General features: G+C 37.4%; 2 protein-coding genes, 1 long non-coding RNA gene and 1 pseudogene across 3 annotated transcripts in view; 1 reads left to right on the top strand and 3 right to left on the bottom strand.

The window, feature by feature from the left end:
• LOC142163126 (uncharacterized) overlaps nucleotides 1-543 on the bottom strand; it is an 883-nt gene extending 340 nt beyond the window's left edge. Inside the window, exons 1-3 of the mRNA XM_075220380.1 lie at nucleotides 255-543; nucleotides 147-149; nucleotides 36-64 (exon numbers count right to left, since the gene is read on the bottom strand). Coding sequence (XP_075076481.1) covers nucleotides 36-64; nucleotides 147-149; nucleotides 255-543 — 321 coding nt within the window. The remainder of the gene's footprint in view (nucleotides 1-35; nucleotides 65-146; nucleotides 150-254) is intronic.
• Nucleotides 544-32964: 32421 nt separating this feature from the next.
• LOC107778645 (uncharacterized protein At2g24330) lies at nucleotides 32965-42562 on the bottom strand. Its single transcript, XM_016598928.2, has 6 exons — nucleotides 42273-42562; nucleotides 40944-41219; nucleotides 38191-38335; nucleotides 34275-34384; nucleotides 33579-33996; nucleotides 32965-33442 (listed from the first exon to the last, which is right to left on the bottom strand). The coding sequence occupies exons 2-6, from the start codon at nucleotides 41214-41216 to the stop codon at nucleotides 33177-33179; spliced, it is 1212 nt and encodes a 403-aa protein (XP_016454414.1). The 5' UTR covers nucleotides 41217-41219; nucleotides 42273-42562; the 3' UTR covers nucleotides 32965-33176.
• An 18892-nt stretch (nucleotides 42563-61454) lies between these two features.
• On the top strand, nucleotides 61455-65944 carry LOC142162717 (uncharacterized). The gene is made up of 3 exons (XR_012694010.1): nucleotides 61455-62125; nucleotides 65086-65769; nucleotides 65875-65944. It is a non-coding gene; the product is annotated as an uncharacterized LOC142162717 (long non-coding RNA).
• On the bottom strand, nucleotides 62125-64515 carry LOC107778644 (laccase-4-like; annotated as a pseudogene).
• Nucleotides 65945-72089: the final 6145 nt, after the last annotated feature.

The raw sequence follows: 72089 nt of genomic DNA, 5'->3' as shown, positions 1-72089 counted from the left end.
AACCATTCCTAAGATTTGTTATTCTCTGAATCTACAATTGCATATGCAAGTGGAAGGATTTTTCCTGTTTATATAAAATAGATATTAGGGTTCAGACAATTATAGAAATCTTATACACAGTTATACACAATTATACAACTTTATACCAACTGCAAATTTTATAAAAACAACAGCTGTGAAATCCTATACACTTTTATACATGAAACTACAATATTATACAAACTGCAAAAACAAGGTAGATGCAGTCAACTCACCAGCTCCATCCTGTGTGCAAGCATTCATGATGGTACCCTTATATGCTGCTTTAAGGAAACTTCCGTCAACAACCATTATCGGTCTGCAATGCTCCCAGCCCTTGATAGATGCATATAGCGAAACATATGCATAAAGAAAGCATTCATCTTCTGATTTGTGCAACTTTGTAATCGTTCCTGGATTTGTTTGCTCCAACATATAAAAATACTTCGGCAACTCCTTATATGAATCACTCGGACTCCCTCTTATCATTGCCATTGCTATCTCTTTAGCTCTCCATGCTTTCATGTAGCTCACTTCAATCCCGTGTTGCTTTTGTATGTCCTCTATTATATCATTTGCGGTGTAAACTTTTTTGGATTAACATACTTATCCTTGACTATACTAGCAATTACACCCGAAGTAGCTTGACGTTGTGTTAAGTATCTTTCACCATAGCCGTATGTGTGATTATTATTGTAACTTCTCACTTTGAATATGTTTGCCTTGAAAACGACAGAAGATTTGAAACTCCAAGCACAATTGTCATCCACACACATAAGGTGATACCTAGGATTAAAGATCATTCAACTTCTAAATACACTTGTATACAAAAACATAACTACATATATACTAATTTTTATACCTATATACAAATATATACTAATTTATACATATGTATACATATATATAACAGAATATACAATTAATGACATACCTTGTTGCACTAGATCTCTTCACCTTGAATTGGAACCTCTCATGTACAGCCAAGTTCTTCATCACATTCATAACTGTCTCTTTATCTTTATAAACTTGATCCTCCTCAACAAATTCGTTCAACATATTATCTATTATACCCGTATTTTCACTAAGTTTCGTGTTTTCAATTAATTTGATATCAGGCATAATCTCAGTGCTATCAATTATGGATACATCTATAGAATTAGAACTTGTAACAACCAAACAACTTGAACTTGTAGCAACCAAACAACTGGAACTTGTAACAACCAAACGATTATCATAAATCTCTTTCACCGTCACAAACAAGGTATATTCAGTGAAATTCAAGTTTTTCTTCTTTAATTCGATATACACTTTTACACTGTATCATTGTATATCAGAATCGGTTGCAAACCATCATTTGGGAGAAAGTTAATCTCTATTGTGTTTAACTCACTATCGATCCTAATCTGTTCCGAAGTAGCTGCAACTAAATTGTTGTAGCTGAATGTCGACTCGATTATTACACAATCGCTGACGAAATTGATAAACTTGTTTTCTTCCCATTCACCACTATGAAGAACGTAAACTGGAAAAAGCTCCATCGAACAAAAAACTGAAATCAAAATTACAGGAAAAAATGAGAATTGCGCTGATTTGTAGCAAAAAAATTGAAGAAATTCGAGATGAAAAAGAAATTCTAGGGTGTTTGGAGCTGCATTGATCGCAAGATCTCGTTTTTGTAGTATTTGGGGAAGAAGATTGGAAAGAATCAGAGAAAATCCAGCTGAAACAAAGAAAAACCCGCTTCTTACTCCCCAAAAACGAAAATAACGCCCCTTTTTCGGATATGGGCCTCTAATTTTTGGTCTATTCAATTGTAAATTGAAATATGGGCTATAAAGTTGAAAAGAAGGCAGCCCAGTTATTTTAATATGAAATTTTCTCTTTTATATGTAATCTAGTTCATCTGCATATGCAAATATATCCAACAAACATGCAAACAAAAACCAAGTTGCAACATACGAATGACTCGATAAATTATGACTAATTTGTCAAAAGCAACTGTACACAATTACGTAAGAACTATTGACTAAAGTGTAAGAAAAAATGGAGGTCCCTTTAGCATAATAAGCCCAAGAATATATCAATAAAATTTGTGGCATAAAGCCAAATTTTAACAAGGGACCTTTTTTATTTTTTGGCTTATACTGTAGTTATCCTATAAAATGTAATATTAATATTTACATTGATTTTTTTTTCTTCTTTTTGTGTGTAATTTAGTTATCTTATAAAATATAATACGGAGTACTAATATTTACATTGGTAAAAAAATTTAAGTTACTAAGATGATAGCCACGTATTTACAATGTGTTACCATGGATCTTATTGTAAAAAATATTATTTACTAATATGAAAGATTTGAGTAACTTAATTCAAAGTTCTAAAATATTTCTATTATTAAAAATAGACAGTCTTTCTTTTTACTTTTATAAGGAGTTTGTATAAAGTTCAATATTGTCTAAGCAAAATTAAGATAGAAAATCCACTATTAAAAATATTTTTGGGACCCCAAAATTTAGAGGACCTAAAGCAAAGGCTTTACTAGTCTTTCCCTTTAAGCCACCCCGAAAGCCCTTTCCTCTTCAGTTGAGCCTGAGATCACTTTTACAGTTGACAAATTTAAATGTGTTGTTGCAGATGCTCGGATATGAATCATCTAACTTGTTCGATCATTTGATCCTGCATCTTGTGATTAGTGATGAAGTCAGCAGGTTATTAAAATGGTTTAGTAGTTGTACAGTACATATCTATTAGTATAAGAATAATATACCTTTTCCACTTTGAGAGGAACACCCTAATTTACAAACACAAGTTGCTCCTCCACTAATCCATGATATATGACCCTTCAATTTTGTTACTCAAACATCTCTCCAAGCAATTACACACTTGTTTTGTTAATATCGCCATCTCTTAACAGTGGTGTTAATAGGAAGTGCAAGGTAGGATAATCTAGGCCACTAAGTATATATATCTTACACAAATAAAACTGAAGTATCAACGTACGTCGTGTAAAAAGTATAATGAAACTGTAAGTCATAAGTGAAAAACCAGAAGAATAACAAAACTTAGGATGCTTATCTCCAGGAGAAAAAGTACACGTACTGGTACAAACTTTATACAAGAACTCTAATCGTTTCTGCAAGTGCAACCACTTAATATACATTATGAACTACATCTATTCCATGTTACGGGACACTGTTGGTGTAATATAAAACAAATGAGGCAGCACCATATTACCTTACTAACTTGACCAAACACTGGGCAGTTCCAGCCGCAGAAAAGGAATTACAGGTAATAGACGTCAACAAAACACTTGGAACCTGGAAAAGCATATGTAGCGTATCAAAAAAATTATTGCTTCTAAAATAGCATTTCTTTCCTAATTAGGAAATAACACGGCAGCACGTCATAATAGTGGTATTGTGAAATTCCGAAATTACCCTTCGGTGGGCAAGCTCCTCAAACTGTGGCTTATTAATAATTGGATTGGAAAGAAAATACAGAAAGTCCAATTTGAACTTGAAAATGCCAAATCCAACAGTCATCACAAAAGGATTGGATAAGGAAGAGAAGCTACTGTGACGACTGACCAGGTTATACCGTGTGATGATCAGGTAAATCCTTCTTTGTAAGCTCGAACGGTAGAAGAGAACAACTAATATCTACTACTAATATATCTACGACTAATATAAGCAGGCAGCTGATGGTCAACATGCCTGCTTGATTCTCAGGATATTTCTGTAAAAACAAGCAAAGTTATTGGCTAAGAAAGGGGCTGCCAAGTAAAATTTTATGTGCCTTGACCAAATTACCCATTTCTCCCACAGTAGCTTCCTTGCCTAACTTTATACCCCTCACGTCCCCACGTGTTCCCACCTTCACCCAATCATTTATGTGTATAATTTTAGCAGTTCTTAACATGCAATTTGTTTGAATCTATGTGTGGCAAACTTTTTAAAAATTAATTGAAGTTTTAACTCTACCCAACCGTTTTTGGTGTGTGGCAAACTTTTTAAAAATTATGACATGTAATTTGTTTGAATTTTTGTGTGCAGAACTAAACTGTAAAAATTAGTTGAATTTTTCTAACAAGTTTTTGCAGAATAACAATAACTGAGGCAAAGAATTTTAGTACAGTTTATACGGAATGTATTTTGGACTTAACCATATTAAATTATATTTAACTTACTTATTGTTGTTAATAATTTAATATTGAAGGATCTTATATAGTTTAAATTTATGACTTTATAATTTGACATTTAATTATTTACGACATCTATGATCGGTACTAATTAAAAAGGCAATTTTTGACCATTTTTGGTACTTTTGACAAAGGAAAAAAACATTATGCAATACAAACATTATATTTCAGATCAGTACAACATATTTATTCCAAAAAGCAAAAGTATTCTCTTTCAATTGTTTGTGAGTAAGAATAGGATGAACTAGGATACAATAATAATATGAAAAATTGAATTGATAGACGAGGCATAGTTATAAAGAATAACTAAGCCTTTTGGTGAGAATTTTTGAACATGTGGACAGACACAAATGACCATATGTGATAAGGCACTAAAGAGGATAAACAACAGGTAAGACATAGGGAAATACCTAATCATGGATTTTATATATCACTTGTGGTAACATTTGAAAGGCTATAAATACTATTTATTAAGGAAATATTGAAAGGTGTCAATTTTTTAGAAACACACTAATAGGTGTCAACCTTTATGAAACATAGAGAGTATATTATATGGTTATATAAAAATATAGTTTTTTCATAGTTTTCTGATTAATTAAAAGTAATATTTCTTTCCTTCATAATAAAGTAAAATTTATGTAACTTCGGCATATTTATGTAGTAAAATCTTGTAAAAATAATACTAGAGTCCTTTTTCAGGAAAATAAGGGAAGCTCATGTTTTTTTAAAAAAATGATCTTTTATCTCTATCATTGTAAATTAATGTTAATTTAACATTACCAATACCTATTTTTAAAATCTTGTAAAAATAAAGTAGTAGGTAAAATAGAGTGCAACTCAACGTGAAAAAGAAAAGCAAGCAATCTCTTGCTTGTAAAGTTATTTTCTTATTAATATTTAAATAGCTTTAAATAGTATATATGTCACGCCCCGAACCTGGGAGGCGTGGCTGACACCCGGTGTCGCACTGACCTGAGCGAACCACTCTGCAACTTCTTCTTTTTTGTGACTATCATGAGCCAACATGGACACAACTCAAAATGTACAACTATAAGTGGAAAAACGCTGTATCACTGAACCATTTTTCTTAAAACATAAATACATATGGGTCGTCAAGGCCTCTGACATACTGTACAAATTGAACCTCTGTCTACAAAGCCTCTACGATTATTTAAATATCCAATGGGATAGGGTACCGTCCTACCTATATGTTTGTAACAAAACTCTGACATGATGACTTATAAACTCGGCTGCACTCCGAATGAGGTGGAGTCTTACCGATCCTTCATTATATTGAATACCAATCTCGTCTACTATGAGGGCTCGTCAAACTGATTATATATTGTGAGCACGTGATTTTTGCCTTACGAAAAACTACTCCAAAATAAATCAAAAAATAAAATAAATTTCTTTTACTGTGTAATTTTTGAGTTTGCGTGGTGTTAAATATTTGTGTTATGTCCGTAAATGTTTACTTTGTCATAATGAAATGAAAATTAAAATAAAATACATGTTGCATGCATATAGGATTTAATTATGTATTTTAAAAGATAATTTAAACAAAATCACAAAAAATATGCAATAGTTCTATTTTAAATATTCCATTGTGTGATTGATGTTTTGTGTTAAATAATTGTTATAGAATAATTAATATATTTTTTGCGAAGTTAAAATTATTTTATAATTAAAATTAGAAATTTAAATTAGAAAAATGAAAAAATGTATATATATACAAAATCGGACCTGGATTAAAATCCAGGCCCAAATGAATTAATTCCCCCCCCCCCACAGTCCAATCCAGATGACCATGTCCGGTCCAATTCAGCTACGCCAAACGACGTCGTTTGGTGATCATTCATCAAGGGCCGTTAGATTAGATCAATTTAACGGCTGAGATACACTACCCTTACCCGTAACCCGTAACCCGACCCTTTGACCCAATCCAGGCCGACCCTGAACTTAGACCAAACGACGACGTTTGGTTAAGTGGATTGATCTCAACCGTGCATCTTAATTGATCCAACGGATGAGATCAATCCACCCCACCCCTATATAAAGACCAAACCCCTACCCCGGCCCCTAACCAAACACCCCTCCCATCTCACTGTTCATTATCGTTCCCAAACTCACCACTAACCCTAGCCGCCCTAGGATCCCACCGCCTGAAACCCGGCGGCATCAACGCCGCCGGTCACCAAAATAACACCCTAGAATCCCCTGAACATCCTCTACACAGATCTAACATTGGTTTCCTTCGAATCAGGCCCCAACTCTTCGAATCTTAAATCGAAGGTTGGCCTGAAAACCTTATCTTCTCCGATGACCTCCAAAATAACACCACAGTTTCTCCTAAATTCCCTCACCAAGGATCTGTTAGTTGCATGGTTCGAATCATACTGGAACTACTCGAATCTTCATTTGAAGATTCGAGTACAACCTGACCTTATCCCAACCTACTTCAAACTCACACCAGTTACCCCCTGACCTCCCTCGTGCCTAGAACATCTTTGGTTTCCCTCGAATCTAACCAGAAATGAGTAAATCCCAAATCGAACTTTCAAGAACCCTAAAAATACCAGACTTTTGGATTCTGTCCAGATTGAATAAAGATTGAGGTTTAATCGACCTTAGTCGAAGTATTTTCAGTGGAAAATACTTCGACTAAGGTCTGTTTGATTTCAAACAAAGTCCAAATCCAAGTCGAGTTGAGTTCAGTTGAATTTAAAGGTTCAGAGGTAATTTCTGTTTCTTATGTGCATTCTATGTGTATTCTATGTTCGTTTCATTAGTTTGTTTAATTTTTCATAATTTTCTAGTCAAATTTTGTTATATTGTCCCCTACCCGTCAACTTGATTCTAAATGTGAATTGTTTCTGTTGATTGTGATTATGTATAATGTGTGTAATCGACTCGATTAAGTTCGTCGATTAGTTGTATTATGAATCTTGCTTTTGGAAATGTTGACTGAGATAGCCTGTTTTGAATAGATTATTTTGTTATAACCAGTTAATTAGTTATTGTTAAGCAGTTAGTTCTTGTTTAACAAACCAGTAAATTCAAATGAATGCTGTATATGTGTTGATTTCTGAGCATTGAGTTTCAGGGCATTGTCAGTATATTGACAATGCTCCTGTATTTGTTTATTTTTTTGGTTCAGTTTTGAATCTCAGTCGAAATGATCCTGCATATTCTGTGTAATGTTAGTGGGTATTATTCAGGTTCAGTATTCAATTAAGAATCATCTATCTTAATTCAACTCTTGTGCATAAATGTGATGTATTGTCTTTAATACTTGGACTGGTTATAACTGTTAAAGCAGACTTTAAAATCTGTTTTGCAACATATTCTGATTTTAGTTTAAGGGCTGTAATTACAGAAGGATTTCAGGTTTATTTTAGAATGAAACAGTAGGGTAATGTGATAGTGTGCTTTCAATAATATGATAGTGGCTATAATTTAAGTAATAATGGGGAACAAGGGATAATGGGGCTGCTGAAAAACAGGATAAATAGCACTTAGTTTTAAATTATTCAAAAGTAGTTTTAATGGAAAAACTTTCTGATTTTAAAGGAGAAAAGGGTCCATCCAGCACAAAACTGTATAGGACCAGCCCTGTATAAATACAGGGAGCTGGACAGACTGAAAGGGGGAGTTTTTTAGAGAGGGAGTCCTTCAGAAGAAAAATAGGAAGAAGAAAAAATAGGAAGAAGAAAAATAGGAAGAGAAAAATCTGATTTGAAAGGAAAAAGAAATCAAATTTTAACAAGGAGACTTTAGGAAGATTTGAGATTGAAGAAATCTGATTTAGGAGAAAAAAGAAAAAATATGAAAAACAGAAGATTTTAAGAAAGAAAAAGAAAGGAGAAAAAGAGAGTGTGAAATTGAGGAGGAAAAATCAGATTTTAAGATCAGATTGTAAAAAGAAAGAAAAATCAGATTTAGATCAGATTTTAAGAAAGGAAAGAAGAGAAGAAAATAGAAACAGAAAAAATCAGAAATAGGAATCCGAAACAGGAAGAAACTGAAAATCTGAAAAAATGTTATCTTTCTAGAATCTGTCCGTTGTTTGTTTTTTTTGTGTGGATATTATTCAGTCAGAAAATCTGAAATCTTTCTTTCAAGTTTCTGTCACTATTCATCTGGGTTAACGGGTCTTGTTCAGATTTGCTGTGTTATTGGTATATTCTGCTGGTTTTGTTACTGCTGCAACTGCTGAAAATTTACTTCTTCTACCTTCATTTCCAGGTACTTATTTCTTAAATTCTATGTTGGAAAGAGATTCAGCATGACAAATCAATGAAGCTTGAATTGTAGTTCTATTTTTCCATTTATCTAAGTTTGTTATTATAAATTTCAGTTTTCGTTTCATGTTGTTTCATATAGAAGTATGCTTGACATGTTAATTATCAATTGATCATTCTTTTGAAATTCATATAAGTGTTGTAATAATATTACATATTCCAGAATTTTATTAAGGTACAGTTATGGTTGAATTGTTAAGATAGGGAATTTGGCATGAAGTTGGCTATTAATTAAGTCTTACGACATTGTTAGATAGGTATAAAGTATTCTGGAAATATCAAGAAAATGAGTGGTTAGTGTATTTCGATTATTTGGTTGTGGATTAAGGCTAGATGATGATTGGTTGTATTTTATTCATATATGGCGTAGTAATGATTATGGTTAACATCAATAGTTGGAAGTTGCATTAGTATCCTCCGCTATGTTTGCAAACGTCAAAATAGGGCGAATAATGTTGTATGCAATATTACTTTATTAAGTCAATTAGGTAGATTTGTTCTCTTTCTTAAAATAACAAATGGCTTAGGAATTGTTATAATGTGAAAGTTAGTAACAAGGGTTCTCATAAATTGAGAATCCAATCGGTTTGATTATATATATCTTACATTTAATCATAAGCATAATTAATTAAAATAATTTCGCCTATTATATTAAAAACGAGTATATGAGAATAAGTTGAGATGTATAATCATAAATTGCCACACTTTATATCAATGGTAATTAAAAATAGAATTTGCACCTAGTAAATAATGAAAATTCTTGGAAAATATTTCCTTCCTTTATGAATCATTCATTTTCAGTTTCATATGCAATTTATTCTTTGGCATATATATATATGTCATATTTGTTAAAAAAATAGTATTAATCATATTTTTATTCTGTTCTTTGAATTTGAATAGTTGGAATGAATATAATTTATACTCGGAAATTATAATCAACGGGCAACCTTTAATAGATTGCGAATTCTTTTTAAAGAATTTATAGGCCTCTAAAATGGGAGTTCCTCATGATTTTCACATAAAAAATATATGAATATAATAAACAATTTGTGGAAAATCCCTAAACCATTACAAATATTTTGCGCAATTAGGGATGCGTTCGCGTACCCTGATTATATTTTTAAAAGCAAATTCGGATTATGCGTACGCGCAATTTCGAGCGAATATTTAAGAAAAGGATTTTTCCAAAGGCGTTAAATCAATTTCATAAAAAAACCGAGATGTGCGGTTCACTATTAAAAAAAAAAATTCTTGATTCGACACAATTTCGAAAAAATGATTGTTTAATAAATATATTATCAAAAGTTATCGTGTACACGTACGCGTGACACAATTCCGCATTTTTAAATTTATAACACGAATATACGTACGCGTAATTCGATTCAAAGAAGGGTCCTTAATCACAATAAGTATAAGCGGTAGTAAAATTACGTAATAAAAGTATATTTAATAAAAATCAAGATAATTAAGCCAATAATAAAAACAGTTAAGCGACCGTGCTAGAACCACGGAATTCGGAAATGCCTAACACCTTCTTCCGGATTAACAGAATTCCTTACTCAGGATTTCTGGTTCGCAGAATAATAAACAGAGTCATATTCTCCTCGATTCAGGGATTAAAATTGGTGACTTGGGACGCCTTAAAATTCTCAGGTGGCGACTCTTAAATAATTAAATAAATCCCGTTTCGACTGTCCTTCAATTGGAGAAAACTCCCCCACGCGCCCACGCGGGCGCGGTAAAAAGGAGGTGCGACAGCTCTGGCGACTCTGCTGGGGACAACTTCCTATTGTAACCCAGAACCATTGGTTCAGGGTTTAAAGAATTCGAGCTTAAAATATCTGTATTAATTGGCTTTATTTACTATATGATTTTCAATTGTTTATGTGCTAATATGCTAAATGTTGTTTTTTTTATCGCTTTAATATTATTTGAATTGTGAATATATACAACTGCTACGAAACCCCCTTCTTTCTGAGTCTTCTGAATTTATGGTGTACACGTGCGCGTGACCCACCTTTCTGTTAAAGTCATACCAAATAAGACGGAGTTGGGACAAGTAACTAGGCTGGGCAGACTTTCGTGCTCCCGGTACGTTGCCCCCGCTTCGGCTCAAACTGTCCGTTTGGGTAAGCCAGGTTTAGAACAATCAACCTAAGGTTTTACACTTAGAATAACTCAGCCATGTATCGGATCCCTAGTAGGAACGTCTATTTGCATCATACACATTTGGCCTTGGAGACTCAACACAGGGGTTGGGTCTGTCTAGGACAGGTGAACCCGAAATAAAAAGACCATCATGATGCATCCTACTTGCTATTTGTGCATTCATTAGCCTCGAACATGCTTGTTGACCAGCTTAAATGAAATCATGGTGAGAAGAGAGGAATAAAATGGGTTGTTGTTTTTTTTTAAAAAAAAAAAATTCAAAAAAAAAAGAGAAAAATAGTTTTAAATCTTGAAATAAAGGTATTTAATAAATAAAAAAAAATCGAAAATGATTTTTTTTTTTAGTATAAATTTTCAAAATGAATTTTGACTTTATTAAAATTAAATTTCAGATACAAAATGAGCACCACACAAAGCCCCTCGTCAACGAGTACAGAAGAATTTCTATTTCAACTTCAAATGTGGTGGTATGATTTAGGCGAAGACGGTCAAAAATGGGTCGTCAAGCATTTGGGAAATCTCACGGACATTATGAAAGTCAAACCCTGTGATGATCTGATTGCGGCACTAGTAAAATTTTGGGACCCTGCTCACAATGTCTTTCGTTTCTCTGACTTCGAGCTTACTCCTACATTAGAGGAGATAGCTGGATATGCTGGTTTTGACGGAAGTCTAAGAAATCAAAGCTTGATATTCACAAAGGCTCCTTCGGTACATCGATTCTTCGGTCTTCTGAACATCAGCAGTCAAATCAGGAAAAGCAATGTCATCAATGGATGTTGTTCCTTCAACTTTTTATATTCAAGGTTCGGAAAGTCAGATGGGTTCGAAATTCATGAGAAAGGCCTTACCAATAAGCAAAACAAAGACATTTGGCAGATTCACCGTCGCTTTGCTTTCATGGTGGCTTTTCTAGGAGTCATGGTCTTTCCAAACAAAGAGCGAACAATTGATATTCGCACCGCAAAAATTGTGCAAATCCTCACCACCAAAGAAAATCACACCTTTGTCCCCATCATTCTATCAGATATTTATCGGGCTTTAACTTTATGTAAATCAGGAGCAAAGGTCTTCGAAGGATGTAACATTTTGTTGCAAATGTGGGTGATGGAGCATCTCCAACAACAGCCCAAGATCATACAGTATGGGTCAAACAATAATAATTGCATCGAGAGCTATGAGGAAAGAACAAAAAATTATCAAGCTCCAGAAGGGATAGAAGCATGGGTATCTCATCTAAAGGCTTTAACGGCAAATCAAATTGAATGGACTCTGGGATGGCTCCCGATAAGGGAAGTAATACACATGTCAGCCTCAAATAGTTATCTACTACTATTGGGGTTGAGAAGCATTCAGCCATATGCACCACTGAGAGTCCTAAGGCAATTAGGGAGATATCAAATAGTTCCTGATGATGAAGATTTGAGTGTGCAAGTAATCGAATTACACCCAGAAGCCACTATTCCCGAGGCTCTACTTCAGCAGATGTGGAATGGGTGCCGATACTTGAAAAGTGATACTCAAGTCCCAGACGCTACAAAGGGTGAGATAAATCCTGGATATGCAAGGTGGTTTGAAAAACGGTCTCGCGTGGATGATGTACCAGAGCCTGAGCTAAGAAGACCAACAAAAAGACCCCATGTTCAAAACTTCAATGATAAAATCCAAGAACGGTTGATCTGGGGAGAAAAGGAAAAAGGGTACAAAGCAACTATCCATGCCCTAAAAGAAAATCTAAGAAGCCTCAGCTTGGAGAAAGATTTGCAAGCACAAGAAGCCGAAGGCGAGAAAAAGAGTCTAGCTTGTGAAAATGAAAGTCTTCATGCTCGATTCCAAAAAATGAAAAGAGTTTCTGAAACGCCAAAGAGGAGCTGGAAGGATCAAAAAGCCATCGCCAATCTCTTTGAAAGAATGCAAGATTATGATTCCATTCTTGCGGAAAACGAAAGGGCGTTGAGCAAAGCAAAAGAAAGGATCCAACAATTAAACGAAGAAGCCAGATCTAACAAGGAACGCCAAGATAGGCAATTCGAAAAAGACAAGGCACAATTCAAGAAGGAAAAAGACTATTGGATGCTATCAGAAGACCAGCTTCGTGCACAACTAGAAGAGGCAAGAAGATGCAACAGAGAACATCAACAAGCAGACCTCGATAGGGAAAGATCGCAAGCAAGATTAGAGCAGGCCAGACTCCGAGCTTTGTTAGAATCAGCTCTAGATCGTGAAAACCGTGTCAGAGATATAGCCACCACTCGTCAGCAGCAATTGCAAGACCAAGACCAACGTCTCCAAGGTTTCAGGGCACAAATCCACGACTTGGCAGTCTTCACATCTCAAAGTTATGTAAACTGCCAAGGAATGGATTATGAAAGGTTTACAGAGCATGCGCCCACTTTTGCTCGTCATCTAGCAATGGAGTTGGAAAGGATGTATCGTACGCTGGGAGGCCATCCAGGTCAAGCCCCACATTGAGCAGATAATCCAATATTTGACAACAAAAGTGGAAAGTGGGGCATGTTGTGAGGTGTTAAGAATTGTATCTTTTATTTTGATTTAAGTGTGTGTGTTTCAAGCCATTTTCTTAAAGTTTTCAAATGTAATTCCATCTTTGTGTAATGAATAAAAGTGATTGCCTTTAGTCCGAACTACGCAAGGTCTGATTCATGTGAGGCATGATACGTAGGCAATCTCTAAGATTCGACCACCATAATAAAAGATATATATAGTAAATAAAAGTGAATGACAATTTTCAAGAAAGCTGGGACGACACAAGCAACCGAGCAAATGCATAATAGAAAGGGATTATTTGTCTAGGAGCATTGCATCTCAACATGTGATTATATATGTGTTAAACTCTCAAAACTAACAAGTTTGTTCGTTTCCAGAATTCAAGCAGTTAGTTTCTCTAAAGAGTATACTGGCGTATTATCACTATCACACAAGATCAAAAGGACCAATACCCGAAAGTATGTCTATCCCAGATGTTGACACAGGTATGGAGCTAGAGGAGATGGATGTCGGGAAAATGAAAGAAGAGATGTTTAAGCTCAAACAACAAATGGCTGAGATGTACCAAGCATGGTTTACAGGACAGCTACCCCCATCTTACCCAAATAACCCTGCTCCATCAATGACCCAAACTCAGGATAATATCACCACTAAATTATCCCCAAACTTCCCCATTTACCAGCACTACCGAGGCACCACCTCTCAGACACCGCAGTCTCCACCTCCGAAACCCGTTCCATATTTTCCTCCACCTATGACTCCTATTTTCGTAGCACCTCCCCTTGCTACATTCCACAAATCTCCTAGTGAGCCTACATTCCAGGCCCAGGACAACCAATATTGCCCCCGGAGCCCACCCTCAAAGCTTCCGAAATTCATTCAACTACTCCTCGTTTTGATCTCCCAACCGAAATTGACAAGCCAACTAAAAATGTTGAACAAGAAGAGATGTTCAGGAAGGTCAAGAGTCTAGAACAATCGTTCAGAGACATGCGAGGATTAGGCGGGCAAGTCAGTGTAGCATACAAAGACTTATGCTTATTCCCCAATGTACAATTGCCAGTCGGTTTCAAGATGCCCAAATTTGACCTATACAGCGGGCACGGCGACCCAGTAGCCCACTTAAGGGGTTTCTGTAGCAAGATGCGAGGAGCTGGGGGAAAAGATGAATTATTAATGGCTTACTTCAGTCAAAGTTTAAGCGGATCAGCTTTGGAGTGGTATACACGCCAGGACCATGGGAGATGGTACACCTGGGATGACCTGGCACAGGCATTCGCATACCATTTCCAATACAATCTGGAAATCATCCCAGATCGATTATCTTTGACAAAATTTGAGAAGAAACATAATGAAAGTTTCAGAGAGTATGGTTTTCAGTGGAGAGAACAGGCAGCAAGAGTGGATCCTCCTATGAAGGAGAGCGAAATGGTAGACTACTTCCTCCAAGCCTTGGAACCGACTTACCATGCCCATTTGGTTTCAGCGGTTGGGAAATCATTCAACGAAGTAGTCAAGATGGGAGGTATGGTGGAAGAAGGCCTCAAGACAAATAAAATCATGAGCTATTCAGCAATTAAGGTAACTACTCAAGCTATTCAAGACGGGGTAGGAGGAATCGGAAGAAAGAAGAGGGAGGAAGCAGCCGTAGTTGATTCAGGAATTTGGTCGGGACCCAGAGGTTCACCGCTTTACTATAATCAACAACGACCTTGCCAATCAGCTTACCACCATGATTCATCTCAACACTACTATCACCCTTCAGAGCCTCATTTTTCCATTAACCATGCTCAAGCAAACAATCAGCCACTTGTTCACACCAATTGGCGTGCTCCTGTCACACCAAATACTTACCCACGAGCCTATCCAGGACCAGGTTTCAGGCCTAGGCCAGCATTCAGGGGAGAAAGGGAACAGAAAAAGAAAACTTACACTCCATTGGGAGAGTCTTACACTAGTCTGTTCCACAGGCTGAGACAGCTAGACATGCTGAGACCAATACAATCCAAACTACCCAATCCTCCTCCAAAGAATCTGGATTACACCATTAGCTGTGAATATTGCTCCGGTACACCAGGCCATGATACGGAAAAATGCTGGCATTTGAAAAATGCAATACAAGAGCTGATTGATACTAATAAAATTGAGGTTCAAACCCCTGAAGCCCCAAATATCAATAGAAATCCAATGTCAGCCCATCAAGAGGCTAATATGATAGAAATCATACAAGCTGACGGGGAGACAAAGAAGCCGTCACAAACTGTCATGATGATCAAGTCTCATGAAACCAAGCCAGATAAGCAGTTAATGGAGGAGAAGCCGGTGTCTATGCAGAACAAAAATGGTGATGAACCATCTATGATAGTCGATGAGGGATCATCGAGCAAAGTTGTCGCAAAACAAGAAAGGCCGAAAGTGATAGTACCAGGGGTTGCTAACAAACCCATTGTATTCGTGGAAGGAGCCCGTACAGATCGGGTTATTATTGTACCTGTAATGCAGCTGCCGGTCATCAACAACAAAGCCATCTCATGGAACTATGAACGGTTGACTGTAATGTACAAGGGAAAAGAAATCAAGGAAGAAGTGTGTGAGGTGCAAGGCTTGACTCGTTCGGGAAGATGTTTTACTCCCGAAGAGTTAAGAAAAACTAAAAATAATCCAACACCAACAAAGAGAGCTGTGACGGAAGAAGAGGCGGAAGATTTTTTAAGAAAAATGAAACTCCATGATTATTCTGTTGTAGATCAATTAAAGAAGACCCCCGCTCAAATTTCATTATTGTCATTACTGATCCATTCAGAGGAGCACCGTCTGGCTTTGATGAAAATCCTGAATGAGGCTCATGTTCCTGAAAAGATCTCTGTAAATCATTTGGAAAAAATAGCCAACAGAATCTTTGAGACAAACAGAATTACATTTGCTGATGACGAATTACCTGTGGAAGGTATTGAGCACAACAGAGCTCTTTACCTCACCGTGAAATGTGAAAACTTCGTAGTAACCCGGGTATTGGTTGACAATGGGTCAAGTGCAAATATCTGCCCTCTCTCCACTTTAAGCAAATTAAAAATTAAAGAGGAGAGGATCTAGAAAAATAGTATTTGCGTACGGGGATTTGACGGTGGAAACAGAGATTTATTTGGCAACATAGTGTTGGAACAAACAATATGGCCAGTTGAATTCACAATGGAATTCCAAGTGTTGGACATAACTGTTTCTTACAACTTGTTGTTGGGACGACCATGGATCCATGCTGCTAAAGCAGTCCCATCAACACTACATCAGGCTGTCAAGTTTGAATGTGATCATCAAGAAGTAGTCGTGTATGGAGAAGAAAGTTTAAATGCTCAAAGCAGTACCATTGTACCGGTTGAGGGAACAGAAAAGGACCAGGGACCATGGGTATACCAAGTGACCGACACAGTGTCGATAGAGAAAATTCCAGAGGGGAAATACCTTCTAAATCCAAAGATATCCTCTGCATCAGTCATGGTAGCTTATGAAATGTTAAAGAATGGCTTTATACCCGGCAAAGGTCTGGGTTTATCTTTGCAAGGAATTATACAACCAGTATCTCTCCCCGAGAACTAGGGAACATTCGGTTTGGGGTTCATACCCACTGCCAATGACGTGATAAAGGCTAGGAAGCTGAAACACCAAGCATGGGTTCTTCCAAAACCAGTCCCATATCTGTCAAAGTATTTTGTCAAGACCGGTGCTAAAAATCGCCCGATAACAACAATTCCTAAATCCCGGATCAATCCTAAGAAGGAATTAATTGAAAGGTTCGAGAAATTGTTTAGTGATGTGAATATGTTGGAAAGCGGAGAAGGGTGTAGCAACGCAGAAGTTCAATTCGTTGGGCCAGAAACAAAGCTCAATAATTGGAAAGCCACTCTTCTCCCAATTCGAAAGGAGTCTTGGTAGTTTATTTTGATTTTCTTTCAGTTTGTTTGGGTTACTTCAGGGTTGTAATCCCAAAGCTTATCTTACAGTTTGTTTGAAGTGTGCAAAACCTTGTTATCTTTCATTCATCCAATAAAAAAGCAGTTTCCTTTTATCATTCCTGATAGTTTTCTTTTCTTTTTCTTTCCTATACAGTTCCTTTTACGCTGGCTCTAGTGATATGGCATGCATGAGGAATCCTCAGCCCCGTCTTAAAAATCAATCTGGTTCCAAAATATTAATTCAAGAAATATATTGTGATTATGAATCAGAATATGATGAAGATGAGGTTTTTGAAGAGATTAGTAAAGAGTTAATTCACTTTGAGGAAAAAATCAAACCTAACTTGAGTGATACCGAGGACATCAATATAAGGGACACGAGTAATATCCGAGAAACTAAAATAAGTGTCCATCTCGAACCAAAGATCCGAGAGGAGTTAATTAAAGCACTCATAGAATTCAAAGATGTTTTTGCATGGTCGTATGACGACATGCCGGGACTGAGCACTGATTTAGTGGTTCACAAATTGCCCACCGATCCAACGGTGCCTCCTGTCAAGCAGAGGCTGAGAAAATTCAAGCCTGACATGAGTGTGAGAATTAAGGAAGAAATCACCAAATAATTGGAAGCAAAGGTCATTCGAGTCACTCGATATCCTGTTTGGTTGGCTAATATCGTTCCTGTACCAAAGAAAGACGGCAAAATTAGAGTATGCGTCGACTATCGCAATCTCAACAAAGCAAGTCCAAAGGATAATTTCCCATTACCTAATATCCATATTTTGATCGACAATTGTGCCAAGCATGATATAGGGTCTTTCGTGGCTTGTTATGCCGGGTATCATCAAATTCTAATGGATGAAGAAGATGCAGAAAAGACGGCATTCATCACACCATGGGGAACTTATTGCTACCGGGTAATGCCATTCGGTTTAAAGAACGCCGGAGCAACCTATATGAGAGCAATGACCACAGTGTTTCATGATATGATACACAAGGAGATTGAGGTATACGTGGACGATGTGATCATAAAATCAAAGCATCAGGCCAACCACGTTGGGGATTTGAGGAAGTTCTTCTTAAGACTTCGCAGGTACAACCTCAAGCTTAACCCTGCCAAGTGCGCATTTGGAGTTCCATCTGGAAAGTTGCTGGGATTCATAGTCAGTCGACGAGGCATCGAGCTAAACCCATCAAAGATCAAAGGGTACTGCCACCTCCAAGAAACAAAACTGAAGTAATGAGTTTGTTGGGAAGGTTAAATTACATCAGCAGGTTTATTGCTCAGCTCACAACAACCTGTGAGCCAATTTTCAAATTGTTAAAAAGGGATGCTGCGGTCAAATGGACCGATGAGTGTCAAGAAGCGTTCAATAAAATAAAAGGGTACTTGTCAAACCCACCCGTGTTGGTCCCACCAGAGCCAGGAAGACCTTTGATTCTTTACTTGACGGTTTTGGAAAATTCATTTGGTTGTGTATTGGGGCAACATGACCTCACTGGCAGAAAAGAACAGGCCATCTACTACCTTAGCAAGAAGTTCACAGCTTATGAGGTTAAGTATACTCATTTGGAAAAGACATGTTGCGCCCTAACATGGGTAGCTCAAAAATTGAAACACTATTTGTCATCCTACACTACTTACCTCATTTCTCGGTTGGATCCATTGAAATACATTTTTCAAAAGCCTATGCCAACGGGAAGACTTGCAAAGTGGCAGATATTGCTCACAAAATTCGACATCATCTATATGACTCGAACTGCAATGAAGGCTCAAGCACTGGCCGATCATTTAGCCGAAAACCCGGTCGATGAGGAATATGAGCCGTTGAAAACTTATTTTCCTGACGAAGAAACAATGCATATCGACGAGGTGGAGCGAATTGAAAAGCCTGGCTGGAAACTTTTCTTCGATGGAGCCGCTAACATGAAAGGAGTCGGAATAGGAGCTGTAATCATTTCTGAAACAGGGCATCACTATCCTGTTACGGCTTAATTGCGATTTCATTGCACCAATAATATGGTTGAATATGAAGCTTGTATTTTGGGGTTAAGGCTAGCCGCAGACATGGGTATCCGAGAAATCTTAGTCATGGAAGATTCGGATCTTTTGGTACATCAAATTCAAGGAGAATGGGAAACCCGAGACTTGAAGCTCATACCATACCGAGAATGTCTACATGATCTTTGTCAGCGGTTTCAATCAGTGGAATTCCAACATATTCCAAGAATCCATAATAAGGTTGCCGATGCATTGGCTACCCTGGCATCAATGTTGCACCATCCGGACAAAGCTTATGTAGATCCAATACATATTCAAGTCCACGATCAGCACGCTTATTGCAATATGGTTGAAGAAGAATTTGATGGTGAACCATGGTTCCACGACATCAAGGAGTATATCAGGATGGGGATATATCCCGCACAAGCCACAGGAGATCAAAAGAGGACCATTAGGCGATTGGCAAATGGATTCTTCTTAAGCGGAGGAGTTTTGTATAAAAGAACACCAGATCTTGGATTATTAAGATGCATAGATGCCAGACAAGCTGCAGCTGTCATGTCTCAAGTACATTCAGGAGTTTGCGGACCCCACATGAGTGGATATGTATTGGCAAAGAAAATCCTCCGAGCCGGTTACTATTGGCTTACCATGGAGCGAGATTGTATCAGTTTTGTGCGCAAGTGTCATCAATGCCAAATACACGGAGATTTGATTCATTCTCCACCATCCGAGTTGCACACAATGTCGGCATCATGGCCCTTCGTTGCCTGGGGCATGGATGTGATTGGACCAATTGAGCCGACAGCATCCAATGGGCACAGGTTCATTCTGGTAGCTATTGATTATTTTACCAAATGGGTTGAGGCCAAGACATTCAAATCAGTGACCAAGAAAGCTGTGGTCGATTTTGTCCATTCAAATATCATATGTCGATTCGGAATCCCGAAGGTGATCATCACAGATAACGGTGCTAATCTTAACAACAACTTAATGAAGGAAGTATGTCAACAGTTTAAGATTACACATCGTAACTCTACCCCATATCGGCCCAAGGCGAATGGAGCAGTAGAAGCAGCCAACAACAACATAAAGAAGATACTTCGGAAAATGATAGAAGGTTCAAAACAATGGCATGAAAAATTACCATTTGCATTATTGGGATACCGCACTACTGTTCGCACTTCAGTAGGAGCAACTCCTTATTTGTTGGTATACGGCACTGAAGCAGTAATTCCCGCAGAAGTTGAGATTCCTTCCCTTCGGATCATCGTCGAAGCAAAGATTGATGATGATGAATGGGTCAAAACCCGTCTGGAACAGTTAAACTTGATTGATGAAAAACCATTGGCCGCAGTATGTCAAGGTCAATTATATCAAAGAAGAATAGAAAGAGCATACAATAAAAAGGTGCGTCCCCGGAAGTTTGAAGTAGGTCAGCATGTGCTGAAACGTATTCTTCCACATCAGGTCGAGGCAAAAGGCAAATTTGCCCCTAATTGGCAAGGACCATTCATTGTGACCAGAGTATTATCGAATGGTGCACTATGTTTAAAAGATATTGAAGGCAAATGCATAGATATGGCGATCAATTCTGACACGGTAAAGAGATATTATGCATAAAATTTTTGAATGTTTGTATTTAGCATTATTTCGAAGATTGGAATGACAAAGGCCATTTATTCTGCTATCCAAACACTATACCTTTTTTTCCCCCTTTGAGCCATACTTGTTTCTTTCCTACCCCCTCTTGGAAGCAATAAAAAAAAATCACTATCATTGGTGAACTACGTTTGACCTGATTCCTCAAAGAAGGATACGTAGGCGCCTCACGGCTCGGTCATAGGGTGCACAATATACATGATGTGCACAAAAAAGTTATGTCAAGCGACCCCAATCAAAAACTGGGGCAGAGATTGTATTGGAAATAAGAAAAAGATTCCAAGAGTTGTAATTTTAAACCCATACCAGAACTGTTTAGCTTTTAATACCTTTTTCATTTCTAACCCCATACCAGAAAGACCTTTCGACCAATCTTAGAAAAATGCTGAATCAAGCAAATGAAGATGGTTCATAACACTCTGATACAAACAAGAAAAGAAAGTAAAAATGAGAGAGTCTTATAGGTGAAAACCCACACGGGCACCATAAGGCGACGGAAGTTGAGAGAAAAGTAAAATGAGAGAGTCTTATTGGTGAAAACCTTCATAGGCACCCTAAGGCAAAAAGGAAGTGAAAAAATGAGGAAAGTTTATCGATGAAAACTCTTTGAGACAATTGAAAGGAGATTGATTAAAAGACTGGGTTGATTAATCCGAAATGCATACCCTGATCATTGGTGCCGGTAACTCCAATCAGATAAGTTTTTATTCTTTCTCCAACAGTCATCCAAACTTGGATTTTTCTTTTCATTCTATAATTGTCGAAATCAGCGTTATTTTGTCACTAATAATCTTACTTTTCTAAAAACTTTGGGATAAGTTTATTTCCAAACAAATAAGAAGGAATGTCAAGGTATACTACCAAGATCCAAGGTTACAAAATACGGCCACGAAAGGTGGGAGATAAAAGATATGGGTGTAAGAAAGGTGAAATCAAAAGTGGATCAGCAAAGTCAGAAAGGACATATGATTACAGTTAAAAAGGTTTGAAGGAAAACATACAGAGGGGAATCCTATAGTCAAGGATCAATTACAAGGACAAAATAGTCTTTTCAACCATTCTAAGGCAATAAAAAGAGACGAAGAGAAGCATCACCATCGGCAAGAATACCCCAGCCAACCACCCTGCTTTAAACTAACGAAGTTTTCTTTGATTTAAAACAGGGGCAAGTACAATATTTGTGTCAGGAAATACCTGGTAAAGAAGAATTAAAGAAGTCAGGCATCCACTTGGAGAATAAGGATGAAGAAAAGAAGAAGTCAGGTATCCACCTGAAGAATGAGGATGAGAATTAAAGAAGTCAGACGTCCACCTGGAGAATGAGGATGAGAAAAAGAAGTCAGGAGTCCACCTGGAGAATGAGGATGAGAAAAAGAAGTCAGGCGTCCACCTGGAGAATGAGGATGAGAATTGAAGAAGTCAGGCGTCCACCTGGAGAATGAGGATGAGAAAAGAAGAAGTCAGGCGTCCACCTGGAGAATGAGGATGAAGAAATTAAAGAAGTCAGGCGTCCACCTGGAGAATGAGGATGAGAATTAAAGAAGTCAGGCGTCCACCTGGAGAATGAGGATGAGAATTGAAGAAGTCAGGCGTCCACCTGGAGAATGAGGATGAGAATTGAAGAAGTCAGGCGTCCACCTGGAGAATGAGGATGAGAATTAAAGAAGTCAGGCGTCCACCTGGAGAATGAGGATGAGAATTAAAGAAGTCAGGCGTCCACCTGGAGAATGAGGATGAGAATTAAAGAAGTCAGGCGTCCACCTGGAGAATGAGGATGAGAATTAAAGAAGTCAGGCGTCCACCTGGAGAATGAGGATGAGAATTAAAGAAATCAGGCGTCCACCTGGAGAATGAGGATGAGAAAAGAAGAAGTCAGGCGTCCACCTGGAGAATGAGGATGAGAAAAGAAGAAGTCAGGCGTCCACCTGGAGAATGAGGATGAGAATTAAAGAAGTCAGGCGTCCACCTGGAGAATGAGGATGAGAATTAAAGAAGTCAGGCGTCCACCTGGAGAATGAGGATGAGAATTAAAGAAGTCAGGCGTCCACCTGGAGAATGAGGATGAGAATTAAAGAAGTCAGGCGTCCACCTGGAGAATGAGGATGAGAATTAAAGAAGTCAGGCGTCCACCTGGAGAATGAGGATGAGAAAAGAAGAAGTCAGGCGTCCACCTGGAGAATGAGGATGAGAAAAGAAGAAGTCAGGCGTCCACCTGGAGAATGAGGATGAGAATTAAAGAAGTCAGGCGTCCACCTGGAGAATGAGGATGAGAATTAAAGAAGTCAGGCGTCCACCTGGAGAATGAGGATGAGAATTAAAGAAGTCAGGCGTCCACCTGGAGAATGAGGATGAGAATTAAAGAAGTCAGGCGTCCACCTGGAGAATGAGGATGAGAAAAGAAGAAGTCAGGCGTCCACCTGGAGAATGAGGATGAGAAAAGAAGAAGTCAGGCGTCCACCTGGAGAATGAGGATGAGAATTAAAGAAGTCAGGCGTCCACCTGGAGAATGAGGATGAGAATTAAAGAAGTCAGGCGTCCACCTGGAGAATGAGGATGAGAATTAAAGAAGTCAGGCGTCCACCTGGAGAATGAGGATGAGAATTAAAGAAGTCAGGCGTCCACCTGGAGAATGAGGATGAGAAAAGAAGAAGTCAGGCGTCCACCTGGAGAATGAGGATGAGGAAAGAAGAAGTCAGGCGTCCACCTGGGGAATGAGGATGAGAGAAGAAGAAGTCAGGCGTCCACCTGGAGAATGAGGATGAGAAAAGAAGAAGTCAGGCGTCCACCTGGAGAATGAGGATGAAGAAAAGAAAGAAGTCAGGCGTCCACCTGGAGAACGAGGATGAAGAAGTTAAAAAGAAGTCAGGCGTCCACCTGGAGAATGAGGATGAAGAAAGAAAAGAAACAGTCAAGGCACCCACCTGGAGAACGAGGGAATACAATTGAAGTGTTGAAATCAAAAGCCCGCTCATATGATAAAGGAGCACACTTAGAATCAATAAAGCAGAGGAGTCCAACAAAATCCCCAGCAAGAAACAACAAGAGTCCCAAAAGAAAATATGGGACACAATGAAAAGGAATACGGAATAAGCCAAATGCCCAAGAGTCACCAAGATATCAAGACAACAAGAAACACAAGGGCATGATCTAGATAAGATCTTTTATAATTCATGTACCATAGTCTAGTTTAGCTTTATGTATTTCCTTTAAAGTAAGGTGTAATAAGGAGGTCAGCAAGCAGTAAAAACAGCACGAAGCAGCAGTAACATCACAGTCCCACGGTAGTCCCAGCTACCCAAAATTCTCGAACTACATTGACCTGATTCCTTTATAGCCAAGGATATGTAGGAAACCTTTGAAGCAGAGGTTCGGTCAAATCTTTCTAAAAATGCTTCCCACGGAGTATTCGAACGGGCAAAAATCGCTCGTATCCGCTCACTTTATCTTTGCACGAAAACTCTTCGAGTTTCCGCACAAAGAGGGGCAGCTGTGAGCACGTGATTTTTGCCTTACGAAAAACTACTCCAAAATAAATAAAAAAAAAAATTTCTTTTACTGTGTAATTTTTGAGTTTGCGTGGTGTTAAATATTTGTGTTATGTCCGTAAATGTTTACTTTTTCATAATGAAATGAAAATTAAAATAAAATACATGTTGCATGCATATAGGATTTAATTATGTATTTTAAAAGATAATTTAAACAAAATCACAAAAAATATGCAATAGTTCTATTTTAAATATTCCATTGTGTGATTGATGTTTTGTGTTAAATAATTGTTATAGAATAATTAATATATTTTTTGCGAAGTTACCACCGCCTGAAACCCGGCGGCATCAACGCCGCCGGTCACCAAAATAACACCCTAGAATCCCCTGAACATCCTCTACACAGATCTAACATTGGTTTCCTTCGAATCAGGCCCCAACTCTTCGAATCTTAAATCGAAGGTTGGCCTGAAAACCTTCTCTTCTCCGATGACCTCCAAAATAACACCACAGTTTCTCCTAAATTCCCTCACCAAGGATCTGTTAGTTGCATGGTTCGAATCATACTGGAACTACTTGAATCTTCATTTGAAGATTCGAGTACAACCTGACCTTATCCCAACCTACTTCAAACTCACACCAGTTACCCCCTGACCTCCCTCGTGCCTAGAACATCTTTGGTTTCCCTCGAATCTAACCAGAAATGAGTAAATCCCAAATCGAACTTTCAAGAACCCTAAAAATACCAGACTTTTGGATTCTGTCCAGATTGAATAAAGATTGAGGTTTAATCGACCTTAGTCGAAGTATTTTCAGTGGAAAATACTTCGACTAAGGTCTGTTTGATTTCAAACAAAGTCCAAATCCAAGTCGAGTTGAGTTCAGTTGAATTTAAAGGTTCAGAGGTAATTTCTGTTTCTTATGTGCATTCTATGTGTATTCTATGTTCGTTTCATTAGTTTGTTTAATTTTTCATAATTTTCTAGTCAAATTTTGTTATACTGTCCCCTACCCGTCAACTTGATTCTAAATGTGAATTATTTCTGTTGATTGTGATTATGTACAATGTGTGTAATCGACTCGATTAAGTTCGTCGATTAGTTGTATTATGAATCTTGCTTTTGGAAATGTTGACTGAGATAGCCTATTTTGAATAGATTATTTTGTTATAACCAGTTAATTAGTTATTGTTAAGCAGTTAGTTCTTGTTTAACAAACCAGTAAATTCAAATGAATGCTGTATATGTGTTGATTTCTGAGCATTGAGTTTCAGGGCATTGTCAGTATATTGACAATGCTCCTATATTTGTTTATTCTTTTGGTTCAGTTTTGAATCTCAGTCGAAATGATCCTGCATATTCTGTGTAATGTTAGTGGGTATTATTCAGGTTCAGTATTCAATTGAGAATCATCTATCTTAATTCAACTCTTGTGCATAAATGTGATGTACTGTCTTTAATACTAGGACTGGTTATAACTGTTAAAGCAGACTTTAAAATCTGTTTTGCAACATATTCTGATTTTAGTTTAAGGGCTGTAATTACAGAAGGATTTCAGGTTTATTTTAGAATGAAACAGTAGGGTAATGTGATAGTGTGCTTTCAATAATATGATAGTGGCTATAATTTAAGTAATAATGGGGAACAAGGGATAATGGGGCTGCTGAAAAACAGGATAAATAGCACTTAGTTTTAAATTATTCAAAAGTAGTTTTAATGGAAAAACTTTCTGATTTTAAAGGAGAAAAGGGTCCATCCAGCACAAAACTGTATAGGACCAGCCTGTATAAATACAGGGAGCTGGACAGACTGAAAGGAGGAGTTTTTTAGAGAGGGAGTCCTTCAGAAGAAAAATAGGAAGAAGAAAAAATAGGAAGAAGAAAAATAGGAAGAGAAAAATCTGATTTGAAAGGAAAAAGAAATCAGATTTTAACAAGGAGACTTTAGGAAGATTTGAGATTGAAGAAATCTGATTTAGGAGAAAAAAGAAAAAATCTGAAAAACAGAAGATTTTAAGAAAGAAAAAGAAAGGAGAAAAAGAGAGTGTGAAATTGAGGAGGAAAAATCAGATTTTAAGATCAGATTGTAAAAAGAAGGAAAAATCAGATTTAGATCAGATTTTAAGAAAGGAAAGAAGAGAAGAAAACAGAAACAGAAAAAATCAGAAATAGGAATCCGAAACAGGAAGAAACTGAAAATCTGAAAAAATGTTATCTTTCTAGAATCTGTCCGTTGTTTTTTTTTTGGTGGATATTATTCAGTCAGAAAATCTGAAATCTTTCCTTCAAGTTTCTGTCACTATTCATCTGGGTTAACGGGTCTTGTTCAGACTTGTTGTGTTATTGGTATATTCTGCTGGTTTTGTTACTGCTGCAACTGCTGAAAATTTACTTCTTCTACCTTCATTTCCAGGTACTTATTTCTTAAATTCTATGTTGGAAAGAGATTCAGCATGACAAATCAATGAAGCTTGAATTGTAGTTCTATTTTTCCATTTATCTAAGTTTGTTATTATAAATTTCAGTTTTCGTTTCATGTTGTTTCATATAGAAGTATGCTTGACATGTTAATTATCAGTTGATCATTCTTTTGAAATTCATATAAGTGTTGTAATAATATTACCTATTCCAGAATTTCATTAAGGTACAGTTATGGTTGAATTGTTAAGATAGGGAATTTGGCATGAAGTTGGCTATTAATTAAGTCTTACGACATTGTTAGATAGGTATAAAGTATTCTGAAAATATCAAGAAAATGAGTGGTTAGTGTATTTCGATTATTTGGTTGTGGATTAAGGCTAGATAATGATTGGTTGTATTTTATTCATATATGGCGTAGTAATGATTATGGTTAACATCAATAGTTGGAAGTTGCATTAGTATCCTCCGCTATGTTTGCAAACGTCAAAATAGGGCGAATAATGTTGTATGCAATATTACTTTATTAAGTCAATTAGGTAGATTTGTTCTCTTTCTTAAAATAACAAATGGCCTAGGAATTGTTATAATGTGAAAGTTAGTAACAAGGGTTCTCATAAATTGAGAATCCAATCGGTTTGATTATATATATCTTACATTTAATCATAAGCATAATTAATTAAAATAATTTCGCCTATTATATTAAAAACGAGTATATGAGAATAAGTTGAGATGTATAATCATAAATTGCCACACTTTATATCAATGGTAATTAAAAATAGAATTTGCACCTAGTAAATAATGAAAATTCTTGGAAAATATTTCCTTCCTTTATGAATCATTCATTTTCAGTTTCATATGCAATTTATTCTTTGGCATATATATATATGTCATATTTGTTAAAAAAATAGTATTAATCATATTTTTATTCTGTTCTTTGAATTTGAATAGTTGGAATGAATATAATTTATACTCGGAAATTATAATCAACGGGCAACCTTTAATAGATTGCGAATTCTTTTCAAAGAATTTATAGGCCTCTAAAATGGGAGTTTCTCATGATTTTCACATAAAAAATATATGAATATAATAAACAATTTGTGGAAAATCCCTAAACCATTACAAATATTTTGCGCAATTAGGGATGCGTTCGCGTACCCTGATTATATTTTTAAAAGCAAATTCGGATTATGCGTACGCGCAATTTCGAGCGAATATTTAAGAAAAGGATTTTTCCAAAGGCGTTAAATCAATTTCATAAAAAAACCGAGATGTGCGGTTCACTATTAAAAAAAAAAAATTCTTGATTCGACACAATTTCGAAAAAATGATTGTTTAATAAATATATTATCAAAAGTTATCGTGTACACGTACGCGTGACATAATTTCGTATTTTTAAATTTATAACACGAATATACGTACGCGTAATTCGATTCAAAGAAGGGTCCTTAATCACAATAAGTATAAGCGGTAGTAAAATTACGTAATAAAAGTATATTTAATAAAAATCAAGATAATTAAGCCAATAATAAAAACAGTTAAGCGACCGTGCTAGAACCACGAAATTCGGAAATGCCTAACACCTTCTTCCGGATTAACAGAATTCCTTACTCAGGATTTCTGGTTCGCAGAATAATAAACAGAGTCATATTCTCCTCGATTCAGGGATTAAAATTGGTGATTTGGGATGCCTTAAAATTCTCAGGTGGCGACTCTTAAATAATTAAATAAATCCCGTTTCGACTGTCCTTCAATTGGAGAAAACTCCCCCACGCGCCCACGCGGGCGCGGTAAAAAGGAGGTGCGACAGCTCTGGCGACTCTGCTGGGGACAACTTCCTATTGTAACCCAGGTACTGAGTATGTAAGACATGTAAATAAATATATAAAGAGCATGGAAGAAACATGGAGTAAAGGACTCAGCCTGTAAGTCTGGATAGCTCTGTAAATTATGAAATACTTATAGTATCATGCATATGCGTATAAATGTCATGTAATGCATAGGTCTGTACGTACATAATATCATAAAAGCATCCCATCATATCATCTCAGCCACTGTGGGCAAAATCATCATCTATACCAGTTGACCAGGTGGTGGTGCGCATATAACACCATAACCTTTCCCATATCCCATACACATACATACATATATATATATATATAGGCGTATATAACACCATAACATCATCACGCCTCTGAGGGCATCCCATCATACCATCTCGACCACTGTGGGCAAATCATCAACGTATACCAGCTGATCAGGTGGTGGTGCGTATATAACGCCAAAACCTTTTCCCATATCCCATATACATATATATATATATACGCGTATATAACATCATCTGGTCATGGGTCAATGTGCATGTATAAATGCATGAAATGCATATGAAATACGTTAATAAAATCTCTTGGTACGTCATAAGACCATTATGCCTCTAATTAATATCATGAAATAAACTTTATCAACTTACGTATTTTCTGAGACCCATGAACAGACGATAGAATAATAAGACATACGGGAGTTCAAGAACGTAGGCATTTTTAATATTTCTACGAATAGAGTCATTTATGAAAGTAGCGCATTTATTCGTTTCGTTTGTATCGTACGGATCATGCCAAAAAAAAGAAGGAAGGGATAGCCTTAATATACCTGAGCCGGTTCTCTGAACAATTCCTCTAACACACGACAATTGCGACAAAACACGTAACGGCAAGATCGGTATTGGGAAAAATCTATATAATATTCTTGAAAAAGATTGCACCGTACTCCCTTAGAATCACAATATCCCATTGCTATTATGCTAAGAAGTCTCGTATGAATTTTGTTTCAAGAAAAATCAAGTTACTACCATTCATAAATCCTATCAAAACCATGTGTACAAAAAGTTTGTTGTGACAAACATATGATTAAACTGTCAGGTAGTGTCTTGTTCTCAAAAATAAATTTTACTTGAAGACCTCAAAGGTTGAGCAGCATATATAGGCTCAGAATCAACTTTATGCTAATCTTCATTTGGTAAATTTTATGCCTATTCCAAAATAATGGGAACAACTATAATACTACGTGAAAAGGATATTGTTTCCTTCAACATCGATGTTCTGAAATCCTGTTGTTGTTAAATGGAGTATTTATGATCCAAGAAAATCAAAATGTAGACTTCTTAAAATCAGTAGTTGAAGAGCAAATATCTTTTTCTGCAGAATTTTTTGAAGAAAATGGGTGCAACCCTCTCGTTTACTTTATATGATGCTAGTAATATGTCAAACTTATTTCCTCATCATGCTTTTTCTTTAACACTTTCATATCTTATGTACAGTCTCACGAGACAAACCATCTGCAGCAACATTTTTGGAATTTATTCAACCAAAGAATATTTCACGTGTAATCAAGGCACCATTTGTGTTATGACTCATCATGCACATTGGTGTCACCTTAGCCTAGCTTAATGCCATGTGGCACCTTATAAAAAATTCTTTATCCACTTAATCCTATTTAATATCATAGTTATCCCCACAATTAATCAATTATCTACATAATTAAGAATTATCTCAAATTACTTAAAATACTACTCACTTTTAACACGCTTTATATATCTTACTATCATGTTCATGTGTACCATATAAAATCAATACATACACTATTATTTCATTAAAAAAATCTATGTAAAGATATGTATTTTCTCAACTTATAATTTTTCTAATCTTTTATAAATAATACAAATTTTCGTACGCTTAATTTTTAAAATGGTAAAATAATAACCTTCTTTTCTTGTGAGAAAATAATTTCTATCTTTACAATAAAGAAAATTTTATAAACTTTCTCAGATTATGTGTATAATTTAAAACATATACGAAAGTAGTAAAATTAATAACTATATAAAATCATATTTTTCAATTTTTTTTATATTTTTATATATATTTATAATCGTATCAAATAATTAGGATAAATCTTTTATTTTATAAAACAAATTAAAGGCATACTTCCTTCTATATGAATAAGGCTGTACAATTTCATTTATTATAGCACCAAGTGTGTGCTCAAATACAGTAAAACGGTAGATTTAGAATCTTTTAGTATAGAAGAGCATATGAAATCCAATAGAACCCAAGTTATATACATTTTTCACATTACACCAAAATGTCATTTCAAGAAACTACAGTTGCTATACCTCCTAGCAATTATTCTCTTTACGGTATAACTAGAAGTAATGATATATCATTTGTAGATGCTATTTCTTGTTTACTATTACTAAAGATACCACCAAGTTCCAGTTTGGGACCTTAATTCTTTAAGTACACGCTATATGCTTTTTTCACATTTTCCTGCGCAACCCTAGGAACACTTAACCAAGATATTATCATATATATTCATAATAAAGTACAAAATTTATGTAACTTCAGCATATTTATGTAGTACATATATGCTTTCGAGGCATTACATGGTGTCTTACTAGTAACATAGTAGTTTTCATGGACTTCCCTATGATCGAAAATATGATTTATTTTAGCTAAATTAATTTGGCAAAAGTAATTATGGCTTTGAAAAATCAAAAAGGCACTAATTAATATATTCCTAAATCTATCCTTGATCCAATAAATGATCTACAAAATATGAGGATATTCAAAGAGTAATTTAAGAAGATATAAAGGATAATGCTATTAAATGCTTCTCTTAATAAGTTTGTCAAAAACTTAGAATCACTTATTTTGAACGAGAGATAGCATCATCTAAGAAACTATCCATTACTATTTTAAAAACTTGACATTTTAAATAAAATTTATATTACAAATGTAAATAAATTAAGAAGAAAATTTACATATACTAATTCGAACAACCTAAACATAGTATTATTGGGCCCATGCACAGCATGGGCTATCTCATACTAGTTAGATCAAATAAAAGTTAACATAGCTTGAACGGGGCATTGTATCTATACCCGCTTTTTGTGTCACGTTTTAACTTGTGTTCGCTTTGTAAAAAAAATTGCAAGCGTACCCGCTTTTTCGCATAACTTCAGCATACGGGGCTGAAGTAGCAAAGGCAATCACGCAAAACTTCAGCATTATAGTAGACGGGCCTGAAGTAGCAAGTGTGTTGAACCAAGTGTGTTGAAGTTTTTGTTTTTGTAACTAGCGAACTTCAGCTCTAGAGCTGAAGTTTTTGTTTTGTAACTCGCGAACTTCAGAGTTTTTGTTTTTGTAACTGGCGAGCTTCAACTCTAGAGCTGAAGTTTTTGTTTTGTAACTGGCGAACTTCAGCTCTAGAGCTGAAGTATTTGTTTTGTAATTGGCGAACTTCAGCGCTGAAGTTTTTGTTTTGTAATTTTGGTCTTTGGCCAATATTCATCTTCTAGAATGATGAAATTTTACCGAAAGATGGTTCCAGTTTAGTGTTATATATAATTCGACACGCAACAGTTTCAAGCGTTCTAAGGTCCAGGTCGAGTTTTGTTTTAGACGTGAACTTTATATGTATGTTGAAAGCCTCGTTTCGCCATATTCACTGGTGGAAATTTAAAGAACTGAGGATCAATGAGTGAAGGATCACTTTGCAATAGTCAAATTCACTACATTAAAACAATTCAAAGAATCGCAAATCCATAGTGTTGGTAAAACTTGGACTCCTCTATTCCAACAGTCTTTACTGGACTTTCTTTTTAGTTTCTATTGTCAATTTCTGCAGAGTTATTTGATTCTATTCCTAGTTAATAGGATGAATGGTTATCATTTGAAAACGAACAGTGAATAAACCATTTAAAGTTGTTAAATAAGAGATGTGAAATCTCCATTGGAATCTCTCCTACTAAGTTATAATGGGAATGGGAAAGAAGAAATTGCCATTAAAAGTACGGAATTTAAAAAGAAGAAAAAAACGAAGGAGGAGAAAAGGAGCTGAAATTATTTAAAAAGTGGGTACAAGTTAAAAGTTTTAAAAAAGTAGGTATAGGTTAAATGGAAGCGACCAAATAGAAGCCCTGTGCAATTTCCTCTGCATGGACTAACTAACCAAATATAACGAATACCATAATGGACCTTAAAATAGGACCAATGGAGCAAGCATTTCCCTAGTTTTTTTTTGGTCTTCTTTTTAGACAATAAGTTAACTTCAACCACTTTAAGTACATAAAAGAGATAAGATCTGTCCAAGTACATGGAGAATTAATTAGCCAATTGAATCAAGAAAAAAAAAATTCCACAACCGGAACAAAATTCAACCCCTCTTCTAACAGCCTAAAAATGTGTAACAATATGCTTTTGGGTCCAAATGCGCAATAATATTAATTACAAAACAATGGATATCAAGGAGGTGGGAGGAAAGGCAGCTGGGGAAGCAGCTATCACTGAGTTTTGTTTTTCTGCTAGATGTTTACAAGAGATATATATAGTTACACATCCAAAGAAAGAAGAAAATCGTCTACATTTTCGAACACTTTGCCTGCACAAATCCTTTCAAGCTGTTACGTATTAACTGCTAGAAGTACTGGAGACTATTTTGTCACCTTCTGTTGTTGCCGAGGCAGCTACTACAGGGCTGCTACTTGCAGAGATTCTCTCCTCCGTGGATCCACCGTCCTGTTTGACCAAATCAGCATCAGCCACAACTATTGTGGATGCTATATTAGGTGTACTGGAACCAAAGGCATGATCATCAAGTTGCTTAGGCCTATTAAGGGCATTGCAATGAGGGCAATAGTAGGTTACATAGGAGAAGTCTTCCTTCCTAGCAAGTCCTGCAAACAACGGAAGAAGTTTTATTATACACCTTTTTCCGTTTTCTTTCAGTGACTACGTATTAGTTATTCACTATTTGTTATGTGAAACCCACACTGCTATATATGGGCCAATGGTCATATCCTCGGATCTTACCATTGTGCATATGGCAATTTCCGCAGATAAGAGCATAAGATTGGGTTGGATCCTCTCCCACAAGCAATGCCGCAATTCGTGCAAGCCATCCCCCGTCTTGTGTGCTTGAACCTGTTGGACTGTAATGGTCGACAACCATTTGCTGATGTTGGTTCATACTAGAACCTTCAAGCTGTACATCATGAATCATTTCTCCTTCAGGTTGATATAATACAGCACTCTCTGCGCTACCAGATCTGGCTTGCTTCCTATTTCTCAGTCCAGCAGACTGCACGATTTCTACATCATTGCTCTTTCCAACAGGGGCATTAGGCTTAGACTCATCTCCCAAATACACTTTCAAGCCAGTATCTGTGCCGAGCTTGGATGCAAGCACCGTGGCTGCAGCTGCCTTAGATTCTGGGTCAGGGTCATATCTCTGCATAAAACATCTGAACAATGAAATCCCAAGCATCTCATACCGAGTTAGGACATAAAGGCACTTTGTAAAACAGGTGAAGACTAAAGAGTGATAAAAGGTTATAAACATGTCTTCCCTAATGTACCTGTATGGTTAACTTATCTGTTAATAGCTTAGCACAAGCCCTAAAACTCGCATATTGCTATCACCTGGATGAGCTGCCTAATGCAATTGCAAGGTTTAACTTATCCATGAAGAGCTTAGCATAAGCCCAAAAACTCGCATATTGTTATCACCTGAATGAGCTGCAGTATTGTGTAGTAATTTGACTTCTCTTTGAGTTCATCAATCTTGACTTGCCTTTCAGCTCGAAGCCTTTCCAAAGCTTTCTGATCCTTGCGTTCATCTGCAAGGCCACGCATGAAGGGTTCAAAATTGAAAATCAAAGAAATATAATCCATTCTAAGGCAAAACCATCAATAGGGTTAATCAGATTGTTGTCAAAAGCGAAAAGCGCAAAAAAGCGCTAAAGCCCTGCTGGAGCTTAAAGCGCAAAGCGCACTTAAAGCGTGGGCTTCACTGGAAAAAAACGCACTATAAAGAATTTTATATATATATAATATTTAGAGAACATAATGGGCACATAAATAATAAATATATATTGCTAATAATGAAGTAAAACTTCATCAAATCATCAACTTAAGTCTTAATAAGGAAATATAAACTCATTATAATATTTAGAGAACATAATGGGCACATAAATAATAAATATATATTGCTTATAATGAAGTAAAACTTCGTCAAATCATCAACTTAAGTCTTAATAAGGAAAGATAAACTCATTCTAGATTCCACTTCTAATCACTAAAATAATATTCCTCCATATAATCTTCCTCAATAGGGTGATTCTCATTGGTGTCACTAGAACTATAGCCTCCAATCTCCTCTTCCCCTGACTCGTCGGAATCAATCTCATCTTCTATGTCAACAGACTCAATACGTGGAGCTCGGGAGCTTGAGGCATTGGTTGCAATAACTCCTGACTGTCTCTTTTGTCGCCTTGTGTATGTCAACACGTCCTCACTACCCGACGCTCTTGCAACATCACCCCAAGTCAAGCTATCATCACCAAACACCAACTCATCTTCTGCTTCCGCATTAACACCCATCTTCCCACTCATTGCTATGATCAATGTTATCCAATGAGATTGGATCAATAACACTCCGCAAGTCATAACGGGCTTTTAAAGCACGATTATACTTGACATACACTAGGTCATTAAATCTTTGATGCTCCAATCTGTTTCTTTTTTTGGTATGGATCTGTTGCATGGAATATCTTAATATTAGTGATATAGTCTAATTGATTAACTAAGCAAAGAAAATAAATAAAAAGTATACATTACGAGTACTTACATGCTCAAATACGCTCCAATTACGCTCACACCCAGCAGCACTAGCCGTTAAACCCAAAATTCTAATGGCTAATTTTTGGAGATGAGGAGCTAAATTACCATATAAATTCCACCATTCAACTGTAAAAAGTGTTATGTTGACCATCGTTATTTCTAAGTTGATGTAACTATGTAAGTATTAAGTAAAATTTTAAACATAAACTAATAGAAGAAAAAAATGGAGAAAAAGTCACAAGAAAGAGAGAGGCATACAAAAAACTTAGTCAAATACTCATCTTTTAATGGAGAATTCTTTTGTCTGTATCTCTTATTACAAAGAAAGAATAAAAGAAGAAAAAAATGAGTAGAAGAGAGAGAGAGGCATACAAAAGGCATAAGAGATAAAGAAACCGAGAAGAGAAGAAGACCTGTTATAGAGGCTTGTTCTGCTGCAGTAGTTCGATTTTGTCTTTTTCTGTTGCATTCCTTCGACTCCTCTGGTTTTCTTATGATTCCATCATCTTCTCTTTTTTAAATTTTTGGGAAATCTGATTTGCTCCCTTAATTAGTTTTTCCATATTTCCCTGGCTATTTGCCATAAATATGGTCTAGGGAACTGTGACAGACTAACTTACTATGATTTTAAAAAAGGAAGTAAAGGTCCTCTGACACACGCGCCTCGCTTGAGGTCATGCGGAGCGGCAAAGTGTTTGTGCGCCTCGCTTTTGCGCTTAGGCGCGCTTTAAGCGTGCTTTTAATTTCACTGGTTAATCTTCAGCAACTTCAGAAACTTTGTTTACAATTTTTTATTATTTGAGGTGATCAAAAGGACTTGGTCGAAGACCTTTGACCTTCACATGCTCTGCAGTACCTAGTCATCCGATTGCCAAAACGAAGTTACTCCTAACAGGTTGATCTGCACGCCCTCAAGAGAAACACAGAAAAGAGAAAAGCTCAATGATGAGTAGTTGTTGTATCATGTATGTTGTTGGAGCTTTATTGTTTTTTTGAGAATGTATTGGAGCTTTATTGTTATAAGCAGGGATTTGTCCTGATTTTCAACATAGCCTTTTGCTTTCTAATTTTCCAGAGAAGAAAATGCAAACTAGACATTCCATCTTCTATCACCACTAACTTTCAATTAAAAGTCCATGTTCTCTTTTCTATCTTCTCATAGGCTCTGAACCACCACTGCCAACAAGTAGCATCAAGCATTTTCAGTCTTCCCACCATACTTAGCCATAGGAGTCCATTCTATCAGAAATATCTAATCAAACTCCTTTTCAGTAGGCTATTTGTTTAGGATAGGTAAAGTTTAAAATTTTGCAGAGGGTTCCAACCCCTTGTACTATAAAAAATGACATACAAAATAGACAGCAAAAAAGGCCATGAGCTATACAGAGTCACAAAGTCAGCTTACCACATATTCTACAAACTAGAATAAGATGAGAGCATGCTCTCTGTGCTCCAAAGTAGAAGGTGAACATGAAGATCCATTTATACTTATTAAGGATCCTCTCGACCAGGAAATTCCCTTTGAACCAAATACACCAGATCCAAAATTACTAATCAAAAGAAGGCACCGGATCAAAGTTGTTACAGCACACAAACCCCAACTTTTCCATGTCTATGATAGGAAACTTTTGTGTAATATTCTTTACTCAAGCTCAGTGAATCTAGAAATATTGTGAAGTTAGACATACTTTAACATATAACTTCATTAATGCTTTTGACCTTCAGAACTTCTCAAATGTAAAATCACGAGAATCAAGTTTATTTTATCTTTAAGATACAACTTGAGCTTAGAAGAAATTTTATGAAATGCTAGAATAAAAATCTCAATGCATTTACCAAAGTAAAAGTATTGTTTTTATATATTTATTATTTATCTGTTTACTTATTTATTAGCGTATATATTCTCCACTACAGATAGTTCATTCCCCAGCAATATTAATCAAACACCTTCAGCAGGTGAAACCAACGAAGGTTATAAGTTAAAAAAAGACATGGCTTGATAGACATATTTCATCAATCTTTCTGATACAAGAACCAGCTGAGAGAGAGAGAGAGAAAGCGAGAGAACGGAATTCAATAGGTGACAGCCTAGTAATGTCAATCTGTTAAATAAAACGAGCAACGTTACTCATTCAAAGGAGCAGTAAAAAACAAAAGTGTGTTTGACCCAACTATCTAAAAACTTAATAAAGCTACCTAATGAAGATAGAAGTTCAACGCACCTAATACTGAACACAAATGTTCCTAGGCAGTTGACATTACAACTTCATATCATTTCTGAACCTCACCAGTCCTCTTGTAACTCTACTTAGTGAATCCATTGGAGTCTGCACTCCACAGTCAATCTACCTAGGTTTGTCATTTATTACATCAACTCATACAGGCATAGATAACAAAGGATGCTCTTCCATGGATTAAAGCACCGAAAAATGCTAAAAGAAATAAGCTCGAAAAAAGGATAACAAGAGACTGAGAAATGAGTTGTGAACCGTATGTTCCAGAGTCTCTTAGTTATTTACTAATTATCCACTAAAATCCAACTGTAGTTCATTATCAGCATTAGCAACAAAAGAAAGACATGAAAAAAGGGCAAATTATATCTGTCCGTTATTTACTAATTTTGTCCACTAAAATCCAACTGTAGTTAATTATCAGCATTAGAAACGACAAATTGTATCTTCTAATGTGAGAAGTTAGTCAAACTGAAAAAAAAAGTAAAGGACAAAATGGAAGGAACTACGACAGAATTTGGAAAAATGAATTGTTTGAGAACTTTGGTAGCAGAGAACCATGAACTACTTACTCATACTCGTAAAGCTTTTGAGAGCTGAATATGTAATGAAGGATAAGCCAGGCAACAGAAACATTGGTAAAACTCGAAATGCCCTCATTTTCCAGCTTAGCGCAAGTGATCTTGTCGTCATGATAGCGTAAGCCACTGCAATAACCTGAATTGAAAAAACCTCAATACTACACACATAAGTAAATATGTAATATAACAAATGGTGAAAGGATAAGAAACTCGAGCAGACTGTATAACATCAACACATTGACCACAACATGTAAAATATGTGTCTTCATATGTCATATGTGCAATTTCAATATACTTTACATACTTAAGTGTTGTTATAGACTCAGGTACAGTTAACAGCACAAGCTGGGTACTTCACCTCACTTAGGTGCCGCTTAAATGCGTGCACTAAAGTGCTACTGTGTGCAACAAGGCACTACAATCTGCACCTTGTAGCTAATAAGCACTGTTTTGAAGAGGGCATCACCAAATATACAAAACAATATTAATTGTTAAAGCAATTTTATGACTTAATATGCTAGAAAATAGGAACAAAAACTTGAAATTTTATTTTAAAAAAATTAGTTGTTATGTCTGAATGACAAATTTGAATGTGCTCAATTTTATAACTAGTTTTCAACATGAGCATGATTATTTTAGTTTAATTAATGTCACCTAAGTGTAGTGTTGTCAAATCCATTGTCCATATAATTGTTATTTGTATTTATGATTATTTTCCCTTCAGTTGCGCCTTTCTTCACTAAAAGCCAAATCATAATTGTGGTTCCACTAAATGTCCCAGCTGACGATGGCAATTTTTGCCTTTAAATGTTGCATGACTTGGGTGCCTGATAAAATTTATATAAGAAGAAACGAAACAGACATCATCAAACACTTTACTGACTGAAAATGTGTAATTTTGTTGGAAATTTTCACTAGTTAATTTCTTCGTTCTCCTCATCTTAGTATAAAATAAAAAGGTAAAGAAGTGGATTTTCACTTTCTAACATATTTGTCATTGTCCATAATTCGAATGGACCTAATGATATAGTACATACATAACTGTAATTTTATGGTCAGTGCATGGTTAAATTCAAAAGACAATCATACTACTAAACTATATAAAGAAACATGCTAATCAATAAAGTTCAAAGAATGATGGAAATAAAAAAGAGGAAAAAAAAAAGAAGAATATGATCTTTTAAAGAGTTGAAGACAAAAAAGAATGTCTCTGACAACTTAACAGGGTCGATAACTTCTGAACAAACCTCCTTCATACAATTCTTGGAAGTATCTCAAAGTTCGCCATAATGCTGCAAATAATTTGATAATAGGAAGAAATGACATGCACATCTCTGAAGAACATCCCTTAAAAATTTACCCTAAAGGCTGAGTGACATTTTCCTAAGAAATGAATCTTTCCGCCTCCATAAAACCCCCTAAGTAGGCAGAGAAAAAGGAAAAGGTGTGTGGCCAAGGTGCTCCCTAGTAAGGTAGAGATATCGTGATAGCACCAGTTAGTCTTTCTGCTACATGCGGTGGAAGAAAGGAGAATCTTTTCTCTAATTTTCAGCTTTTCCTGAACAATCTTTCCATTTCATTTTTAGGTTTATTTTTAACTTTTGTCAGTTACACATCACATTTAAGTCATTCTTTTTAGCTTATAGAGTTCATATCATTTAAGATACTTTAGTATCTTCTAGTGAGTTCCCGCAAATTCTGGGCAATGGGCCTCTAATTTGAACATTCATGTCCCAAACTTCATCTTGATTCACGCAATATTAGAGGTCAAGTTATGACTCATGAGTAGTTACCCAAATATTTAGTCATCATTGTCAAAGTGTAGGAAAGTGAGCTGCTCAGGTCTACCCCCTTAAGTTCTAAAGCAGTGTTTGAGAAATATAAGATGATTTCTATGGTTTCTTAAACAGAAGGATGTCTTGCTTTGGATGCTCAACCACCCTCACCCTAGGGGTTCATCTGAGGAAATATTAGGTGGGAGATTATTCCTCTTCCGTCATTCTCTTCTACTTGCTTTGTGCACTTAACATATTTCATTCCATCACATTCTGCCGCCATTTAAGAGTCCCTTCACTTTACCCAGCACTTAACATCATAAACCAGCTTCCATCCTTAGAACAACAGAGTAATGTTCTAAGTAACTTTTCAGTTTTCACAAACCAGAACAGTCTCAAATTGGCAACCAAATGCCGTTATTCTTAACCCACAAAAGGACCATTTTTCTCCAATATTTCAGCCTCAAGAAAAGCCTCAAACCAGCCGTAAAATCTCATTCCTTCTACTAAATCTAGAAGAGCTATTACATCATCTCATAGTTTATATCTGTTATCTAGAATTCTTTTAGCACTTCCGCTGTCCCAAAACAACAGTAACATTTTTCTTCCAAGAGTTAAGAGGATTTGTATTTGACTAAATCTACTGATTCTATTCTTTTTAAATATTTATATAGAGAAGCTAGCAACTTCGCTTGTGATTTCTTAGTTGCTAAATATGCTGTTCTCTGAAAGACGAATCCATCCATATTCAATCACACCAAATTTAGGAAACAACTTTCCTCTGTAAAAGCAGACAAAAATGAATACATCAAATGTAGCGTGATTAATACTCCGGATAGATAGGTAAACAGAAAGAAGCAATTCAAAGGCTTTGGAAAACTAGAGATTTTTCAGGATAAAGAATTTCAGGCTCTTATTTATGTTATTCAGGACGCACTAGAACAGTAGAGTACAAAATGGTAGCATTACCTCGAAAAGTACAGAAAGTATAATGAGATGCCTGGTCATCCTTCTCCAACGATGAGATCGTCTAGTTATTCTGGCAATAACAGTAGCCTCCTCCTTGGAAATATGTTGCAATCTCTTCTCAAAGTCATCTTTATGTGAACCAAATAGACCATTCCATATTCTTGATAATAATCCCTTTTTCTTTTTCTCTTTTGTCTTTTCTTCATTATCTGTAGATGTGAAAGGTGCAGTGCCGGCAGTATCACCAAGATCTTTTTCAGATTCCGCAGCCATTTCCTGCGCGTTAAAATGAAGATCACCGCCATGAATCGTTTTTCACATAAATGTTTATTTTTATAGTACGAGGGAGGAGCTACACATTGAGCGGGAAACGGTAGGCCGTAGGAGCATTTAGGTTAATGAATAATGACTTATTAGTATTCATAAAATTAATATTAACGATACCAACAAAGTTACAGAAACAGATTATGCCTACTCCTTGATTGACAATAGATGCACCGCACCGTTTAGTCAGCTTTACCATTTAAAGATATTATCCCTCCGTTCCAATTTATGTGAACCTGTTTGACTGGGCACGGAATTAAGAAAAAAATGAAGACTTTTAGAATTTGTGGTCCTAAACAAGTGAAAACGGAGTCTAGAGTATTTGTGTGGTTATAAAAGCTTCTAATTAAGGGTATAATTGGAAGTTTATGTTATATTATTTCCGAATTTAGAAAGGGGTCATTCTTTTTGGAACAGAGTAAAAAGGAAATAGGTCACATAAACTGGAATGGAGGGAATATTAAAATATATTGAACCCCCTTTTTCCTTCCTTTCTTTCATACCTCCTCTCCTTCCCACTGCCACTATAGAGACATTTGAAACATTTGAGAAAGCTTCATTCATTTGCCAACGACATTCAGCTGAATTCTTCACTGTCACTTAAATATGACTACAATTATCATTCCAAATGATGCATATTCCCAACAACATAACGTAATTCCACATAAAACATCTTACCTGAACCACCATAAACCTTTAGAGTCTATATGATAAGATTATTTAACCGGAAAAAAAAAGAACAGTCTTACGATTTAAAACCAGGCATTAGGCAGATTAATTTACTCTAATCATAGAACTCCTTCTTTATTTATCCACTACAGAAACTTCGAGAGATCAACTAGCATTTCTGAATACCGAATTTGATCAGCAAAATAAGGAGCTCCGGAAAAAAACCAAAAGGAAAGAGATGGACGATCCAACAGAAAACAAACACGTTAAATAAATGTTAGGCTAACAGTGAAACGCAGTCATCAAATTAGGGAGATTCTGCGGGAAGGCTATTACCTGGTTCCAGAGTCGATCGGCAAAGGAGATCAATTACAGAGCTGTAGTGTGTTAATGCTGAATTCAAAAGGAGGAGGCGTCCGCATTGATATGCGGTGTGGTTGCCAACTGTCCAGTAATAATAAATCGGAAGAGGAAAGAATTAAAGAAGGGGGCGCCGGAAATGATGACGATGACGGCTGATTTGGCGCAGTCCCTTTCTCTCTCAACATATTACAAACGGAGAAATGGATAGAATCAGAGAACAGATACTAGCCTGACGCCTCATAAATATTTTTAACCAATTTCGGGTTCCTTCTTAGCTATGAGGTCATCAATTCAACTTGTATGAGCCTGTTTGGATGAGCCCGAAAGAGTAACTTTTAATTATTTGTGCTATTTTTTTTAAGTGCTGAAATTGATTTTTAAATAATTATTGATGCATTTTTATGTGTTGAAATTTATTTTAAAAATAAGTATTTACACATCAATTTATTTGGTAAACAAGTACTCGTAAATACTTTTAAATATCCTTAAATCACTATAAAAGAGCCGACTACTACAAGATTTTTAATTCCAAATATAAAAAATTATAATTCTCTATTAATTTAAATTGATTACCTAAAATAATTCTTATAAATATAAGTTATTTTTAATTTTTAAATGTAAAAAATGACAAGTGAAGCTTCTTCTAGTGCCTAATACGGATTTGTGGTTGAAACCAAGTCATATCTCATAAGTGGAAACTTATTAATTTATAGATTTCTTCTCAATTCTTGGCTTTAACGAATCAGTTAATTAGCTATACAGATTAACTTGTCAATTATAACTTCATTTATGGTCTTGTCTCCTGGAACGTAAAGCTAGAGATCATTGGTCCAACAAAGCTGAGAAAACATACCATAATAAAAGCTGCTAGACAGGTGAAAATAAGAATAATATTTAAAACTAAAATTTTAAATAAGTTTTCTAAGCATTTAAGCTCATCCCTCGTTGCAAATAGATTTTCTTCTCAATTCTTGTCTTTGGCATAAAGAGGAAGAACTACCGTCACTGAAAAGGCTGAGCAAAAGGAGAAAAAAAAAAGGAGGAGAAATACAAAGATGGAGGAAAGGAAGAGGATATGAGAGAGTGGAGAAGAACATCTATGGAGAAAAAATAAGAATAATAATCTAGGGCTTTTGGTTACCGAAGGTAAAGTTGAAATTAGAAAATTTATAAGGGATAAGAAAATAAGTTTGTTAGTCAAATTAGAATAGCTTTTAACTGAAAAGGTCACAAGTTGACAATCTCAACTCATGACGGTTGGTTTGTTTTAAATACTTTTTAATTTTTTTTAAGTATTTTTATTTTGTCAAACACACAAAAAAGCTAAAAAAAAATAAAAATAAAGTAGATTTAACCAACTTTTAAGACAATCCAAACATTATCTGCAATCGAAAAAGGCCGAATTAACCATGTATTATTGTAAATCGATCTAATATTACATAGCAATTAAGATAAAATTATCTTAACCTTCTACCAGAACTTCAACTTGAACATAATATAAACTATAATTGTAAAGCTGAAATTTTATTAATAACAAAAGTAAATATGATATGATTTGCTAATAGAAAATGTATAAATCACAAAGGTGTAACGGAGGTAAATTAAATAATTTCAAATAGTACATAAGCAAATTCAAATCGATTCCCATGTTTTTACTAAATCATTTGGCTGCTATAAATTGAAGCATATGTTTGAGATTGTTTGGTGTGTATCAATAAAGTACCACACGAAAGTAGAAAAGAAATGTAATTTACTTATAAAGAGTTAGATACTCTTAATGGTGTGAAGTTTTTGGGAAAAATTGTGCGAGCAAGCGTTTGGCCATAGATTCTCAAATTTATTTTAAAAAATTCGATTTTGGTGAAGTTTGGTTTGAAGATGAAAATATGTTTGAACATAATTTTTTAAAACATATTCACTTTTTTTTTTGAAAAAACATGAAATGTGACTTATACCCATAAGTTTTAAAAACTATCAAAAATATCCAACAATTCTGAAGAAAATTCATACAAAATAAGCAAAACAAATCTGAAGAAAATTTATACAAACATTAGTTGATTTTAGCAAATTACCTTCAAGTTTTGTTTTTGTGGTAGATTGCCACAAATTGGCACAACAACTTTGGCGAAAGTTTTCTTCTATTTACAGAGAAGGGCAAAGACGCGTGAGTTTAATGAGGAAAAAGTGGGTATGGATTAGTTGGGTCATAATAACAGAAAGTGGACTTTTTTATAAAATACATTTGGGGCAATTTTTGAAACTTTTTAAAAAACTAAACGGTAATATTTGGGCCAAAACAGCTCTTGAGCTAGTTTTGAGATTTGGGTTTTGGGATTTGAAAATTTGCCAAAATATGGATAAAATCTATAAACAAACAAGTATTTGCCAAAAAAAAATGGAAAAAATTTGGCAAAATCTATGGCCAAACAGGTGCTTAATGGTGTGACGCCTTTTGGGAAAAACTGTACGGGTTTGGTTCAAATTGGACAATATAACACTATTTTAAAAGTATCTTTGGACCATTTTAATCCAACAACTGATATCAGAGCTAATAATTTGGCGGAACGAGTATAGAGATGGCATAGTGATGACATAGGGCCAGGCTTTAATGCCTTTGCTCGTATATGGGCCTGTTTAAACCACCTATACTCATAGCTTCAAAGACGCATACACAACCTCTTCTCTGGGCTTCGATGACCATAATACTCGGTCATGTGGGTCGCACACAGTTAATCTCCAAATTTGTTCATGAATGGTGATGAGTCATATGGAACTTAGTTCAAATGGGAGATTGCTTGTCACGACCCAAAATCCATTAAAGATTGTGATGGCGCCGGACACATACTATCAGGCAAGCCAACAATAAATACTTAATTTGGTTCTCATTTCAATATTTTAGAAATCATATTTTCCTTCAATTAAATAGTAAAAGATGAGATTTACAGAATAAATAATAATACTTTTAACAATTTCAGTACAGGACAATCCATAATCACCCTAAAATCCGGTGTCACGAGTGCATAAACATCAACTAAGAATATAAAATAAAATACAACCTTTGTCCGGAATACAAATTGGACAGGAGAAATATAAATACTCTTAAGGAGACTATGTTGGCTGTGTGTCGTAATATTTAGTGCAGCTCACCTAGGTCCCCCTATGTATACACGTCTCTGCTCTCACAAGGCCACGAAATATATATGTACCTGCACAAAATGTGCAGCAAGTGTAGTATGAGTACGTAAATCCACGTGTACCTCGTAAGTATCTAGCCTAACCCCGGAGGAGTAGTGACGAGGGGTCGACATCGATACTCACTATAGGTCTAATAATATCAAGTACAATAAAAGGGTAAATAAACATGAGCCATAGTAAATAAATGAAACAAACAAGCATAAAATATGTGATACAAATTCCCCTCTTTACAATGAACTCAAGCTTTCCATTAAAAATTCCCTCCTTAACCGGAGCACACATATCGGTGTAGTAGATCTCATCAAATAAATTGTCATAATTCAAATTAGGAAAAACTCATGGATACACTGGCTTCTTGTCAAATATTATGCATGATTCCATGAGGATACGATATAGGAAATGCTGAGGCGTACGGCCCGATCCAACATAAATATTTAAACTGTGCACTGCCAAAGGTCGAACGGCACGAACCATAGATGGATTTATTAACCTGCCAAGGCGAACGGCCCGCTCCCATGAGAGTGTGGTACATAAATCCTACTGAGGCAAACGGCCTGATCCCATAAGATATGAAATACATAATCTTGGCGAACGGCCCGATCCCATTAGAATAAGAAGCTTTGACGGGTCCTTGACCCCACTCACGAATAAACATGTGAGTTGTAATTTTTTTAACAAAAACCTTTCAATAAAACATATATATCACAGAAACATGCCGTAAGAGGAGTAAAATTATTCGGTGACTAATCATGAACTCGTGAAATCTCTACAATAACAAGCCCATTCTCAAGTAGAAATGTAAAACAGAGGAATTTAATAAGCGAGAGACTGCTCAAATAGTACAGCTATAGCATGATGTGAACCTAAGCCTACCCCGACAATAACATGAATGTAGCTACGCATGGGCTCTCGTCACCTCACGCGTATGTAGCCCCCACAATAAGTAGCACACATCAATATACAACACCTAGGGGTAATTTTCCCCTCATAGGATTAGACAGGAGACTTACCTCGCTCCGAAGTTCCATAACTGGCTCCAACATCGCTCTAACACCTCAAACCGGTGCCCGTCGCTCCAAAACTAGTCAAGCAATGTGCAAACAATAAAAATATACTCTAATACTCATAATAAATCAATTTATAACAACTCTCAACTCCGTTCGAAAAGTCAATAAAGTCAACCTTCGGGCCCACATGCTCGTATTTCAAAAATTATTGAAAATAAATATTACCCATAATTCATATGGTCTATATCCAAAAATTCATCCAATTTCGTCCATGAATCGACCCTCAAATCAAGGATTTACCATTTTTCAACTTTGGGGCTCAAAATTCCAATTTCTACAATTCAAATACTGATAAAATGGAAACCAATAGAAATAATCATGGATAAACATCAAAATAAAGGTCATATATTTACCCCCTTGTTAAGACGAGAACAAACGCCGCAAAAATCACCTCAAACAGAGCTCTAGAACTCAAGATATACCCGAAATACTAAAATTCTCGGTTTAAAACACTATCCAGGCGATTTTTCTTCATCGCCTTCGCGGGAGAGATTCGCGTTCGCGAAGAGAAATTTTTTGCGTTGGCCGATCAACCCAGAATTCCTTCTTCGCGTTTGCGAAGAACAAATCTTCGCACCAGAAACCAGCAATTCTGTCTGACACAGAAATGGGCATAACTCTCTCATACTAAATCGAAATTCAACGATTATTATTGCTATGGCTCCATAATTACGATACAGATCTAATGGTTCAATACAATCACAAACAAAAGGTCGTTTGCTCAATATAGTTCCCTTTACGCCCTAAGAAACGATGCTGAAACATCAAATAAGAGCGCGACCCAACCCAAATACCTCTAAAACACACCCCGAGACCCCCGGGACCCTGTCCAATTATACAAACCAGTCCCATAATATAACACGAACCTACTTGAGGCCTCAAATCACATCAAACAACATCAAAATCATGAATCACATTTTAGATTCTGCCGATTTTTCACTTTCCCTAAAATTAGGGTTTGAAATTTTTCTCTTTTCCTTACTGGCTTTCGATTGCATGTGATGTTCTTTCCTTTCTCATGTTTGATTGATGATTTTCCTTGTTTAGGTGTTTAATTTCTACTACTATATAAACCCCTCCCCATTCCTCTTTTTGAACAGACTTTAATCACTATTTTCTCACTAAAAAACTGAGGTTTTCTACTCTGTGCTTGTTTACTATTATATTCTGTTTGGCTCTTGGCCAGCTAAAAGCCAAGGCCACTGGACTTCACTTTTCTAGTGTGAACACTGCCTGGGTTCTTGAAACCCTTGGAACTTGACACATTCAGGGCTCTGGGTCCATACTGCAATCCTTTTCTTTGTGTATCAAACAATCACTGGTTGGTCTCTAAGTCTTTGTAGAGTTTACTCTATTATGTTAAGCATGTTCTTTGAAACTGGATGATTTAGTGAGTTTCTTTGACTCTTTTCTGCCTAATTCTGCCTATGATTGTTAGTCTAAATATGTCTCTGCACCTAGCTTATTTAGTTTGGAAAGTATGAAGCATGCTTAGTTTAGTATTGTTGATAGTTCAAATGTTCTGCTTTGACTATATGGTTCAATCCATGTTTCTCTGCCCTAATCCAGAACTTCTAATGGCCAACTGATGTTATTAGCATGCCCTAACTTGTTTAAGACCTTACTCTGAATGTTGTATGCTTTTATGGCTATTACGACGACTATATGTTCTTGTCATAACCAATCTGTATCCCTAATGACTTGTGATCCTTTGAAACCAGTCTGCCTTGACCGGTACTCTCTATGTTGCCTGATCCTGTTTGTATTATGATGTTTAACTCCCGTGTTTGGTACAATATGATCCTTTAAGCCCTAAACTGGTTTCACTACTTTGTTTTTACTAGCCTAAGGCCCTTACCTATTAACTTATAATCCTGGGTTTCTTGTTTCTTATCATATGTTACTCTGCCCAATATGTTAGTTCATGTTCATTATGTAATTATCTTATGAGTTCACAAAAACTTTTCCAAACCTATTACTTTACTAGTTATTTCCTATTATGAGTTTAATTCTGGGGCTGGATGAAAGCCAAAGCCCTTCCCTCTAAGTTCCTCTATCAACCTCCCTAGTTTGAGCACTACCCTAGGTTCTTGAAGCCCTTGGGAACTCTGACACACAAGGGTCTAAGGTTCCTTGGCACTATGTCCTAAATGCTCCATCATACCCTCTTTTCACCTATTGATTGAGCCAATGGGCTTGTGCATGGCTGATTTCTGAATCTTTGATGGCTAGTGGATTTTGGCCGTTTTATGTAAATAAGGGATGTTTTCTGATTGGCTATGACTTCTAGGCTGTGATGAAGCCTGTTGGATGTGAAATTGAAGGCCTAGCCTGGCCAAGTATGCTTTGGGCCTGTCTAAGGCCTACTATATGTATTTTATAACTTTGTAATTTATTTCATTCATTGGGCCTGTAATAATTCTGTAATAACAATTAGGGTGTTAATAAAATTGGGGAAATGCGTCAATTCTAATGCTTGCATGAAACGGGTAGAATTCCCGCCTATAGGTGTTTAATTCGCTCGAACATATTCTGCTTCTATGTGTGTTAGATAACCTACCTATAGGACTTCGATGTTCAATTTGTTCAACATATTCTGCTTCTACATGATTGCTATATATCATGCCTATAGGAAATAAAATGACCAATCTTTCAATTGCAGCATGTTCACTAGATACCATGATCATAAGATTATATTAGTTTATTTCTGAAAATTTGCATTTTATATAATCATGCCCATAAGGTCTTAATTGGTTAATGTGTTGTTATTATAATTACTCACTTAGGAGATATGCATATAGGAGATAAAACCAGTTTCAATCGCTAATTGTAGAAATCCTGCCTATAGGATAATTCCACTCGCTTTTAAGTGCTAATATTGAACTTTCAAATACTGTTTCGTTGCCACTATTAGAAAGAATGTCTATAGGATCAAACTGAGTATTTCTGAATATCTTCCATGGTTATCACTACCAATTACTGCACCTAGATATCATGTCTATAGGTTTGAACACTTATAATCTGTAATAATCAGTATATAATATCAGGTTCCCCAAACTATGTAGTTATTTAGAAGTCATGCCTCTAAAATAACACCTTGCATCTGAAACTGGCTGCATGTTTGAACTCCAAATTACATAGAAATCATGTCTATAGGGCTTAATGGCTTTAACTCGTCTCAATTCTGAAACTGTCAAATGCCTGATTTGTTTGCGTGCATTTGTTGTCTAAATATGGAGGCTAACTTGAGACCTTAACTGCTTTTATATGAAGTCCAACTTATTTTGTATGTCGCCTAGTTTTCTCATTTTGAGCAACCTCAGATAAGTCTAGAACCACCCAAAATAGAAGTCCAAACACCTCCTAGACCATAGACATGGGATGGGTAGTGCACGCATAAGGCTCGGTTTAGAATCAACTAGTGCGCTTTTGGTAACAACTTAAAGATAGTAATCGGGTAGCAGGAGATGATAGTCTGTGCCCGCTGGATAATAAGAGTAACACCCCATCTTAAGGGAGTTACGAAGTATTATTTATGTTGCACGAGGTGATCCTTTAGGCTAAAAAACTTAGCTCCCCCCCCCCATTTTCTTTCTTTTTCTTCTAGAATCAAAAATAGTTGTACCCTCTATTTAAAAATCCGTTTATAATAAACTTCTTAAATTTTGTGCTCTCTCTTTGTTTATTTGATCACATAGACTAATTCATATAATTCGAGTTCGGCCGAGACCCACAGTTGTGGACCTCGAAGAGTGCCTAACACCTTCTTTTCGAGGTAATTTGAGCCCTTACCCGATCTTTGGTGACACAAACTAGTCAAACACAGTTATTTTCAAATAGGTGCCCAAACGCACCTCAAACCCGTTAGGTGGCAATTCTCTCTTTTAACACTCTTCTATTAAAAGAGTTGTCATGTGTCGAAACCCGATTTCGCGAGAAAAAAGGGCGCAACAGCATGACGACTCTGTTGAGATATTTTTAGGCTCTTACCATAAGCAAACTTGGTCTATATGAATTAGTCTTCTATGATAAACGTGTTTTTATTATTTTTGTTGTTACATGAATATTCCGATCCCGTTTCCCTTTTCATTGCTACCTGTACACAATTTTCCCCGTTTTCCCTTTATTTGAATTCACATCACTGCTCAATTTGGTCATAACATGCATTTTAAGAATTGTTACAGCATGTCTCTCCCTACCATCATTCCCTTGTCTACTTTATTACAATTTCCACATTACACGAACTAATTCTTCATTGTTTTTCTTTCCTTTTATGTCTTTACGTCTCATTCAATACTGCATTTACTATTTTCATCATGCAAAATATTTAACAATGTGTTGTTTTATCTTTGCATAAAGCATGCTCTACATCATATTTTACTCGTGCATAATTAATAACATAGCGACAATTGATGAGTGTCTGCGCTCTTCCTAAATCACCCTTTAAATTTGGAAATGCTTATTTGTGGTAAAACTAGTGGATCAGCGGTGCAGTCGATGGTTCCGTGCCTTTCTCTCTCAAGTTGTCTGCTTGAGGGTACCGGTCTAGACTCTTCTAGAAACCCCCACTCTAATATTAATTGTGCATGCATCATGTCCAAACCTAGTATGGGTTAGAACACAGTCCGCGTAATAACTCGCTAAGACAATCCTTGTCCAAAGTCCGCCGGGTTTTTCCATAATCCCAATGGGCACAATCACAATATATGCATTATTTGGAGAAAACATGCCAATATGTTGATTATTAACGTGTAAATAGCCAAATCTAGAGGAGGAAGGGGCTAACTCTATTTGTTTTGCAGAAATGAGGCACGAATTCCCCAGGTTCGGCATGGTTCGAAATATCCCACCTTTGCTGCTAGATTGGTGGAAAAATCTCCCTCCAAGTGACAAAAATCATGTGAAAAGAGTCCTCGGGAATTTACCCTCTATGTTAGACATTCAGCCGAACAATGCATTAATTGAGGCCACCACCATGATCTGGGATGAAAATAGAGCCGTTTTATGTTTTGGTGAAATAGAAATGACTCCCTTTTTAGAAGAAATAGGAGGTTACACGGGGCTCCCATAGGATAGCCCTGGTTTTTTGGTACTGAAAAACCGCACTCCTTGAGGTTTCTTGAAAATGATGGGTTTGAGGAAAAATAATGATATAGTCTGTTTGAAGAAGTCTTACATACCATTCGATTTTCTTTATGAGTGTTATGGGCACAATAAGTCATACTGCCTTTACCATGATGAGTTTACCATCACTTCTTTGGGTTGGACTCACTGCCGAGTTTTCGTATTCATTGTCTGTTTTCTGGGGATGCTGGTATTTACAATATAAGGAGAAATGATCCATACTCGCCTAGCTATGGTCACTAAGACTTCAATGGAGAGGATTGAGGGGCAAACTTACACTATTGTCCCTATAATTCTGGCTTATATGTACCGGGACTTAGACCATTGCAAAAAGGGGTATAGGCATTTCGAGGGTTACAATCTGTTGCTACAAATATGATTGTTGGAACACCTTCAGAGAGGAGAATACCGTCAAGAACTTCCGCGAAGACCATGGAACGACCACATAGCCTATCACCATCCAAAGAGAATGACTTTTATCCCAAACAGGTTTAAATCGCTACTAAATCAACAGAGAGGTTGGAATATTTGGAGCAGGGGTTGATGGAGCTTGAGGGAAAGATGAGGAGAAGGGTCTTAGACCATCAGAATGCAGAGGGCAACAAAGGAGGGCATCTAGCAAGGGCGTATATGCTGATGGACATGCGCGACCTGGGAAATTTGATCGATGGAGCAAAGAAGTCCAAGAATGGAGAAGGTCCCTCTGGGACCAAATAGATTAGGAATTATGCTTTACTTGCTTTGATGCTAAGCAACCGGAGGGGTTGCTCTGATGGTAAGCAACCCCCACTTCCAACCAAGAGGTTGTGAGTTCGAGTCACCCTAAGAGCAAGGTGAGGAGTTCTTGGTGGGAAGGATGCTGAGGGTCTATTGGAAACAGCCTCTCTACCCATGGTAGGGGTAAGGTCTGTGTACACACACCCTCCCCAGACCCTACTAGTGGGATTATACTAGGTTGTTATTGTTGTTGCTTTACTTACTTTCTAGACTCATTTTAGACTTTGGTTGTAATAAGGCAAATGCCATTAGTGACTCTGTATAATTATTGTCATTTTAGTAGAGATTTGGTTTATTTATCATATTAATGAAATGACGCAGTTATTGGCATCGATTTTCTCTAAATCTATATGTCGCGTAGGCCTACCTTGGGAATAATGAGGTCCCCAAATTAAGACACGAATTTATAGTTCCACAATATGTGTTTAAATACTGTAAACATCCTTTTAATACTCCTTACTGACTTGTTTACCTTTTTTTATTTTCTTTATTTGTTTATTCCCAATCCCTTAAGGTTGGTTCGTGCATACTGGCATCATCAGCATATCACACCAGATCTAGAAGTCATCCACCCCCTCTTCCTCCAAGTGATCCTAAAAGCAAAGGAAAAGCCAGAATGGATGATACAAGCAATATCAAGAAAGACAACGCTACGCATGAGGAGAATGTCGAAACTTCAGATGGTCGAAGCACTCCAGCACAGAGTGACTTGGTTTTACGGTTGGAACAAAAAGTACTGGAGCTACAAGGGGAACTTGAGCATGTCCGGAACTTGGCAAACCTTTCCCTTACCCTGAACGTCCCCGACGTCAACCAACAAAACACTAAAAACCTAGCACCTCCCCAGAACACACAAAACCAACAAAATCCTCCCGCACCTTATCAGTATGCCTCACCTCTTCAAAATCCTAATCCTCCACCAGTACCGACCCCTCCACAACATCATCATCATCCAACCCAGTATCCACAAACCACCACTTATCACACTCCTCAAAATGCACCACAACCTACCCATGATCCCCAAAACTCAACCAACGACCACCACTACTCCCAAATTCCCGGAGTCCATCAAAGTAACCCTATATATGTGAAAACCTTACCCCATACTCGATAACAGACCCTGTACACAACAGAGTCCGCTGAAAAGGACCTGCTCATCAAGAACATAGCAGAGGAACTCAAGAACCTTACTAGTCGAGTCCAAAGTGTTGAAGGTGGTAAAGGCATCAAAGGTTTGAATTATGAGGATTTGTGTATTCAGCCGGACGTAGAACTACCAGAGGGTTAAAAACCTCCTAAGTTCAAAATGTTCGACGGGATAGGTGATCCAAAGGTACACTTGAGAACATATTGTGACAAGCTCGTAGGGGTTGGTAAAAATGAAAGAATCTGCATGAAGATGTTCATGAGGAGCCTCATTGGAGAAGCCCTATCCTGTTACATCAGTCAAAACTCGACGAAATGGGTTAACTAGGTAAGCATGCTGTCAGATTTTATGGATTGGTTCAGGTTCAATACAAAAAATATGCCAGACATCTTTCACATTCAGAATCTTAAGAAGAAACCAACAGAAACTTTCCGTGAGTATGCTACTCGATGGAGATCAGAAGCTATGAAAGTAAGGCCAACACTGGAAGAAGAACAAATGAATAAGTTCTTTGTCCAAGCTCAGGATCCGCAATATTACGAAAGGTTGATGGTTATTGAAAACCATAAATTTTCCGACATCATCAAATTGGGAGAAAGAATAGAAGAGGGAATTAAAAGCGGAATGATAATAAATTTTGAGGCACTATAGGCTATAAACAAAGCCTTGCAGTCAGGTGATATTTCTAAAAAGAATGAAGTAGGCGTAGTGATTGTAGTCCAAGGTCTGAAGCCTCCCCTCACATACCAACACCACCACCCACATATCAGCCTTCACCTCCCAGATACCAATAACCTACCGCCACTTACCATACTTATAATACTTAGCCAGCATACTACCACTCACCTCTAGCCCTCCAAAACTACCAAAAACCCAAACCAAATTTCGACCATAGACCGCCCAGACAATACCCTCTTATTGCTGAATCCATCGATCAGTTGTATGAGAGGATGAAGCCTGCCAGTTATATCATTCCCATTCCCACTGTTGTTATGGAAAACTCTTCCTAGTGGGTTAACCCAAACAAGACATGCGTCTATCACTAGGGCATGAAGGGTCATACTATTGATGAATGCCTCACTTTGAAGGATAAGATCCAGATATTGATTGACACCAAGGTTATACAAGCTAAAGAGGCCGCACCAAATGTCCGTAATAACCCTCCCGGATCACATAGGCGAAGGGGTAAATATGATAGAAACTGATGAAGAATGGGATCTAGAAGGATCAATCGGGCTCATTCGTGAAGGGGATGAACCTAAAATGTCTCCAGTCATTCTTACACCTATTGTGGTGCATATTCAGTCACCAATTGAGGTCAAAGTAGCCACGCCAACTTCAATTGGGGTTGAAGTAACAACGCCCTTAGCCACGCCAACTCCGTTTGAGGTAGAAGTGACCACACCCTTCACCGCCACAGTAGCACCTACACCGTCCTTTAAGTCCAATGCCATACCATGGGACTATGCTGCAGAGGCAAGAAGGAAAGGAAAGGGGAAAATGGAAGAAATAGGTGTCGCACAAGGCATGGCAGAAACTGGTAGGGTTAACACGCTCGAACATTTGAGAGGAACAAGTAAAGAAGCCGCTCCCAAGCAGCCCACTATTGAAACTGTCCCGGATGATCTTTGGAGAAAGGTGCAAGCAAGAAAGTATTCTGTGGTCGATCATCTGAACAAAACCCCTTCCTAAATATCCATTCTATCACTACTACAGAATTTTGAGGCACATAGGAATGTATTAATGAAAGTGTTGAAAGAAGCCTATGTACCCAATAATATTACTAGAGGAGAAATGACTAATATGGTAGGGCAAGTATTGGAGAGCCATAATATTACTTTTCACGAAGACGAACTGCCACTGGAAGGACTAAGTCACAACATGGAACTACATATCACAATGTAGTTTGAGGATAAATTCATCGCTAGGGTCCTTATAGATGGGGGTTCAAGTCTCAACATTTGTCCATTGACTACTTTGAAGAGATTGGGTAAAGGTTTGCATGAAATACAAGCAGGAACTATGAACGTGAAAGCATTTGATGGGTCCTAAAGGGCCATGATTGGGGAAATCAACCTATGCTTACAGATGGGCCCGACTTGGTTTGACGTTGAATTTCAAGTATTGAACATATTCGCCAAATACAATTTGTTGTTGGGACGACCGTAGATTCATGTTGCTGGGGCCGTAGCCTCCATGCTACACCAGGCCGTGAAGTTCCAATAGAATTATCAGGAAGTAATCATCTACGGGGACGAAAGTAATCCCATTTTTACTAATCAAATTGTTCCAGTCGTCGAAAATAGAAGGAAATTGGGTGGAGAAACGTACCATCGCATCGAGCGCCAATGCAATTGAGAAAGATAAATGGTGGAGTAATAAGACTGAAAGCATATTATCATGGACAGGTTATGAACCCGACAAGGATCTCGGCAAAAATCTCCAATAGATCACCAAATCGATATAACTAAAGCGTCACGGCACATATTTTGGGCTTGGGTATGAATACACCTGGCACGAGTATCAAAATTGGTCGCCACTATGGCGTGGTCCTTATTACCCTCTTGAACAGCCAATACCGCATCTGCACCAGACATTTCAACAGTCTGACATGATATGGGGATCTGAAGAGAATGAGGCTTTAGCTGGCCTGAGGAATCTATTTCTGGATGATGAAGACATGGACTGCAATGCAATAGTTGAGGAGGAGGAGGAGGAGGAAGACCTTACAATTCAGACCGTGGGAAAGGGAGTTGTTCTAAAGAACTGGACTGCTGCACCATCCTGGGCCCGTCTAGTTCGTGGGTAGCCTGGCAATTAGTAAGATCTATTTTCAACATTTAAGACATTTTTAGTATTTTGTTTTAGACGTATCTTGTTTTGAAATAATTGCTCGATTCATCGAGTCATACTTGTTTTAATATTTTCAAGATTTATCTAATGCATTGCTATTTTAGTATTTATTATTATCCTTTACATTTTCTACAACTATAATGACCCAAAAGGTCATCACTTGTGTTGCAAGTGAATTCAGCATTCCGAGGCCTAAAAACCTCCTTTTACCCCACCTTGATTTACGTGCATGGTTCGGACCTATATCCAGAAAGCCTTCTATGTGAAAATATGAGAAATAGAAATTTTAGAGTTAAAAATTTGATTATGGTTGACTTTGGTCAATATTTTTAGCAAACGGACCTGGATCCATATTCCGACGATCCTAGGAGGTCCGCAGTAAAATATGGGACTTGGGCGTATGCCCAGAAATGAATTCCAAGGTCCCAAGCCTTAGAAATCAATTTTTGAAAGAAATTATTTTACTAAATTATCTAAGAAATAAAAAAAAGAATTAATATTTGAAACCATTGTTATCAGGCCCGTGTTTTGGTTCCGGAGCCCGGTACAAACTTGTTATAATATTTGAAAGATAACTGTGAATTTTGGTGAAAAACGGAGTTTATTTGACGTGAGTTGGACTTTCGATTGAAGAGCTATGATCTTTGAGAGTTCTTGATAAAAATATTGAGTTTTGAGGTTTAATTCATGATTTTATAGGTTATTTTGATGATGTGATCATACGAGTAGGTCCATATGATGTTTTTGAGTTAGTATGCACACTTGGTTTGGAGTTCCGAGGGCTCGAGTGAGTTTCGGGTAGGTTCCGGGATGTCTTAGGCCTAAAAACATAGTTGTTGCAAGTTCAGAGAAGTGGAAGGCCTCTGAACAAACCAATGCGGTCCGCATAAAAAGGAATGCTGCCGCGGAGGGGCTTGTGCGGCCACACAAGATTTTGTGCGGACCGCGGTGAGGACTTTGCGGCCGCACTAGATTCTGTGCGGTCCGCAGTGAAGAACATTTCACTAGTCCGAATTCGGAAGCCTATATCTTTTAATATACAAGGAATTTTGAGATAATTTAAAAACAAACGTTGTAGCACTTCGTGTCTAGTTTCCAGAAAGCTAATGAAATAACAATTTGGACATATGTAGAGAAAGTTATGGCCAAATTACTAAAGCATGTCTCTGCAGTCCACATGGGAGCTGTGCAGCCGCAGTTGATTTTGTGCGGTTCGCACAGGGCAGCTGAAAGTAGTATATTAAGACGAGATTTTCAGTTATTTTTCATTTTTCAAAACCCCAAAATTATAAGAGGCGATTTTTTCAGATAATCTTTCTTCTCCAAAACATTGGTAAGTGATTTTTAACTCGTTTTCTTCAATCATTAACATCTTTTAACATGATTTTCAACTCAAAATCAATGATTTTCACGGGGGAAATTGGGTGCTTTGTGTAGAACCTAGGTTTTTCAAAACAATTGGAGATTTGGACCTCGATTTGAGGTCCGATTTCAAAACAAATTATTTATTTAGGTTCGTAGTGGAATAGGTAATCGGGTTTTGGTTCGAACCTCGGGTTTTGACCATGCGGGCCCGGGGGCGATTTTTGACTTTTTGAGTAAAACTTTAGAAAATTCATTTTCATGCATCGGGGTTGATTCATTTAGCGTTTATTGACGAAATTAAGTAACTTGTGACTAGATACGAGCGAATTGGTGATGGAATCAAGGGGTAAAGCTATAGTTGAATCGTGAATTGTGTTCGTGGCTTCGAGGTAAGTGTTTGGTCTAACCTTAGCTTGAGGGATTAGGAGTTGCGTCTTATTTGCTACATATTAATTGTGGAGTACGACGTATAGGCATGGTGACGAGTATCTATACGTTGGTGTCAAGTATGCCCGTGAGTCTTGTATTATAATTGTTATGACTCCGTTGTGGTTTATTGCGCTTCCTATGTTATTATCACAATTGTTCCCTTGCCGGGATATTTGTTTGTTATTAATGATCCCTTGACGGGATGTTTGTTTTGATAGTATTGTTCCCTTACCGGGATGTTGTTGAAATATCATTGTTCCCTTATCGGGAAATTGTTATGTTGCTCTTGTTCCCTTGCCGGGTTTCCTTGTGATTATTGTTGGCTTATAACTGGGAGCGGGTGGTACGCCTACCACAAGATATAATGAAATAGGAGTGTGTGGTACGCCTACCACATAGGAGCGAGTGGTACGCCTACCACAAGAGATAATGAAATGGGAGCACGTGGTACGCCTATCACTAGATATAATGAAATGGGAGCGGGTGGTACACCTACCACATGATATAATGAAATGGGAGCGGGTGGTACACCTACCATAAGATATAATGAAATGGGAATGGGCGGTACGCCTACCACAAGATAAATGAAATGGGAGCGGGTGGTATGCCTACCACAAGATATAATGAAATGGAAGCGGGTGGTATGCCTACCACGAGATAAATAAAATGGGAGCAGGTGGCACGCCTGCCACGAGATATAGGAAATGGGATCGTGTTGCACGCCTGCAACAAGATATGAAAAGAAAGTGAAATCTGCCTTTGTTTTCCTTATTCTTATTAGTGGTTGAATTTTGATTCCTTTATAGTCTCTCTTGATATTTTGTTTTACTTGTTTTCCCTAAAGCATGTTCCCCTTCCCATCTTTATTTGTTTATTCTGCTTTACTTTCCGTTGTATATTATATAACTGCACAGGTTTATTTGGTAGTTTGGTTCTAGCCTCGTCACTACTTCGTCGAGGTTAGGCTAGACACTTACCAGCACATGGGGTCGGTTGTGTTGATACTACACTCTGCACTATGTGCAGATCCCGGAGCAACTTTCGGACCGTAGTGTGGAGGCTACCTTCAGTCCACGCGGAGATCCAAGGTAGACCTGCAAGCGTCCGCAGACCTTGGCGTCTCCTCTATTCCTATTTCCTGTTTCATTTTCCTTTTATTCAGAAACAGTGTATTGACATTTTCTTCAGACTTTGTATGTAGTAATATCCTAGACAGTCTATGACACTGTGACACCAGGTTTTGGGTGGTAATGCTTAAGTATTTGTAATAGATGCATTTTTCATACATCTTATTGTTATCTTCCGCTTAAATTTTAATTTTCGCTATTACCACGTTATCGTCTTATATTTGTTAAAAGAAAATAATTGGTTAATGAAGTAATTAGACTAAATGTTTGGCTTGCCTAGCTCATATTAGTAGGCATCATCACGACTCCCGAGGGTAGAAAATCTGGGTCGTGACAAGTTGGTATCAGAGCTCTAGGTTACATGAGTCTCACAGTTCACAGACAAGCTTAGTAGAGTCTGAGGGATCGGTACGGAGATGTCTGTATTTATCCCTCAAAGACTACAGAGTTAGGAAAAACTTCACATTCATTCTTTCCTGTAGTGCGATTTTGTTCTCTCAGCGCTAAATTGAAACCCCTACTCTTGTCCTTTAGCGAATGGCGAAGTCATGTACCGCTTCTTCAGCCGAACAACAACGTATACCGGTGATAGATCAGATACGTCTTCGGAAGCTTTGTGCAGGTTGGATAGGTTTCACCAAGCTCTTCACTCACTACCAGAAAATGGGCCTATGGCAACAGTTATTTTCGCAACGGTTTAACAACCGTTGCCATAGAACCTATATAGTAACGGTTACAACCGTTACAATAGCATTTAAGTGATATCAGCACACTTTAACTGTACAACCGTTGCAATTGTAAAAAAAACCGTTGCCATAGATTCATTTGGCGCAACGGTTATATAAACCGTCCCAATAAAATAAGGCGAAATACATACGGAGACACTTAAAGTTGGCACGATCTTTCATTTAGACACTTGAACTTAAGAGAGTTCCTATTGAGCACTTATACTACCCGAAACTTATTCCAATTAAGCACTTCTTGTTGAGTTGGCACAAAAAATGAATTTCACCCGATATAGGCGCGTGAAGACCCAAAAAAATAGATTTTTTCTTTTTTATTTCCTTCATTTTCTCCCTCAAAAACAAAACAAATCTGCGTCTCTTCACTGCCAGAATTCGGCAAGAGAAACTGGCGACCTCATCCTCTCCAAAAAAACAACGAGTTCCCCTCTTCTTCTCCCGTGCTGGTCACAGAAAAGATTCCAAAACCCTAGGAAAACGATCTGGGTTCCAACGAGCTCCCCTCTTAACAAGAGTTCAATGTTCTTCAATTTTTGATTTTTTAATTTTTATTATTGGATTTTAATTTTTCTTGTAAATCTTGGATTTGATTTAAGGTTGGAGAAGTCAAGAGCAGCAGCCGCATCCCTTTGTTGCAGAGAACTGCAATTAAATGAAATCCACCATTAATGGGTCTTTAAAAAGCTTGAAGGTTTAAAATGGGTTACTTGATTTGATGAAAGTTTGAGAAATTAATATTGGGGTTGTCTTCGGGTCGTCGTGGGAATGTTTAGCTGAAGTTATAACAAATTTGGTGGAGTTTCTCTTAAAAATTTGGATTAAAATCGTGCTTGGAACAAGAACATACATGAAAATTATGAAGAACACTAAGACCACTAATTATTTTATTTATTAAATAGATTTAACATAGTTTTTCCTTTTTTTTTTACTCAAAATAATATATGTCCTTTTATTATTCTTCATTCGCCACGTCAGCGGCGGATGCATTTCACAAACTTTGTAAGTTTGGGTGATTGTCAAATAAGTGCTCAATTGAAATAAGTTTCGGGTAGTATAAGTGCTCAATAGGAACTCTCTTAAGTTCAGGTGTCTAAATGAAAGATCATGCCAACTTTAAGTGTCTCCGTATGTATTCCGCCATAAAATAATCTACTAGAATGCGTTTATTATAAAAATTTCTATTGGAACAGTTATTTCCCCCCCCCCCCCATATTTTCCCCCTAATTTTGTTAAACCCGTCAAAACAACCCCTATTTATTTTATTTTTTAATAATTTTAATAATCAAAATATTTAATAAAATTTTTTTTTGCCCTTTCCATATGGGATACCCAATATCGTCGATACCTCCAATGCAATTAAACCCTCTTCTTCACTGACCCATCCCCATCTCACCGTTCCAAAAATCTTCTTCTTCTTCAAAAATGCCGATGCACTCATCTCTCTCTCTAAAAACTCCGATACAGCCATCTCTCTCTCCGATGCCATGAAAAACCCTCAATCCTCCATAGCAAAAAAACGCTCCAGAGCTCTTCTTTTCTTCAACAAAAAGCAGACCCCTCCTCCCACACCCAAAAAACTTAGCCATCATCCTCCATCGCACCAACTCTCTCACTTGCATCACACTCATACAAATATGAAGACTTACCCACTCATGTTTTTGAATATACATAGCTGAAACAAAAATTGGAAAAATTCATATGAAGATCTGAAAATCGCTAGCCTCAAAAAAATTTCAAAAGCTGTCAAAATTTGAGCTTGAGGCCTGAAATTTTCAGCTTTGGAATTCAAAGGAAAAAACACAAAAAAAAAATGGTTCTAAAAAGTGCATTCATTGCTGCTGATTTAAGGAGTTTTTCTTCACTATTTTCTGGGTTTCAATTTGGTTTTTCTGACTGAGAATCGGAGTCGAGTGCTGCTAATTCTGTGTTTAGTAGCTGAGCTCCAGCTTTCCCTTCACTTTATTTGGTTATTCAAGTTTGTCTCTATTGTTGTTTAGAGGTATTTATCTCGATCTTGAAAGGTAATGGTTGTTTGGATATCCGTGTGCTATAAATTTGCTGAAATTGCAATGATATGGTATGATGTTTGGTTAAAATCTGGTTCTCTGTTTCTTTTTTTTTCGGAATTAAACTTCTCTGCTGCATAGTTAACAAAGGATAAATTTAAGGTAAACAAGACTTATGAGTGTTGGTATACATGGGGAATATCTAAAGTGCACATATATGAAGATGTTCAACTTTTGAGATGTTTATTCGCTATTAAATCTTGTGAGTATTATTACTTGAGCAAAATGTTGTTTTTGTTCCTTTTTCTTTAATGTGTTCATAAAGTGATTAAAATATTCACCCAAATGTTAATATAATCAAGTAATAGTTCTCAAAAATTCTGGAGTTTTGTCTGTTGCCTCCTGGATCGTCTTTCTTGATGTGGAATCTTCTTATTGTTATAATATTACTTGACATCGTTTGCTAATCTGTTTTTATGTTGTTCGCACCACCCATACTGCTCCTTTTGAGGATCAAAGCCTAATATCAAGCAAATTGGCTGAGTCTCTACGATCTGCTTAGTGCTAAATAAGTAAACCCGGACCTTTTAAGAGTGCTATTTGCCCAAAGAACATGTACTAGTACATTCAAGTTTGTTGATATCATTTGTCTATACATGGTAGTCAATCACAAAAAATAATCAAGATTGAAGTTGTGTTTCACCAAAAGACTCAGAGACTTCTCCTCGTACACCTTCGATGCGTGTATTCAAAACGATCAAACTTGTGGTCCTAAACATTTTATTAGTTGAACTTCACAACTGACTTCTGTGAAGCTATCATTTCCAATTCGTATGTCAATTTGATGAAATTTTCTTTAGCATTTTGGAAGATCACTTGGAGGAGGTAGGATTGATTGATTAGAGCCTCTTCCATTTTCCACCAAAAATGCCATCTTTAATCCCCATGTTGTATGAACCTCCAAATGACAATGCAAAAACCAAACACCTACATATCAAAATTACATATTACAAACAAATGAAAGCCACTCTAAAAGGACAAAAAATTAACCATAAAATAAAAAGTAAAAAAGGAAAATTTACCAGGATTATCTGCTCGGAATCTAATGGCAGCCTATCCTGCAGTTGGTACACTCATAGTGTTTCTCTCAACAGGATCCACTAGGTTGAACTTATTTGGATCATTTTAGGATCATAATTTCCAACTCCTTTCCCAACTACAAAGAAATTAAATCCGTGTAGATGTGTTGGATGGCTCTCTGGTGCTATGATAGAAGGTCCTTGGAGCACTACCTGGGCAGTTGAATTAAATTCAACTTTGTAAACTTTTGTACCATTTTGAGTCTGCAAATTTGTTGGTGGAGTGCCAGTATAGTTGAAAGGTATTGTTGGATTTCCAGGGAAATCCGCGGTGTAGACACCACTTATGTTATAGTAATGTGCTTGGAGGATAGCAGTAGTAGGCATGACGAAGCTAACGTTATTGATAGCTGCCACAACTCTGCTTCCATTTTGCCATGTAGAACAAGGATTAACACCAATACCCATAGTTTGAAGCAACGAATGATCGATTGTCAATGGGACATTAGCAGGGTATTTTTTCGAGTTCAGGCTCCTTAGGGAGTCTACAAAAATGTTGGTTACTGGGGTATCATTTCGAGATGGAATGGTAGTGAGAGCAGTAGGGGAAAGTGCATCGGTTCCTTGCTAGTGGACCGTTCCGGTTGCAGTTAGATTATCAGTGGCTACTATGGTGTCCATAAAAGGAGAAACGGCTATTAAATACTTGTCAGCACTCTGATCAGCATTCAGTATGGCGTTTGTCGTCTGTCCTGGAGCGATGAAAATGGTGTCGGTCTTGAAGGGTTTAACGCACAATGCATCGACATCAACAGCAGTCAAATTGTGCCCTGCAATCTTGAAAAAGAGCTCTTCATTCAACGCTGCATTAATAATACGGAGCAAGTAGGTCTTGCCACTCTCCACATGTAGGGTGTAACCTGCATCTTACCCATAATCCCGATCAGCAGATATCATTTTGATCCTTCATCAGGCCATTAACTGCATATAATATTTTATTTTTGGTACATAATAACATCATAGTTTGATCTTGATACAATGGAAAGCTGCCTGAATAGTTTGTATGTTCTCCAGTATGATTTTCCTGAATTTTCTTGCATGGCATTATTTGAAAAGAGGAATATCTCTAAATTTATTTGATTAGCATAAACAAGACTAGGTAAAGTACCCTTTGAAGAACAATTTGGTGCAGGTCCAGGATGACCATTGATGGTGTGAGCATCTGATACATTGGGAGCCACTCCCATTTTCATGGCTTGATTGATTACTGCCTCAACATCTGAATTCCACCATTCTCCTGCAATTCAAGACTTCCATTAGAAAAAACAACTACATTGTCTCTGATGTTTAAATCTATAGCATGGATCTTCCCCTTTGCCAGTTGATATGTGCATGCCAAAGTAGGGTACATCATTCCATGCCTGCAATTTCCCCATTATGAATTTAGCATCACATTACGACCTTCTTGTTTGTTTATGTCATATTTATATGATCCACGATAAAGTCAGTTGTTTTTTCCCATCTAAGTTGGCTAAAATAGTTGATTTATCATACCAATGGATGGTAACATTGTCTTGGACATCGTTGACAATCCTTACAAGCACTGTATCATCTTCTCTAGCATAGAGAGTTGGCCCCGGAAATTTTCCATTTACAGTTATAATGGGCTTAGTTGCACACAATCTTGTTGCAGTTTTCTTCACCACCTACATAAAGTAGAGCATAATGATGAAAATTTATCTTTATGCCCAAATTTTAAGTTTGAATTTCCTAGTTTAACAGAGTATGGTAATTAGTAAGATACATTAATAATATGTTATATAGTGCACTTACAGTGAACTTGTAATGACGAACAATCGACTCCACAAATGCAGGAAAAAATGAAGTTGCAAGAGCCACCAGAACAACAGCTCGAATCAAAGATGCCATGTTTTCTTCTGTGTTTCTCTAAGTGTCACACAGAAAATTGACCAAGATTACATTATAAAGGAATAGAGTATATTGATGCTACGTCATTTTACCTGATTAGGTGAGTGAACAAGTCCAGGTATGCACATTTTGCCTCAAATTTTTCTTGCATATTACATAAAGTAGTCTTTTGATCTTTGAATCCATGCTCCTTTGGCATATACGGGATCACTTATTCTTCTTTGAAATCATACCATCACAGAGTACGTATTCCGGCACATATCATTTGTCTGTTCTTAGTTATTGACTCAATTTTTTATATTTTCTAATTTAAAATTGACTCAATTTGGTCTTGTAGGTTGAAATGGAAAGAATACAATCAACACAAGAAAGTACTGAAAATGGCAGTCAATCAGTTGACGCGTATACATCAGTCATGGGACCTGAGCATCCAGGTCGCCTAAGATTGTATGGACGTGGGGTTACCAAAATGGCCTTAAAAAGAAAAGTGGGAGATTTTGGACCATCTTCAAGTTCTACTGATGAGATGCAGCAAAAATTGGAGGAAATGGAGGAAAGGATGCAGCAAAGAATGCAAGAAAAGGTCAACACACATGATTGGGTTAGCAGATTCATATACATTTTTAGAGGTAAAGGCAGTTGGTGCGCCCGCAACTGACTTCTCCTCACATGTCCACCTCTAGCCAAATGTATGCCTTTTCTGCTCATGATTGTTTTTACTGTTTTTTTTGTAGAAATTTATGGAAGATGAATTGTTACTTGGAGAGAAATTTCAAAGAAGAGTCCTTGTTATTTTGGCTTTCACACCCTAATCTGCAAAAAAAAACCTTTTGATCGTAATATAGAGCAGCTATTGTCCAAACTTAAGGTGAAATGGATAGTCATAAGTGTGCGAAATAAGGCGTTACCTCTGTTTTGGAGTCTACTGTTTTCTTCAAATGGAAATGCATTTCCAACTTAATATATCATCTGTAAAGGATTCAAGTCAAATTTTCTCCTGTTAACATTAAATGTTTCCTTTTCTTTGTTTGCTCCATGCTGTTTTGATACAAAAGTAACTTGTTCCAGGTACACGTGAGACTCGACTAAATTGTGCAAGCCAAAATCTTCTGTTTCTAGTGTAAATGCAGTGTGGTTTAGGAGATGAGGTATGGATTTCTGTCATTGTCTAAATCACACAAGTAATTTCATATTCTGCTTGACACTACCGACTTGTCCAGATTGCAGGAAGCCCATACTTAATGGACTCTATTCCCAGCAGCAGTGATAAGAAAACTTTGAAGAGGTGGTTTTTCATTGACAAAAGGGTCGGTTAAAAGATTCGGTACTCTTATACATCCAATAGTAAAAAGTCCCAACTGTATAGCTGTCAATAGCAAAGTCAATATCAGCCAAATCCATATTGTTTCAATGGACTTGAATTGGACAAACGCCTCTCCAGTTCTAACAGATCCTTCGCCATTGAACAAGTCCAGATTGGGGATCCATTCTAGTTTGTTGCCTTACTCACAATCTGGGCCCTCATTCTCCACTAGCGTGCTAACAATTCCTAGAAAAAAGCCAGCGAAGCTTGATGATGTTCGGTCCAACGGTTGGCTCGACGCAATGATGTCTTCTTCACCTCCTAGGAAGAAGATTTTGAAGGAAGTAAACATTGGTGTTTCTTCCGATGATGCTGATGTTACTTACCTCTCTTGGGAGGTATGTTGGGAGCCGGCGCGCGCCATTGCGGGCGAACCGGAGGCTGAGTGTATGTCTGGGCTTGGTGTATGGAGAAATGTGGTTCTCGAGGTGGATAGTAGTGTTGTGATGGGCTGTATGGGTAGTTTTGCCTGTGGGCCTGGGTTGGTTGTAGTGGGGTTTGCCAGACCTGGGCCAACTGCTTGCCTCAATCGTGGCAATTTCTTCTTTCTTCCTTCTTCCCAGCGCACCTCCTGTGCCGCTCTGAATAGCCTGGGTCGTGGCCTTGAGTGCCGAGTAATTCAGGATTTTGTCAGACCTTAGACCCTCCTCTATCATGACCCCTATCTTTACTACCTCGTTGAAGGATTTTCCAACCGTCGTCCCCAAGTGACCAAAGTAGGTTGGATCCAGTGTTTGCAAGAAGTAGTCCACTATTTCTCCCTCTCTCATGGGAGGATCCACTCTAGCTGCTTGTTCTCTCCAGCGGAACCCGTACTCGCGAAAACTTTCCCCGGGCTTCTTCCCGGTCCTCAATAATGTGAGACGGTCAGGGACTATCTCGAGATTGTATTGGAAATGACCTGCGAAAGCCTGCGCCAGGTCATCCCAAGTGTACCATCTGCTGGAATCCTGCCTGGTATACCATTCTAGCGCAGATCCGCTCAGACTTTGGCCGAAATAAGCTATCAGCAGCTCATCTTTGCCGCCTGCCCCTCTCATTTTGCTACAGAATCCCCGCAAATGCGCCATGGGATCACCGTGCCCTTCATATAAATCAAACTTAGGCATCTTGAACCCAGCCGAGAGTTGGACGTCCGGGAAAGGGCATAGATCTTTGTAGGCCACGCTGACCTGGTTGCCCAATTCGTGCAGGTTCCTGAAGGACTGCTCCAGGCTTTTGAACTTCCTTAATACCTCATCTTGTTCTGGTGCTTTAACCGGCTTTTCAATCTCTGCCGGTACCTCCAAGTGTGGATTGTAGGTGTGTGGTTCGGGGGCATGGAATGTAGGCTCAGGGGGGTAGTATTGCGTATCGGGAGCCTGAAACAATGGCTCGCTGGTCGTTCTCTGCAGGGTGGATAATGTGGGTCCTGCAAAAGTGGGAACATTTGGTGTTGGGAGAGGTTGATGCGGTGGTGGAGCTTGGGAATCGTGGGGGCTTCTTTCTTGATGATAACGGGGATTTGTGAGGCTTGTTGAAGGACCGGAGTGATGGTATTCCGGCATGCGCCCCAGTGGCTCAGGGTTCTTTTGTGCTTTGGCTAAAGCTAGCTGCATTGCATTCATCTCTAGTCCCATCCTTTCAATCTTTTCCATCGCTTCTTTTAACAATTGGCTCATCGGCCTTTCTCTCTCGGTACTATTCTCTGAAGTAGTCATGCTTGTTGCTACTGGTCCTTTGGATCTGGTTTGGTAAGGGTGTGTTGCCAGAATTCTTTAACAACTAACTGTCTGGATGCAGACAACAACAAACTTTGTTAGCGTTAGAGGTTAACAGATTTGATAACAACACATCGAGGATGCAATGCTCCTAGGCAGTTAACCGTTTCTAACATGCTTTGCTTCAAACAACATGCGTCATCCCGACTTGCTCATTTGTCCTTTTAAAGCACTTTGGGAAACCCTGTATTTTATTTTATTCTTGTATTCTTTTTTTCTTCCTTTCTTTCTTTATTAAAGGCGGTCGAATCTTATGGGGATTGCCTACGTATCACGTCCCCGCGCGAATCAGACCAGGCGTAGTTCTGCCATAAAGTAAAGAAACACAAAATTCTTTTGGAATTATTAAATTCATTCTCAAAATTTTGCTATTACAAATTACTTCAAACAAGGAACAACAATAGTACAGACTCCACAGTTCTTAACCCGATTTGACTAAAAGAAAAGAAAACAACATATGGGAAAGCAACAAAGCCAAATAAACAGGACTTGACCAAAGATTAATTTTCCAACTTAGGGGCCCGCGAGGCATCATTCGGCCCTTCCGCGGACCTTGGTGTGAGGTCTCTCTGCAAGCTTTTCAACTAGTTCATAATCCGGTGGACGCAGCCCATGATGGAAACAAGGAGTGTCTTCCGAGGTATTTGCTCACATGCTAGACATTTCATGTAGATATAATGCCCAATTTCGTCGATCCTTCCTCGAATGTTGTCCCTTTCAACAAACAATTGCCTGATTCGTCGGTTCTTCAATCCCAGTGCTTGAGCATTGTCGGCAAGTGGATCCTGGAACATCTCCATTTGTCTTTCCATGCAGGCCATTGCATCATAACAATGTCTTCTGTCGGCCTGGGCATCTCGTGCTTGTTTGAGGACCCGATCATGAAGAGTGGAGTTTGTTTTCCTTAGTATCCCGATGCTCATTTCATAATCCCTTGTGACCTGTCGCAGACGCTGCCTCCGGGCCATTGTGCATTTTGCCCATCTGACCTTCATCCTTGCTACGCAAGCTTCTGATTGTTCTAATTTTTCTTGGCTTTGGATGACCTGATTTCTCAAACTTGCTATCAATCTTTCGTCGGAGCGACGTTTCTGTCGGTCGATGTTACTCTTACTGGCTTGGCGGATGCGGGCCTTTAGTATCTGCTTTTCTCGGGCTAACTTGTTCTTCTCAACCCGCTCGGAGGCGATTTGCACGTTGTTCTCAAATACAAGCCTTTCAACTTGTTGTTTTAGCTTCCCGATTTCAGCCCGGTAGCCTTCCTCTCTTTTTAACCAGCCCCATTGTGCATGTGATGATTCCTCAAAGTCTTGGATGTGAGCTCTCTTAGTTGGTCTCTGGTGCTCAAGCTCTCTTCGGTACCACGTGAGGTATTTTGGCGACACTTCGCCCTTGGCCCTGTCTCGTACACAAGTATCTACCTTCAGGGTTTGACATTCATTCCAGATTCGCCGAACGACCGCCTCAGGGAACTGCCCACCAGGCCCGATTTCGATCACCTGACTACTGAGATCCTCTTCTTTTGGGATTATTTGGTATCGTCCCAACTGTCTCAATACTTTGTATGGTGCGTAGGGCTGGATACTTTGGAGACCCATCAACAGTAAATAAGATTTGGTGGCTGACATGTGTATGACTTCCTCTACGGGTAGCCATTCGAATGCCCACTCTATCTGGTTTGCTGAAATAGAGCGCAGTAGCGTGACCCATTCGGCGACCCCTTCCGGTAATCTGAAACCGTCGATCCTGGTGGGAAACTCTTCTATACAAGTCTTTTGTGATGACCCATATTTCAGCAATTGAGGGCGATGACATAGATGCTCTATCATCCATATTTGCACTAGTATGTTACATCCTTCGAAGAAAACCCCTCCGGTTTTGCAAATAGTGAGTGAGCGGAAAATATCTGCTATTATCATTGGTGCTAGAGTGCTGTTTTCTTGCTTGAGCAAAGTGCTGACGACCCCAGCGATTTGTATGTTAATTTTCCCATCCTTTCTAGGGAATACCAGAAAACCTAGAAAGGCTATCATGAAAGCAATACATCTATTCCATTCCCATTTCAAACGGCTTTCCCCACTGCAAATCTTATTCTCGGGATCGTTGAACCCTCCCAGATGACCGTACCTGTCGTACAGAAATGCAAAACTACAAAACCCTTTTGATAACTCTGGGTTATGTACCGTTCTACGGATCTTTACGATGTCCAGGAATTTGTGTATGGTTACGGTCCTTGGTGCAATGAGATACTGCTCTTTCATAGGGATGTTAGGACATCCAATGTACCCTGCCAACTCCTCCAGTGTCGGGGTGAGTTCGAAATCTGAGAAGTGAAATACGTTGTGAGCCGAGTCCCAAAATGAAATTAGAGCCCTGATAACGTCCCCTCGTGGATCGATGTCCAGCAATCCAACCAAATTTCCCAATTATATTTTGTCCGTATCTTGCCCTGATCGTCCCAAGTCGTTCCACCACATGCGTAAGCCCAGAGGAACTTTGTTTATAATGGCCTCAGATGAACTCCTACTTGTGCTCATTCTGCACATTTATTAAGGTGATTTTAGACAAGGAATTTTTTTTTATTTTTTTATTTTGACTCCAAATATTTTTTTTTTGAAAGAAATAATATGTGTATATACATACATGGGTATATATATTTTTTGAAAGAAATAATATGTGTATATACATACATGGGTATATATATATATATATAATTATTGGTAAAACAAAATCGGGGAGTTGGACCCGATAAGGGTTGCCTACGTATCCCACATCCGGTGGGAATCAAACCGACGTAGTTCGGGTAAGAAATTTATCTAAATCACGGGTTTTCTCAAAAATGAAAAATATTTGGACACTGTTTTTTGAAAATTCTTTTTTTTTTTCATTTTTTTGTTTTTTTTTATTTGTTTTCAAAATTCCTGTTATCACCCGCCAGTCAACATGCAAATTCGAAGCAAATTAAATGCGATAACAGGCAAAATGCCACATGATGGTCTCCCCTTTTTTGTTTCAGGTTGCTATTCCTAGACGGGCCCAACCCCTGTGTTGAGCCCCCTAAGTCAAATGCAACGTGATGCAAATAAGCGTTTTCCTACTAGGGATCCGGCATAAAGTTATGTTTTACTAAGCTTCAAACTGGGCTTTGTTCTAGACTTGACTTACACGAGCGGACAACTCGAGTCGAGGAGGGGGCTACATACCGGGGACCCGCGAGGTCGTCCGGCTTTGTAACTTATCCGAGCCTCTTTCTACTTGGGTATGACACTAACAGAATAAGGAGTCTCGACCAGCGAGCTTCTCCCCGGAGGTAAGAAGAGAAAGGTTTCGACACAATTTATATATACAGTCAAATAATATCAAAGAGGTAACACACATTATTTTGCACATGAAGCACATATCACATAAAAAATATCAGATAATAAATAAAGCCAAATAGAACAATTGTTCTAAGCTCGAATCTCTAACCCTGAACAAGAGGTTCTGGGTTATAATATAGGAATCCCCAGCGGAGTCGCCAGAGCTGTCACACCTCCTTTTTCCGTACCCGCGAGGGACAAGGGAGTTTTTCCAATTAAAGGACAATCGAAACGGGATTTATTTATTTATTTCAGAGTCGCCACTTGGGAGATTTAGGGTGTCCCAAGTCACCAATTTTAATCCCGAATCGAGGAAAATAATGACTCCATATTACAGTCTGCGTACCAGAAATCCGGATAAGGAATTCTGTTAACCCGGGAGAAAGTGTTAGGCATTCCCGAGTTCCGTGGTTCTAGCACGGTCGCTCAACTGTTATATTTGGCTTGATTATCTGATTTTTATACAA

The sequence above is a fragment of the Nicotiana tabacum genome, chromosome 8 (genome assembly GCF_000715075.1).
Source record: "Nicotiana tabacum cultivar K326 chromosome 8, ASM71507v2, whole genome shotgun sequence".
NCBI classification, from domain to species: Eukaryota; Viridiplantae; Streptophyta; class Magnoliopsida; order Solanales; family Solanaceae; genus Nicotiana; species Nicotiana tabacum.
This window is presented reverse-complemented; position numbering and strand designations above follow the sequence as displayed.

Excerpts from the sequence above, each read along its gene's own strand:
- LOC107778645 (XM_016598928.2), bottom strand. The coding sequence starts at position 41,216 with ATGGCTGCGGAATCTGAAAAAGATCTTGGTGATACTGCCGGCACTGCA. Across the intron at positions 33,997-34,274 it reads CAATACTGCAGCTCATTCAG|AGATATGACCCTGACCCAGA; the intron begins GTGATAACAATA and ends TGTTTTATGCAG. Across the intron at positions 33,443-33,578 it reads AAATTGCCATATGCACAATG|GACTTGCTAGGAAGGAAGAC; the intron begins GTAAGATCCGAG and ends CGTTGTTTGCAG.